Source organism: Oryctolagus cuniculus, chromosome 11 (assembly GCF_964237555.1).
Source record: "Oryctolagus cuniculus chromosome 11, mOryCun1.1, whole genome shotgun sequence".
In the NCBI taxonomy this organism is placed as follows: Eukaryota; Metazoa; Chordata; class Mammalia; order Lagomorpha; family Leporidae; genus Oryctolagus; species Oryctolagus cuniculus.
The window spans coordinates 46,921,122-46,991,997 of NC_091442.1; the positions used below are offsets into that span (position 1 = coordinate 46,921,122).

The 70,876-nt window shown below is 50.7% G+C and overlaps 1 protein-coding gene and 1 long non-coding RNA gene across 3 annotated transcripts; both read right to left on the reverse strand.

The window, feature by feature from the left end:
• Positions 1–10,601: 10,601 nt before the first annotated feature.
• On the reverse strand, positions 10,602–42,268 carry LOC138844205 (uncharacterized). The gene is made up of 2 exons (XR_011379764.1): positions 42,040–42,268; positions 10,602–17,251 (listed from the first exon to the last, which is right to left on the reverse strand). It is a non-coding gene; the product is annotated as an uncharacterized lncRNA (long non-coding RNA).
• A 2,366-nt stretch (positions 42,269–44,634) lies between these two features.
• Positions 44,635–48,958, reverse strand: FOXA2 (forkhead box A2). Of its 2 annotated transcripts, XM_051845314.2 has the most exons (3): positions 48,705–48,958; positions 47,673–47,742; positions 44,635–46,660 (listed from the first exon to the last, which is right to left on the reverse strand). In XM_051845314.2, exons 2-3 carry the CDS (start codon positions 47,739–47,741, stop codon positions 45,332–45,334), a joined length of 1,398 nt encoding a protein of 465 aa, XP_051701274.1. In that variant the 5' UTR covers position 47,742; positions 48,705–48,958; the 3' UTR covers positions 44,635–45,331. The 2 variants fall into 2 exon arrangements, with proteins under 2 accessions (XP_051701274.1, XP_008254551.1); XM_008256329.4 differs by lacking the exon at positions 48,705–48,958 and having other exon boundaries at positions 47,673–47,774.
• Positions 48,959–70,876: the final 21,918 nt, after the last annotated feature.

Sequence of the window (70,876 nt, forward strand, 5' to 3'; positions counted from 1 at the left end):
TCTTCCACCAGCTGATCCACTCCCTAAATGCCCGCAACAGCAGAGCTGGGAACTCCATCAGGATCTCCCATGTGGATGGCAGGGACGCAAGCACTAGAGCCATCATCTGCCGCCTCTCGGCAAGCACCTTAACAGGAAGCTGGGTTGGAAGCGGAGGCGCAGGGACTTGAAGCAGGCACTTTGATGTAGGATGCAGGCTTCCTAAGCAGGGACTTAAGCACTGGAACACATGCCAGCCTCTATGATCCTATGCCAAGAAGATTCTTCATTATAAATAACACTGTGGTGGGCACCTCAATCTAACACACGTTTCACACATTCGGTTATGCTCCAAGCCTGAGTTCCCAGAGGTGGATGCACAGAAGCAACCCGTAAGCCTATTTTATTTTTAGGATTCATTTAATTATTTGAAAGGCAGAATTACAGAGAGAGGGAGGGACAGAGAGCAAGATGTTCCATCCGCTGGTTCACTCCCCAGATGACCACAATGGCCAGGGCTGGGGCCACCTGAAGTTAGGATCTGGGACTCCATCAGGGTCTCCCACATGGGTGCAGGAGGCCAAGGACTTGGGCCATCTTCACTGCTTTCCCAGGCACATTAACAAAGAACTGGGTTGGAAATGGAGCAGCTGAGACTCCAACTGGCACCCATACAGGATGCCAGCACTGCAGGCAGTGGCTTAACCTACTACACCCCAATGCTGCCCCCCTTATTTTTAATTTTTGATATACACTGTAGATTTCTCCCAAATTTATTTTGTCAGCATTTATTATTTATAAAACAATCTTGGGACCGGTGCTGTGGCCTAGCGGGTAAAGCCGCTGCCGCTGCCTGCAATGCCAGCATCCCATATGAGCACCGGTTCGAGTTCCGGCTGCTCCACTCTGATCCAGCTCTCTGCTATGGCCTGGGAAAGCAGTGGAAGATGGCCCAAGTCCTTGGGCCCCTGCACCATTGTGGGAGACCCGGAAGAAACTCCTGGCTCCTGGCTTCGGATCAGCGCAGCTCTGGTCGTTGCAGCCAACTGGGAAGTGAACCAGCAGATGGAAGACCTCTCTCTCTCTCTGGCTCTCTCTCTCTCTGCTTCTCCTTCTCTCTCTGTGTAACTCTGACTTTCAAATAAATAAATAAATCTTAAAAAATTACAAAACTGATTAGTCAGTCACAGCGGCTAATTGTTACCTTAAAATGCCAAAACATTTAGGGAAAAATCCAGAAGGGGGAAGAAAGGAGAAAATGGGACAGAAGACTCACCAGTGGCCAACAGTGATGTACAACAGCTTGAAATAATCCCAAAGCATGATCGGAGGGAGGGTCCCCAGAGGCCCTTGCTCCACCATTTTTACCCTCAAGGATCAATTTTCTTGGCATCACTGGTGCCTTTTTTTTGAAAGGCTAAAATAGTGACAGTTCGTAGGTCTAGGCATTGTATGCATGTCAGAGTGTCCTTGTGATTATGCCCCATCATTCCCATTTACAGATTGTCAAACCAAGGCACAGAAAGGCCACTGGAGTGAGCCAATGATCTTGCAGCTGGTGAGTGGTGAAATACTGACCTCCACCTAGCTCCCTCTTAACTGGCACACCTTATGACCTTTGAAGAGTGAGGGTGCATGGGCTCTGGCCAGCCCTTTCTCCAAACACTGGAGATGTGGGTGGGAGAAGAATAGGAAACAAAAGGGCAGCAGCCAGATTCGTTCCCTATGGGTTTGCTCCTTGCAGCCACCAAGTGTGGCTGTGGTTGATATCTGGCCAAGGTTAGCTGGGCTCCTGCTAAAAAGGAGAGGGCCCTAGGGTCCCAGTTACCCTCTGTGAGCTCAGACACACCAGTTGACTCCTTTGAACCTCAAGATAAAAAAGGAGGTACTGAAACAAACAAAAAAATCTAAGAGGATTTCCTGTGATCAAGAATCTACAGTAAATTAGCCTGGAGACCTTCAGAGTCCGGCTTGTGGACAAAAGCCGAGCCCTCATCTGTATAGATCACAATGGGCCTCTTTACAGGTTGCTGATTTGTAGAACTGCAGCCCACAGCTTGGAAACCTGACAACATCTCTGAACGTGGCCCCAACAGAAGAACTTTTGATGAGAACATCATGACAAAAAGAAATGCTATCATGGGGCCTCAAGTAGGCTCTGATCACCTTGCTTTCTCCACCCTTATGGAGGGAGAAAGTCCACCTCCCAGGAAAGAGAAAAGCCGGCAACATTCTCACCAATGTGTCCCGTGAGTCACAGAGCTAAGGATGTCACAGACAGAGCTCTCCAGCCCAGTTCTGAAGCCGCTGCTGTTGGCTTTAGCCAGCAGGTGGGTTCAACAGGAGACAGGATTCTGTGCATCGTGTGATTGAAGACATCTTGAAGGAGTTGCTGAGACTCCAAGTTCCCAGCTCCCAGAAGAGGAGAGGCAGGGAGAGGAAGTCACCTGGGCTGCTGCTATTGTTTTCCTTAACTTTGGGACCTGCTAATTAACCACTGAACCTAATTAGCTCTGCCAGGAACAAAGGCTGGTGGGGGCAGGGACAAAAGAACAAAGCATTCTCCAGGGACTTGCGGTCACTATGCAGGCCTAAAGCTTGGAAATCCAACCAGAGAGGCACCTGCACCCTGGGGAACTGGATCTGTCTCCTGTGAGGAATGTGCCAAATTCATCATAGGACCAGTCTCCAGGGGACCCTTTGAGGAGAATGACACAGCAGTCACACACACATGTACCCCATACATGTGCACCCCACACACCTCCCCTTCACCACCATTCCATGTCTTCAGATCATTCCCTATATGATATTCCGTCTTGCTATGACTTCGGGGAGAGCGATTCCAGCCATAAGAATAGGTGTGCTGGGGTTATCCCACTGGAATCAAAGAATGGAATCTCACAGACACAATGTATCTTCTCCTCCAAATGACCTCCTCTGCCTTACAAAAGACTTCCATGCTTCTAAATCAATGATGACACCACTGAAGAGCCAAGAACAATTGCAAGAAGTTCTGTAACCTCAGAAGCTCCTCTCTCTTTTTTTCCTGGCCCCAGAAGTGTGAGCTTAATTCCAAGTTCCCCATGTCCTAGCTGATGATTCTCTGTAGATGCTCCACTCTCTGAGCATCAGCATATACTCTATCAAGTTGGGATGCTCGTTCAAATGTTGCTGGGTTGTCTTGAGCACTGAATCGTATGGTATGCCTTGACTTTAACCATTGATTTCCAAAGGATTTCTGCAATGATTTTGAAGGGCACTAAACAAGGCCTTGTTTAGTCAGCTGAGTAAAGCTTCAGGCCCCCAAGTGTCTTTTGTCACTTCCTCCCCCAGTAATCACAGGCACCCAACCCTTGTACTCACTCAAGATCGTGGCTGGAGATTGCTAATATGGCCCAGCTCCTTAGAGTCCATGCTGTTGGCTGGTTTTCTCCCACAGAGCAAAGCCAGAGAACTCCACTGACCCAGGGCCAACTCTGCTGCGCTTCACCTCTGTTCCGCTTGGAGACTTCTTTTGAAATTTAGATGCTTTGGGTCAACCCCTTTGTGTGCTGGGTCTCCACTTCTCCGCTCTGCGCCTACTCTGCCAGTTCTTGTCCCTGAACTGGACTCCTGGCCTTGATCCCTGACCCTGCTCCTTCCCTCCCTCTTGTCCCACTGGTGTCAGCTTGACCTGTTTTTCCAACCTCCAATGATCAGAGATGATTCCTGTTGGAGAATTCCAGGAGGCATGAAGGCTTAGATCAGAGACGGGTCTTGGAGCCCAGATGTCTGGTCCAACTTCTCAGTGTAGGGATCTGCTCTATGGGCAGTCTGCCAGTTCACATTTTCCAGCTCCCACTACACCCCAGGCTCAATAGGAAAATCAGACAATTCCGAAATTGATAAAGCTTCCTCCATGCTCCAATTCGCCCAGGCTATGATCTCACATTTCCCCTTACTTTGAGACACAGTTGAGTCCAGTAGCAGGTTCTCCAACTGCTAACGTCTCTTCCTAATTTCAAGCACGTGTCTGCTCCCTTTTCTTCTTCTACCTACTGGATTTATAGAGTTTAAGGCCAAGTCCATCTAAGATCAGATTTCCTTCTTAGCAGCCATGTGACCCCAGCCAGCCTTCCAACCTCTACAAGTTTCAGCTCTTCAGTGAGAACACAGGCACCCATTGGTGGTCTTGGATGGCATGAGAGAACGTATTTTGCTCTAAACCACAGCTTCATTTATTTCTCAATATGCCTATCGTCTCTTTCTTTTCTAAGCTAAACATTCATTTGATTCCTTTCCTTCAACCTTCATTTCCTCCTCCAGCCTCCTGTCCACATCAGACTCCAAGGGTCTCCATGTCTGACCCAGTAGATATTGTTCTGTGCCTTTGATACCTTCAAGGGGTCTCCTCTCTTGGCTTCTCATTACCATGTCCTTGAGATTTTCTCCCTTCCCTCTCTCTTGGGAGACTCCGCTCAGTGTGATTCCTTCTCACTCTTCCCTAACCATGGTCCCACCATCCCCTGCAATTCCTGCCTGGACTCTTCCCTCAACTCTTACAAAGATGTTGATGGCAATGATTATCGAGTTCTTCCTGTATGTCAGGGAACACTCTAATCACCACTTCTACGTAAATCAGGCCACAAATACTTTAACATTCATTTTACAGGAAACCGAGGCTGAGAGTGGTCAAGTAACACATCCAAGGAGCCAATGTTAAACCACTGCTTGTGATGATGCCAGCATCCCATAGCAGAGCGCCTGTTCAACTCCCAGCTGCTCTGCTTCCAATCCAGGCACCTGTTTACACACCTGGGAAGACAGTGGAAGATGGCCCAGGTACTTGGGACCCCATCACCCAGGTAGTAGATACAGATGGAGCTCCTGGTTCCTAGCTTTGTCCTGGCCCAGACTTGGCTGTTGCTGTTGTTTGAAGAGTAAACCAACTGATGAAGATCTATCTATCTATCTATCTATCTATCTATCTCTATCTCTTCTTTTTAAAGATTTATTTATTTGAGAGGCAGAGTTACAGACAGAGAGGGGGTAAGACAGAGAGAGAGAGAGGTCTTTCATCTGCCTGTTCACTCCCCAAATGGCTCCAATGGCTGGAGTTGGGCTGATCCAAAGCCAGGAGCTAGGAGCTTCCTCTGGGCCTCCCACATGGATGCAAAGGCCCAAGCACTTGGGCCATCTTCCACTGCTTTCCCAGGAGATCAACAGGGAGATGGATCAGAAGTGGAGCAGCTGGGATATGAACTGGAACCCATCTGGGATGCCAGTGCCACAGGTGGAGGTTTAACCTACTATGCCACAGCACTGGCCCCTATCTCTATATCTGTTGCTCTGCCTTTCAAATAAATAAATAAATCTTCATTGAAAAACAGTAATGCACCCAAGGCCAGCCACTCAAAGAAAGCATATGAACACCCGGCACTGCCTTAAGGCATGGTCCCTGGGTGATCTCACTCCCCTGCAGGTGTTGTGTAACAGTTTGTGCATCATCTATCATCTTCCCTGATGCTATGGGGCATCTGCAGCCCAAACCCATCCTCCAGGCTCCAGACGTGACTACTGAGCGCTGAGAAGGCATCTCAGTGCAGATGGCCTACAGTTGCCTAACAGTGAATATAGACTCGCTTTCTTTCCCCAAGAATCCATTCTGCCACCTGGAAGTCAGCCATCCCTCCACTAACCGTTCGCCTCTCACCACGAACCAAGCCCACCAGGCTGCCTCTTGCCTGTTCTTCTTCACTTTGTCCTCTGCTCTAGATCTCTCTGCCGTTGTCTCAATCTCCTAACCAACCTCCTTGCCTTCCCTCAGCTCTCCTGCAATTGATTGTCCCGTGCAGGGCCCAGGTGCTCTTTGTAAAATGCTGTGCTCTGGGCTTAGGACCTTTCTCTGGTTAATCATTGCCTTAGAGATAACACCCACATTCCTGATCAACTAATCCCAGCCCATTTATCATCTCTCCCTGTTAACTTCCCCCATCCCATCCTGCCCCACCCCAGCATCATCCTATGCTTCAGACTCATTGCAGTGCTAGAGTTCTATGGATAGAAAAACAGCCAGCATGGGGTGCTCACGAGGAGGTATGCAGACATCTTGTTTTTATCATAGCAACTACCTGTGATGGCAGAATTCTTAAGACCTTGTAAGTGAAGCAACTGGGATTCAAAGGCATCAAATCACTTGACCAGAATGGTTCAAAACCAGTCTATTTCCAACCCATGCTCTTCATCCACGGGCTCTGTGAAGCAGGCTGATTGCTTCCTGGGGAACCCCTTCTCCGACCATCCCGGACACTGCTCCAGGTTGGCTGACTCCTTCAGTATCAGTCTTAGCTCAGGGCTCAGCCCTCCCTGGAAACATCTGCTTGGACTCCAGCCCCCAGGCTGACCCAGGAAATTCATTGGTGTCGCATGTATCATGTTTCTTTCAGTTAAAAATGCCATTATTGGAGCTGGCGCTGTGGCGCAGCTGGTAAAGCCACTGCCTGCAGTGTTGGCTTCCCATATGGGCACCGGTTCAAGATCCAGCTGCTCCACTTCCAATGCAGCTCTCTGCTGTGGCCTGGGAAAGCAGTGAAAGATGGCCCAAGTCCTTGGGCCCTGCACCCACATGGGAGACCCGGAAGAATCTCCTGGTTCCTGGCTTCAGATCGGAGCAGCTCCAGCTGCTGCAGCCAATTTGGGAGTGAACCATTGGATGGAAGACGTCTCTCTCTCTCTCTCTCCTTCTTCTTCTCTCTCTGTGTAACTTTGACTTTCAAATAAATAAATAAATCTTTAAAAAATAAATCAAGAAGCCTAGCTAGCATTTTTAGAGCATATATAAAATGCTAGATATTGAGCTAAGCTTTTGGCATGGATTATCTTATGTTAATCACTCACAATAAAAACTTAAAAGAGAGGGAGTTTTCTTTATCTACATTTTGCAGGTATGGAAACAAAAAATCAGAAAAGTAAGTCACTGATTGTCCCAGAGATAGAGTGACACGGGATTGGAATTTTAAGTCAATTTGGCCGTCAGGGTAGGGTTTTTAGCACTATGCAAAGGATGAAGCCTTTCTATTGCTCATAAGAAATGTGACTCAGGTGTCACCTCCCTCACCTTCCTGCCCTCCACCACCAGGCCACACCCACCACAGGCATCCTCTGGCTTCTTCATTTTGTCCATAGTGCTCTTTCAAAAAAAAAAAAATCACAGTGAAATGTAACAGAAATTCAAGCACAGATCAGCCAGTATGGAAAGCAATAAGGTTAGTAACCCCTGTGGCCTGGTTGCCACAGTATCTTCTGGTTTGAACAGCACAGATACGCTGTAGGGACTTCGTGAGCATGGAGTCCACTGCAACTTCCAGGTTTGTCTCGCAGAAACTAAGGCAGACTTCATTGGTCTTCTCTGCCTTGTACTTGCCATTGAAGGCTCTGCATTTTATTTAAAGATTTATTTATTTGAGAGAGAGAGAGAGAGAGAGAGAGAGAGGAGAGGTTTTCCATCTGCTGATTCACTCTCCAGTTGGCTGCAACAAGCAAAGCTGGGCTGATCTGAAGCCAGGAGCTTCCTCTGGGTCTTCCCACACGGGTGCAGGGGCCCAAGCACTTGGGCCATCTTCTACTGCTTTCCCAGGCCATAGCAGAGAGCTGGTTTGGAAGTGGAGCAGCTGGGACTTGAACCAGTGCCCATATGGGATGCCCAAACTGCAGGCAGCAGCTTTACCAGCTACACCACAGTGCCGGCCCTGGATCTGTTACTTTTTAAAAAAGATCTATTTATCTGAAAAGCAGTGTTACCAAACCTCACACCACATTCAAAAATTAAACTCAAAATAGATTACATACCTAAATGTAAAATTACAAAACTTCTAGAAGAAAATAGAGAAAACCTTTGTAACCTAATGCTAGACACATTTCTCTTCAGTTGGACTACAAAAACACAAGGCATAAAAAAATCAATAAATTGGGCTTAATCAAAATTACACTTGTGAAAGAATTATGAAAGCTGTCAGAATTAAATGGAGTCTCCTGAGGCCAGGGCTAAGGTGTAGTGGGTAAACCCACTGCCTGCAGTGCTGGCATCCCGTATGGTTCTGGCTTCTCCACTTCTGATCCAGCTCTCTGCTAAAGCCTGGGAAAACAGTAGAAGATGGCCCAAGTCCTTGAGCCCCTGCACCCATATGGGAGACCCGGAAGAAACTCCTGGCTCCTGGTTTTGGGTCAGCTCAGCTCTGGACATTGTGGCCAATTGGGGAGTGAACCAGTGGATGGAAGACCTCTCTCTCTCTCTCTCTCTCCCCCCCCCTTTTCTTGTGTGTAACTCTTTCAAATAAATAAATAGATCTTTAAAAAAAGACATTATGAAAAATAAAAAGATGAGGCCGGTGCTGTCGACTACCAGGTTAAGCATACCCTATGGGAGCAGGTTCTAGCCCCAGCTGCTCCACTTCTGATCCAGCTCCCTGCAAATAGCCCGGGAAAAGCTGTGGAAGATGGCCCAAGTGCTTGGAACCCTGCCGTCCACATGGGAGATCTGGAAGAAGCTCCTGGCTCCAGGCTTTGGTCTGATCCCGCCCTGGCCACTGTGGCCATTTGAGGAGTGAACCCACAGATGGGACACCTTCTTCTCTGTCTGCCTCTGCCTCTTCATCTCTATAACTCTGCCTTTCAAATAAATTAAAAAATATTTTAAAAGAAAAAGATAAGACAGAGATGAGGAGGACTCAACATTTGCAAAACATGTATCAGATAAATAAAGGCCTTAGAACACAGATTAAAAATAAGGGAGAAAACTCTCAATAACAAGAGAACACACCAATAAAAATTCTGAATAGACTTCACAACGTTTATAAAAAAAAATGAGCACAGGGACAGACACTCAGCATCATTTGTCACCAGGGAAATGTAAATCCAGACCATGCGACCAGGTGTGTTTGCTACTCACAACTGTTCTACCAAGTAACTAGTCAGTTGCTTCTGACAGATTTTTTTTTTAATTTTTATTTATTTATTTATTTATTTGAGAGGTAGGGTTACAGAGAGAGAGAGAGGGAGAGACAGAGACAAAGACAAAGATCTTCCATCTGCTGATTCACTCCCCAGAGGGCCGCAATAGCCGGAGCTGTGCCGATCCGAAGCAGGAGCCAGGAGCTTCTTCCAGGTCTCCCACGTAGGTGCAGGGGTCCAAGCACTTGGCCATCTTCTGCTGCTTTCCCAGGCCATAGCAGAGAGCTGTATTGGAAGAGGAGCAGCTGGGACTCGAACCAGCGCCCATATGGGATGCTGGCACTGCAGGAGGAGGATTAACCTACTGTGCCATGGTGCCGGCCTCTCATATTTCACTTTGTAGAGGTCCAGCTGACCGGGATATTTCTGATCCTGATCCTGGGTTAGCCAACCCTTTCCAGAGTCCCTAGAAGTCAGATGAGTCTTCTTGCAGGCTCATTAGAATGTGAAAACCTTGATGGAGCAGTGCCAGTGGTGTGTGAGCAGTCGCTTCTACTCCAGTGGATGTCTCCTAGGTACCAGTCTTCTTTAAGAATTCCCCAGGGGATTGAGGGCTGCCAGTGCTCAAAGCCTAGCATTGGAGGCAGGGCCTCCTGCAGGTGGCTCCCCAGCTGTAGGCCACCTGTGTGTCCTGCCCTGGTCTTCTCACCTGGCGCGAAGGGGGACCAGCAACATCCAGACAGTGCAAATCAAAAGCAGAGTTGCAGGGCTCAGAATATCTTCACGTTGCTTCACTCCATCAAGAAAAAAAAAGATCACACCCGACATCACACTCTTACCAATCAGAATCACACTCTTACTAATCAGAGGAGGCCTCTTCCTTTAAAGGTCATCGTCAAAGTTACTGCCCTTTGTCGTTAAAATCAACATCACCGAGGAGGAGAGATGGGCGTCTCCTAAGTGATGCCTTTGAGGAGAACAGAACAAGATGTTGCTGGTGGGTTTCCAGCCAGGGAGACACAACAAGAGTCTAGCTGGGAGGAAGCAGAAAACACAGCCACAAGGAACATATTGTTTTGAATAGAATTATGTCAGGGCCAGTGCTGTGGCATAGCAGGTAAAACCATTGCCTGCAGTGCCGGCATCCCGTATGGATGCTGGTTTGAGTCTTGGTTGCTCCACTTCCAATCCAGCTCTCTGCTATGGCCTGGGAAAGCAGTGGAAGATGGCCCAAGTCCTTGGGCCCCTGCACCTGTGGGAGACTTGCAAGAAGCTCCCGGCTCCTGGGTTCAGAATGGCACAGCTCCGGCCGTCGCAGCCAATTGGGCAGTGAACCAGCAGATGGAGGACCTCTCTCTCTCTCTCTCTCTCTCTCTCTCTCTGTGTGTGTGTGTGTGTGTGAAACTCTGTCTTTCAAATAAATAAATAAATCTTTAAAAAAAGAAATATTGTCTTTCGACATTACAATTAAACTATTATTGAAATCATTTTGTTGAGATTATTTCTCCATTAGAAGCATTTAAAAAATGTTGCCCTTGAAGCTTGTCACTTTCACCGTTTACCACTCTGAGCGTGGTTTAATCATGGAAAGTGGGAAGGAGGAAGAATGAAAAATGTGGGACCCCCAGCCCCAGGAAAACTCTCTACGGAACGGATCCTTATGAAAATGTCAATTCTAAATATCACCCTACAGATACTTTGCCCAGGCTTTTTATTGGAACGGACATCCGGCCGACTACTACCTTCAGCTGATGTCTTCTGTGGTGTGGTAAGGCCCCCTGCAGACACGAATCTGCCAATCATTCCCAAGAAAGCATGCTCCATTGTCCCCAAGATCCTTCGAGTAAGGACCCAACATTGGCCACACCCCCTCTTCTGCTGTAGGGCTGGTCTAGGTTGCTGACCCAGTGCCATGATTATCTTCCTCCTCTTCCCCATGGTCAGCTGACCTGCTAAGCTTTGGGGTGAAGAGTAGTTCATAGATTATAAAGAGGAAGAAGGAATTAGCCCTAGTCCTCTGCTTTCTTCATAGATTTGGATTCTTAATAAGTGCTATGAATCCAGAAAGAGAGACACATGGGCTCCTTCACAATTTGGGGATATGAATAAAATTCTTTTCTTGGAGCAATCACTGAGTCTCAGCAGACTGACACACTAGGAATTGGGTTATTATACCCACAAAGGTCGATGTGGATCAGGTGGCTCTCCTCCAGGTGTTGACTCAGGGATTCAGATGCCTTGGCTTTGGTCTTTGTCAACTTCCACAATTCTGTCTACTTTGTGTTCTGTGCAGTTGCCACTGCCGAGGAAGAAAGACTGGACCATGCATGGAGCTCCTGCATAGGTCTGGAAGTGGTTTACATCACTGTAATCTCTCCACGTCACATCAACTGTGCTCCTTTGAGAGGCAGGGCACCATCCCCTCCCCTTACACCTGACCAAACCTTTACAACTATTCCAACCAAAAAAACCTGGTAGAAGAGATGGGACATGACCTCCAAGTCTAGGTTATAAAAGGCAATTTGGCATCAGCCTGGCTCCCTCTTCCTTTGTCTCTGAGTGTTCACCCTTGGGACTTGACCAACAGCCAGAATCGACTGGGAAAGCTGTAGCTGAATGAGCCTCCAGTCTTCAAGCCTTCCACAGGAGGCCCTAGATGTGATGAAGCAGAAACAGGCCATCCTGCTGTGCCTCCTTAAATCCTGACCTGCAAAAGGATAAGACATAATAAATTATTGTTTAAAACATTGAATTGTGAGAAAAGTTGCTATATGTCAATAGACAGCCGATATCATGGGCACCTGGCTGATTGCTTCCTAAATTCTGTAGCCATTCTGCATGTAGTTGCTTATTACAATTCTTAGGCTCCCAGCTGGGTTAAAAATCACATGAGCGCTCTCACCACCACATAAGTCATTACATAAGTCAAGATCTTACCAAGAAATGCAAATTGATAACACTGAAAAGGGGAAATTGTAGAGAGTTTTTAAAAATATAGTCAGAAAAGAGTTAAGGGAAATTGTTAGTGACACGCCGTGAGACTGGTGCAAAAGGGAGCCATATCTACCCTAAGCAGAATGGGTAAGATGGGAAGTACCTACCAGAATCTGGCAAGAACTCTTACTAAGGAAGAGGGACTATCAGGACTGCACTGTGAGTTTCAAGGGCAGCTACTCTGAAGCAGGGGTCCAGTAGAGAGAAAGCCAGGTGACTGAATATCCAAACTCTCTTCTCTCACTCTGAATTTTCATTTTCTGTTGGGTGAACTAAACAGGCAACCAAAGAGCATGGAAGCTTAGCTGATGTAGTCCACAGGGTTTGGCCTCTCAGAGCACAGAGCATGATGGGAGAGGCAGAGAGTAAATATGGAGGTAGAAATATGATCATTCTGCACATTCACAATCATTAGCAGCAGCAGTATCACCATCTGCATTATTACAATCATCGTCACCACCACCACCTTCACCACAATTGGCATCAACACCATCACCATTATCACCACTACAATCACCATGTCCACTATCACCACTACCACCATAATCATCATCATCACCATCATCATCTTTATCAGCACCATCTTCATCATCACCATCATCACCACCACCATCTTCATCATCACCATCATCACCACCAGTCACCATAATAATCTCTACCTCCATCACCACCACCATCTTCATCATAATTATCATCTCCATCATCATCATCACCACTATCACCAACATCTTTATATTACCTCAAATGTTCATACTACTTCTTGATTTATAAAACAATTTCTCCTGCTTTCTCTTATATCATCCTCAGAAGATCTCATTTGCAGTATCCCCTCCATTTGCCAAGGAATGCTCCAGGCAAGAAACATGGGGATGGAGAGTTAAATTCCCAGATGAATGCTATCAAATATCCAAAGAAAGATGCATAATGTTAGGAGGGCTTGATCAGACGATTCCTGGAGGTTGTGGAGCTCAAGGTTGGCCTCCACGCAGGGAAGGATCTCAACAGGGAGGTCTCTTTCATGTCCTGGGAACCATGTGAGGAAAAGGCTTAAAGATGAGGACATAGGAAGTGGGCTCTGGGAAGTGGAACTATTTCAGTTGTGCTGGAGCAGAGGACTTACAGAGATGGGATGTGAGTTATGAAACTGAAGGAGGGGGGTCGGCACCGTGGTACAGTAGGTTAATCCTCCACCTGCGGCTCTGGCACCCCATATGGGTGCCAGTTCTAGTCTCAGCTGCTCCTCTTCCGATCCAGCTCTCTGCTATGGCCTGGGAAAGCAGTAGAAGATCGCCCAAGTCCTTGGGCCCTGCACCTGCATGAGATACCAGGAAGAAGCACTTGGCTCCTGGCTTTGGATTGGCGCAGCTCCGGCCATTTTGGCCATCTGGGGAGTGAGCCAGCAGATGGAAGACCTTTCTCTCTGTATCTCCCTCTCACTATCTGTAACTCTACCTCTCAAATAAATAAATAAAATCTTTTTTAAAAAGTATTCTAATCCTTCTTAAGAATATAAGGGGTACTACAGTGGGTAGGATAAATGCAGTGAGCATGGACACCAAGTGGAGAGATTATTTATGAGGCTACTACTCTGGTTTTAGTGGTAAATGTCTTGCTCAGGGAGTAGGAGCAGAAATAGAAAGAGGGGTGTGGCAATAGGATGACAGTGTGGGAACCAAGAGAGTGAAAGATGGCTGCCATTTGTTCCAAATGCACAAGTATTTGTTGAGTGACTGCCCAGTCCATGGCATTGCCCTTGACTCTATGACATAGAAGGAAGCAAATCAGGTAAACACAATCTCATTTTCCACCTGGTACATCAGCAATGTCATTGGCACAGCAAGGGAATTCAGCGCTAACGATTGGCACACTTTTTTTATGCCTGAAATACCCTTCCTCTCCTTTCTTTTACCTGGAAAACTTCTATTCATGCTTCAAAACCTCCTGAAGTGCCCCAACAATTTAAACACCTCCCCTTGATTCTGCCAGTGCTCTGTGTGACCCCCCCACACACACCGGCACCCTCCCTGATACACAACTAGAATTTCAAGGGAGTACAAACTACATCATAACAGCTTGTGGAAGCTCACTTGGAAGTTTGGTTTAACCCTTAGCAATGGTGAGGTTGAAATATCTGTGAAACAGCAACATTTATCATGGTGAAACCCAAGACAGGTCAGAACCATAGAGGATCCACGCATCACCTACCTCCTCATCCTCACCCCAGTCGGAATTCTGGGCAAGGGTTGGGGAGGGAGATGCAACAAGATTCCCCTGTAAATAGTTCCCAGTCTTGCCAGGCCAGCCTTGTCTTTGTCCTTCCGTCCTTACCCACTACTGGGAACTGCAGGTTCAGGGATGTCGGATAACCATAACTGCCTTTGGGATCAGGCTGATGTGAGCTGGAATTGAGGTCTTTCCACTTTAAGCCATCAGGACTCGAGCAAGGACCTCAGTTCTGCAGGGTCCTAGCTTTCTTACTTGATAAGGTGGAATAGTAGATGTTGGTGCTTGGGTTCCCAGGAGGATTAAGAGTTGCAGCGAATAGAAAGATGCGGCCTCTGGCAGGCATTTAAATAGTCATGTGTTTTGATTTGAGTCAAAATGGTTCCCAAGAACAGCAAGAGCCTTTGAGCTGAAAAGGCTCCAAGGATAGCAATAACCTGCAGAGAACTGGCTGCTGTGGCAGGTGAGGTAGCAGCCTTGTTAGCACCAGCTGGCTGGACAGCAGCTCCTAATGACCCAGCTACAGCCTGGTCCAGCTACGCCCCCGTTACCCACCAGTGAGCCACACTGGACAGGTCCAAGCATAAGTTCCATTCATTCAATTATCTAACAAATAGCTCCCGGGAGCCTACTTTCTGCTACATACTGTTTACAGCAACGAATAAAACAGAGAAAAAACCTTGGTCTCTGGAAGCTTCCATCCTAGGGAGAGCTAATAAACAAGGTAGGGGTAGGGGGAACCTTCAAAAATTTCATGGAAAGTTTTAAAAAACTATGTATGGACTTAAAATGGGGAGACCAAAATGAACTTGCTTTTTAATTTTATTTTTCTGTGAATTTTTTAAATATTTATTTATTTATTTGAAAGTTAGAGTTACAGAGAGAAGGAGAGGCAGAGAGAGAGAGAGGTCTTCCATCCACTGGTTCACTCCCCAATTGGCCACAATGGCCGGAGCTGCGCTGATCCTAAGCCAGGAGTCAGGAGCTTCTTCTGGTTCTCCCAGGCGGGTACAGGGGCCCAAGGACTTGGGCCATCTTCTACTGCTTTCCCAGGCCACAGCAGAGAGCTGGATCAGAAGTAGAGCAGCTGGGACTCAAACTGGCACCCATATGGGATGCCAACACTGCAGGCAGTGGCTTTACCTGCTACACCACAGCACCAGCTCAAACTCTGTCTTAAGACCACACTCTCTAAAAGTCTCTAAAGCTCAGAGCCATCTTAACACTAGGGGAAGGATGCTATGGCAACAATGAGGTCCCCATCGATGACTTCCAGTGAACTTGGTCTTGAAACACAGGTAGAACTCTGCTCCTGCCCAGGATAAAGGAGCTGGGAAGAATCAGACTCTTTGGAGTAGGTGTTGTCTATGAAGAGATCAGAGTGGGGCTGGCATGGTCAGAACCAAGCCTGAACTAGATGCTTGAGATCAGAGGGAGAATGGTGGAGAGGCAGGGACAGCAAGAGGGTCTGATGGCTTCAGAGAAGTGAGAGCCAGAACAAAACGAGGGAATCTTCAGTCCACAGAGCACAAGGCCCTGGGAAACCCAGCCAGAAGGCAAGCCTAGGACCTGAACATGAGTGTTGGAAGTAAGGATGGATAAGGAGAGCCAAGTGAGAGATGAGACATTATGAATAAAGAGTGGACAAGAGCAGTGGACACTTGATGTCACGTGGGACACCTGTACCCTGGATCGGAGAGGCTGCTTGGAGTCTACTCCACTTCCCATACCCCTTCCGGCTAATGCACATCCTGGGAGGCGGCACAGGATGACTCAAGAACGTGGGGCCCTGCTGGCTACTTGAAGATCCAGGCTCAAGTTCCTGGCTCCTGGCTTCAGCCTGGCCCAGCTCTGACTGCTCCAGGCATTTGGGGAGTGAACCAGCAGATGGAAAGTCTCTCTCTCTCCCTCTCTCTCCCTCTCTCTCCCTCTCTCTCCCTCTCTCTCCCTCTCTCTCCCTCTCTCCCTCTCCCTCTGTCTCTCTCTCTGTCTCTCTCTCTGTGTCTGTCTCTCTCTCTGCCTTTCAAATAAAATGAAAATAAACAAGCACATTTTAAAAAAACTGACAACAAAAATGGAACCTCGGGAAATACAGAAAGCAAGGATGAGGAAAGGAATTTGTTTTTTAGGAACACTGGGTTTGGAGTAATGAAGGGACCTCCAAGTAGGGCTACCTGTGAAACAGCTGAAGAGGTGAGACTAAAAAGCTAGGGAGGGGGCTGGCACTATGGCGTAGTAGGTAAAGCTGCCACCTGCAGCACTGGCATCACATATGGGTGCCAGTTCGAGTCCCAGCTGCTCCACTTCCAATCCAGCTCTCTGCTATGGCCTGGGAAAGCAGTACAAGATAGCCTAAGTCCTGGGACCCTGCACTCGCGTGGGAGACCCAGAAGTTATTCCTGGGTCCTGGTTCCTGGCTTCAGATTAGCACAGCTCCAGCCATTGCGGCCATTTGGTGAGTGAACCAGCAGATAGAAGACCTCTCTCTGTCTTTCCAATAAATAAATAAATCTTAAAAAAAAAAAAAAAAGCTAGGGAGGAGAGCAAGGCTAGAAATGTAGTATGGAGAAGTCTTCCACAGAGCAGGTGGTTGCAGGGAAAGCAGGTGGCAGTTCTCAGGTGGCACAGTCAAGAGTGGAAGGTGGACAGCTGAAACCTGAAGCCAAGGAGCTGCTCCCCAGGGTGCACGGACAGAGCTGAGCGGCTGGTTAAGGTTGGATCGCAAGGTCAGAGGACAGTCAGGAGCATCCTGATCATGGAAGCCGAGGAAGAGAAGAGATTCGAGAAGGAAAGGCTGGTCAGGGGTGTCTGCTACTGCCACGGTCACAGAACACACAGCTAGAGTTTGCAATTCGGGGTTCAATCTCCAAGAGTGCCCTTTCGACAAGTAAAACAGCCAGGAGGCAAGAAGGCCAGGAGGACGAGGCAGCCAGCAACGGCATGAAGAGAGGATTTCTTCAACCAGGTCAACCAGGACCACAAGTAGGGGTCCGGAGGAAGTCCAGGTGGACACCAAGTGGTTCCAGTGGAGCCATAGCGTTCCAGGCGATCCAACATTAAGCTCCTGAAATTTCGTGAATGTGAGCTCCAACTTTTTCACTCTTTGGTTTGATGATTTTCAAAAGAGCTGTAGAGAAAAGACATCACAGCACTCAGCTCCGGTCATCAGCAACCCTGATGCACTTCTACTCCACCAACTTGGCCCCCCAACTCTTTCTTTGCTAATCAATTCCAGATATTGAATCACTTCTTCCTTAAATAATTCCTTGGCTGCTTCTCTAAAAGACCCGGACTATTAATACCTCTACAAAGTTAGTAGTAATTCCTGAATACTTCAAAGTGTTTAAATTCTCTCAATTAGCTCATATTATTTTGAGAGGGACTTGCTGTATTGGCTAGCATGTATTTTAGTCATTTTATGTCTGTACTTTTTTTTAAAGAATTATTTTATTTATTTGAAAGGCAGAGTTACAGAGAGGCGAAGGCAGAGAGAGAGAGAGAGAGAGAGAGAAATAGAGAGAAAGAGAGAGAGGTCTTCTATCTGCTGGTTCACTCCCCAAATGACCACAACAGTCAAAGCTGAACCGATCCGAAGCCAGAAACCAGGAGCTTCTTCTGGGTCTCCCATGCAGGTGCAGGGGTCCAAGCACTTGGGCCATCTTCCACTGCTTTCCCAGGCCATTAGCAGGGAGCTGGATTGGAAGTGGAGCAGCTGGGACTTGAACAAGCTGCCCACACAGGATGCAGATGTTGGAGGCAGCAACTTTACCTGCTATATCACCAGCCCTCCCTTTTTCTTCTTGATATTTCTTTGTTGAATAAGAGCTTCCCCCTAGTTGGGTTTTTTGGCATCCACATGGGGCCATTCAACAGGCATCTCTGTCTCCTGTATCCCCTGTAGGGTGAGAGTTAGGTTCTGATGCTTGATGCAGTTCATGTTCAATGTTTCTATTAAAATGCTATGTGGGGGGGCCGGTGCTGTGGCATAGCGAGTAAAGCCGCAGCCTGCTGCGCCAGCATCCCATGTAGGTGCCAGTTCGAGTCCTGGCAGACTCAAAAGAAGCTCCTGGCCCCTGGCTTCAGATTGGCCCAGCTCCAGCCATTGCAGTCATTTGGGGAGTGAACCAGCAGATGGAAGACCTCTCTCTCTCTCTTTAGGAATATAGTGGTTCTTCCCCCCATATCTGCCCTCCCACCCCCACTCTTGTCCCCACTCCTACTCCCTCTCCCATCTCATTCTTCATTAAGATTCATTTTTAGTTATCTTTATATACAGAAAATCAACTCTATACTAAGTAAAGATTTCAACAGTTTGCACCCACACAGACACACAAAGTATAAGTACTGTTTGAAGATTAGTTTTACCGTTAATTCACATAGTACAATACATTAAGGACAGAGATCCTACATGGGGAGTAAGTGCACAGTGACTCCTATTGTTGATTTAATAATTGACACTTTTATGATGTCAGTGATCACCCAAGGCTCTTGTCATGAGCTGCCAAAGCTATCGAAGCCTCTTGGGTCCACAAACTCCAACATTAGTTTGACAGGGCCATAGCAAAGTGGAAGTTCTCTCCTCCCTTCAGGGAAAGGTACCTCCTTCTTTGATGGCCCCTTCTTTCCACTGAGATCTCATACACAGAGATCTTTCATTTAGGTCATTTTTTACCACAATGTCTTGGCTTTCCATGCCTGAGAAACTCTGATGGGCTTTTTAGCCAGATCCGAATGCCTTAAGGTCTGATTCTGAGGCCAGAGTGCTGTTTAGGGCACCAAACAGAATTTTAAAGGAATGAGGTAAGCAGCCTATTTATCAGAATAAAATACCCAAAAGGATAAGTCTTTGCATCATAATCATTTATACAAATACCATAGTGGTGAGGAAGCCATTACCACCCCCACCATCACCATGTATGCGAGCACACACATGTGTGCACACATGTAAAAGTACAAACTGTTGGCCTGCGCCGCAGCTCAATAGGCTAATCCTCCACCTAGTGGTGCCGGCACACTGGGTTCTAGTCCCGGTCGGGGCACCGGATTCTGTCGCGGTTGCCCCTCTTCCAGGCCAGCTCTCTGCTGTGGCCAGGGAGTGCAGTGGAGGATGGCCCAAGTCCTTGGGCCCTGCACCCCATGGCACCTGGTTCCTGCCATCGGATCAGCGCCACGGTGGCCATTGGAGGGTGAACCAATGGCAAAAGGAAGACCTTTCTCCCTGTCTCTCTCTCTCACTGTCCACTCTGCCTGTCAAAAAAAAAAAAAGTACAAACTGTGATTCAGCGCATGCAGAGCCTGGGAGGTTAGGAGCATAAGAATTAACAAAAGAGACAGGAGGTTCCCCCAGGACCCCCATCTGGGTTCTGGAGAGGAGGGAGGGGCTTGGAGGAGAAGATGACATAACTGAGAAATAAGGAAAATGACCCAATCCTGCAACTAGCCCCCAAAATTCTTGTTAGAGGCACCCTGTACAAAGGCTACAAGTCAGCCAACGCCGCAGCTCACTAGGCTAATCCTCCACCTTGCAACGCTGGCACACCAGGTTCTAGTCCCGGTCGGGGCGCCGGATTCTGTCCTGGTTGCCCCTCTTCCAGGCCAGCTCTCTGCTGTGGCCAGGGAGTGCAGTGGAGGATGGCCCAAGTGCTTGGGCCCTGCACCCCATGGGAGGCCAGGATAAGCACCTGGCTCCTGCCATCAGATCAGCGTGGTGCGCTGGCCGCATCGCGCCGGCCGCAGCGGCCATTAGAGGGTCAACCAATGGCAAAAGGAAGACCTTTCTCTCTGTCTCTCTCTCACACTTTCCACTCTGCCTGTCAAAAAATAAAAAATAAATAAATAAATAAAAATTTTTTAAAAAGCCAAAGGCTACAAGTCAATGCATTACAGTTTGGAGTTTCCCAGAGAATCCCCTAACCCAGCCCCGTCACGAACATTCTCAGTCTAAAAAAAAAAAAAAAAAAAAAAAAAAAGTCCATCTGTGCCTACTCATTTTTGAGCATAGCAAGTGTCTCACCACTCCCTGAGAAGAGCCCCAGCCACAAACGCTGGCATTTGATGTCGAGCAGCCCACGTGGGCTCACAGAACTAGGTGTCTACTGAGCTGAGCTAGGGAACTGGGGCCTGAACAAAGCCTTCCGAGAGAGAAAGAGAGGGAGAGAGAAAGAGAGAGAGAGAATCTTTCATCCACTGGTTCACTCCCCAAATGGCTACAATGGCTAGAGCTGAGCCAGGCTGAAACCAGAAGCCAGGAACTCCATCAGGGTCTCCCACGTGGGTGCAGGGGCCCCAGCACTGGGGCCATCCTCCACTGCTTTCCCAACCTCATCAGCAGGGAGCTGAATCAGAAGTGGAGCATCCAGGACTTGAACCAACACTCTGATACGGGGGGGGGGGGGGGGGGCGTGTTGCAAGCGTGGCTTAACCTGCTGGCCACAGGGGTCTTCTGGTCAGGCATGGAAGAGGTGACTATTTCCGGTGAATGAGGAATATTTTCAAGGTGTTGAGACGAACTTGGTTGTCTCTGATCTGTTTAAAAGGAAATCAGGGGAGGTCTCTGGACCCAGAGTTACAGGACAGTGGGTCTGGGTGCTTATAAGGAAGCAGGTTTCTGCAAGAGAGGGCGGTGCTTGTCACCACATGGGAGCAGCAAGAGTGGCAGGTGCACGGGTCAAGATCCCAGCAGCTTCTCTGGTTGGTACTTGAGCTTCCCTTGAGATGCACTCTTTTAAAAAAATTATCTATTTATTTGAAAGGTAGAATTACAGAGAGGTAGAGCATGTAGCCTGGTGGTTGAGGCACCAGTGTTCCACATCAGAATACCACGGTTCAATATCCGGCTCCAGCTCCTGACTCCGGCTTCCTGCCCTTGCAGACCCTGGGAAGCAGCCATTATGGCTCAAGTCACTGAGTTCCTGCCTACCCTGTGGGAGACCTGGATTGAGTGCACAGCTCCTGGCTTCCCCTGGCCCTGTCCCACCCATGGTACAAACCATTCTTAGCATTTTGGTGGTAGTGGTGGCGGACCAGCAGATGGGAGCTCTCCACTAAACATATACAATTTTTTTGAAGATTTATTTTACTTATTTGAATGACAGAGTTACAGACAGAGGTAGAGACAGAGAGAGAGAGGTCTTCCATTGCTGAGTTCACTCCCCAATTGGCCACAACGGCCAGAGCTGGGCCGATCCAAAGCCAGGAGCCAGGAGCTTCTTCCAAGTCTCCCACGCAGATGCAGGGGCCCAAGCACTTGAGCCATCTTTCACTGCTTTCCCAGGTGAATTAGCAGGGACCTGGGTCAGAAGTGGAGCATCTGGGACTCAAACCGGCACCCATATGAGATGCTGGTGCTTCAGGTCAGGGCTTTAAACCACTGTACCACAGCACCAGCCCCAAAATTTTTAAAAACCATCAAATTTAGAAATAAGAATTTGCTTCTGAGAGTTTGTGGCAAGCAAACACGGAAGTGCATGTGAGCACCCGGGTTTGAACAATAAAATGATGGGAGTCACCAAACGATTCTTTAGCTGTGCCTCAGTGGCCTGCCTGGACAGCGGTGCTGGGACCATATGGAGTCATATCAGGATGATGCAGCTGGGACCAGGAAGGGGTGTGGCTTTTTGAGGAAGTGACCTCAGGAGGCAGGAGTGAGGACCTGAGGAATGAGAATTGAAGGGAGGAGAAGGCAATGGGCAAGGCCATCAGGGGCTTCCGCCCACCAGAACCCCGGGTGGAGCCCTGTGGTCCGCCCATCAGAAGATCTCTGGAACAATAGACCAGCGCGGAGCAGCCCAGGGAAGGGGCAGCAGGTGCCCCATCTCTAGGGATTGGGACTTGTCTCAGGCAGACCCTTTGCCTATGCACACTCAGGTGGTGCCTCCTGAGGGGACATGGTCGGACAGTCTGTGTCTTTGCCACGTGCTTCTTAGCCAGGCATGGCAGGGAAGGGCTGGGGGGCTATTTTCTACCAACAGGCAGGCAGGAGAAAAGAAAATGATTCAGTCAGAGACCCCAAGAGCAGGCCAATCACCACTCCAAATCTTGGAGGCCCCCAAAGTCAGCACATAACATAGCGAATTGTCTTCCCCATCTTCAGAGGTACAGGGTTTACCAGATGGCCCCTTACCTCTTCCCACAGATTTGCAGAATGAGGTGTGTGTGTGTCTGTGTGTGTGAGTATGTGTGGAGGGGGTGGGAATGGCTTTCCTTCAGTTAACCTGAAGACACCACACCTGCAGTGGAGTCTCCCCAAAACGGTGCTGACAGGTCCAGGGATGAACCACCCATCCAAGGACACAGCTCTCATCACCGCTAGCCAAGATCATTTTGCAAAACACCTTGCATTTAAAACAGCTTTGTTTTTCCTAGTGCTTGGCCGTTTCTCCAGGGTACGTGCACAAAAATGCATCTCGTGGGACAAATGCCTCATCGTGCACGTGGTTTACAGAAGCTAAGGCCACGATTCCCAGATTTTAGGATTTCCTAACCTTCCTGCTCCTTTGCCAACAGTGAAGTCCCAAGGCCCCGGGAGATCCAGCCAGGCCATCCCTTGTTTTGCCTTCCAAGAGCGTTGACAGAATACTACTATTTTCTTTAGTTTTGTTTCCAGTGTAGGGCTGGTGGGGAGGGGGGAGCTTCCCAGGCCGGGGAACCTGGGCTGCGGGCATTTTAATTAATGTTAATGCCTGGGTTGACCCCCGCCCCTCCCCCAATGGCTCTGAATAAGAGAAACCAACGGGCAGAGCCAGACAAAGCTTTGTGCAAGCCTGGGGGTACCCCTGGAAAAGCCTCCCCAGCCAGGCCCACACACCCCTTCCCATTCAACCCCCACCCCACCCCGCCAATGTAGAGTTGTTCAGCTCAAATAAAAATTGGGTGGGGAGGAAGGGAGAGGATTTCTCCTTTTAATAAATAAGATAAATGCTGCCAGGGACTCTGAATTAGCTTAGAGTCTCCACTTTCTCACTGTCGGGAGGATTTTTGTCCTGGGATCAATACTACCGGTACTTAGCCAATAACTTGCCCAAAACAAAACAGATCCCTGGCATATGCATTCAACTACCCAGAATCCCGGCTTCAAAATCCACCTGATGTTTAAATGTACACGAACACCCCTGAGTTGGGTCAAAGCGTAGCCGCCATTCTTTCCGCAGAGATACTGTGTTTCTCCTTCTCTTTTGGAGTAAATTTTCTATTTTTTGCCCCAACCTTCTCGGCTTAAGCATTTTATCCAGTTTAAACGATGGGGATTTGAATTGCTATTTTAGAGGAAGAGGCTTGATTAAAACCTGTGTCCTCATCAAATTATTGGACACTGGTTCTTGGGCTCTGTTTACATTAGTGTCAACCTTAATTTAAATTCTGCATAACTATATTTGCTTCGCTAAATGCATTCGCCAGGAACACACCACAAATTACTTTGCATTATGAGCCAGAGTCTCTTTGTCTATTGCAAAGTGTTTTGAAATTAGCACCATAAGTAACTAGCTGTAAGTGTCACTCGATCTCCTTAATGCCTCATTAATCAAACCCGGTGGCAGCTGGGACGATGGCCAGGCCCCTCAGATATAAGATCAGTATCACTTGCTCCTTGCATTTGACCACAGTCTTTTAAACTTGATTCATTATCTGTGCCTTTGCCCTCCCCTGTAGGGCTGCTCCTCCCTCAGAGGCCTCCCAACACGTGCAGCTTTGTAGGCAGACCAGTTGCATGTGTGTGTGTGTGTGTGTGTGGTTTTATTTATTTATTTATTTATTTTTTGCAGAAATGGGAAATTAACCTCCCCCCCACCTTTGTGGAAATTCATGATCGTTAAGAAAGAAAGAAAAACCCCACCTGATTCCCGGAATTATCCACAATGATTCTACGTGATTTCTGGACCACACTCTAAAATTCGCACTGGAAAGATTTTCCTGAGCAAGTTTACCTTTTATGTCCAGAGTTAGAAAATACAAACACATCCCCACCCCCAGACTACAATTCCCGCCTCGGGTTCAGTTCTCAAAAAGATTGGGATACGTTTTTGAGTCTAAGCACCCAATCAGGACCCCCCCCAAATGTGTTTGTTGCTTTATTATGTGATGCAAATAATTCTGTTTTTTTTTTTAATTTATGCTTGCAAAAGAAATACAGAATAACTCATATTTGGTGGTTTTATTAAAGACCTTGTAGGAAAAAAATAAGTTAGTGTCCCTTCACTGTAAAAGATGGTATTGTTTACAAGACTTTTTAAAATGCATTCTTTGTATGGTACCACCACACATTTGCAAATGTCTAAATGGAAGATCTCTCTGTGTTCCACTCTCCTTCCTACAGCACACAACACACACACACACACACACTTACACACACACATCCTTGTAAGCAAATGCAGTGCTCATTGGCATTAAAACTACCTGGCAGCAATATGGGACAATGGCTTCTTGGATATCTCAGAGGTGGTGTGCACAGCCTGGTGGGGGCAGCCAGGGCAATCTCCCTGCCAGGAGCCTCCTCCATGGCCCTGGGGACTCTGCCTGCCTGCGAGAGCCCCCACAGCAGGTGCCCTGGACAGGTGCTGTCTCTTCTTCTCTCAAAGGGCAGCGACTCAGTGGGAGGCCGTGGCTTGCTGACCTTGGCTTCCGACCACCCAGCAGGAAAACAACCGCAAGTAGGGTTCTGCAGGTTGTGTCAGGGAGGACACAGTGACACACACACACACACTCACCACACATGCACACACACGCCACACTCACCACACCACACACACATATACACACTATATACACACACCACACACATACACAACACATACACACACCACCCATACACACACCACACACACACTCACCATACATACACACAAATGCCACACTCACCACACTACTCCACACCACACTCACCACACCACATATATCACACCACACACACATATACACACATACACCACCACACCACACCACACACATACACACCACACACACACCACACATATACACCACATATACCACACACACATACACACACCCACACACAACACACACATACACACTATACACACACACCATGCCATACTCACCACACCATACCACACACACCTATACATATATACACCACACCACACACACATCAGACCACACACACACACATACACACACCACACCACACACACACATATACACACCACACCACATATACACACACCACACACTCACCATACCATACCACACACACACCACACACACAAACATGCACCACACCACACCGCACACACACACCCAAACACCCCCAATACACACACACCACGCCCCTACACACATACACACCACACACACACACCTCTCATATACAAATACACCCCATAGATCACACCACACACACACCGCACATCACACACATACATACATCACACCATGCATCCCACACCACATCACACTCACATACACACACACCACACATACACACATACACACATTGAAACTTTGTATTTCCAGAGGTTTAATGCAATCATACTAAACCTTCCTTTTTTTCTACAGTGTTGAAGTTTTTGCCTTTTCTCCTTACAAAGCCATCGAGGCTAAATAAACCTTTTCACATTGGAATGAGGCACTGTCACCAGGCTCCCCAGACCGGCAGCAATGGCAAAACCCCCAGCCGGCAGTGTGGCCTGTGTGTTGGATTCTGACTTCAGAATCCACTTACCCGCATTCTGTGCTTGCTTTTATTTTAGTATCACCCCCTGTTTCCTCTTAGGGGATTCAAAAGAGGCTCTGATTTTCAAAGAGCAAACGGGAAAGAACACTTTGATTATTTTTCCATGCCATTTCCTCTGCTTAGGCACAACTTTCAGCAGTTAGAAAAGCCACCCCCCTTCGACCCCCAATGGTGTGTCTCATCTCTCCTCCATCCTGCTTTCTTTCCTTGGGATTCTGGACAAAATCAGTGTGGAAAGGAGGGGGCCATAGCGACTTCCCAAAGTGTACCATAATAATTGGACACAAATTTTTTTAAAAAATTGACAATTCCAAATGTCTTCCTTTGCGGGCAACCCAATAAGTCTGATTATTTAAACAACAACAACAAAAAAAAATGACACCTTTTTATGAACTCAAAACCACCTCTTCCCTCCATTCCTCCCTCACCTCCTTTGCCCTAAAAGGCAACACTTGGGCTTGGCAACTAGCACAAGCCACTAAGCCCCTGCCCTAAGACGCCCCTACCAAGATCCTATCTGACAACAGCTTGGGTTTAAGAAGGAAAAAGGGAGAGAGAGAGTCAGAGAGAGAGAGAGAGAGAGAGAGAAAGCAGGAATCAGAGTCCTAGGCACTGCTCCCCCTCAACTTTTCCTTTCTTTCCCTCACCAGCCCCCTTGCAAAAATAAAAGAGAGCCGAGCGCAGCTGGGTACAGTAAGGGCACCCCACGATTTAAAGCGATAAGCACGGTCTTACTTAGCCCCAGTGCTGCAGCTGTGCACTTATCTGGCCAAAGGAGACCCCAGGGACAACAAAAGATCCCAAAGAAGGGGACGGGAGCTGCATGGGAAAAACGCTATCCCAGCATTGTGGCTCCCTTCTGCTGAGCAAATAGTTCACACTGTTCATTCCTATCTTCTATTCTCTCCCTGGCACATTGTTTGTGCCCTTGCATTTCATTCTGCAAGGAAGGTTGCTCTTTGGGCCTATAAGCAAACAAGTCCAGAAAAGAGCCAGCCATCGGCTCCTCTTCCCCGGAGAACTAGCATTTTTATTTCGACTCCAAGCTGTCAAAGACCTGGAGAGTTGATGTCAGTGTCCTGAATTAATTGCTTTAAGCTGGAGCAAGCTCCACAAGCTACCAAATGTCCAGAAGATGTTTATTAATAACATTTCCTCCAGGATTCTGGCTTCCAAGCTGTCCCTGGGTAGTGGCCTTTATCTGCTGCCGTCTCTCTCTCTCTCTCTCTCTCTCTCTCTCTCTCTCTCAGCTTGGCCTCTCAGAGCTCGATCATCGGGACAAAATTTAGGATTTTGGGGCATGAAAAAAATAGCCACTTTGATCACAGGATATGAGTGGCGGACGGGGAAAGGTCTGAAGGGGACAGAATCTGGCCATGTCACTCTGAAACTAGGGGGAGGGGACACCCCTCTGCAAAAGCTCATTTAGCCAAAACAATTAGCAAAAGGCACAGAGGAAATCACTGCCTCTGATTCCCCTCCCCCAAGAGACAATTTGAGGAGGGTGACAACACGATGCATTTTGAAGTTTGCCTGGTACCAAAAAAAAAAAAAAAAAGCCTCTTTAATAGAATGAAATAATAAACCAATTTATATACCGATATAAGACGAGGATCGTGAGTGCCATTGTGTAATTTTCCACTTGACTTTTCATTATCTACCTGAACAAAATCAATCTATATGTATGGGATCAACATACAATTCCAGAGATAAAAGCTGAAAATAAATGTGCTTTGCATATCCCCAAGATAAAAGACACAGTCTTCCACACTGCCTTTGCCTTTTCTTCTCCAGCAGATGCATTTATAAAATAAATTGTTGTGTCAAGGAAAGAGCCAGACGGAGCGGCGTATCTCGAGTGCTGACGCCGGTGCTGGAAATATTGATCCCTTGGATGAACGGTGGTTAATAAGTACCCAGCAGACGGTATCAGGTCTTTTGCCCTAGTTTACCCAGAGTGCAGTCTGGGTCAATGTTTCTCCCAACCCAACCTCCCCACCTACCAAAAAAAAAAAAAAAAACCACACACAACTTCCCCCTATTACTGTGGATTTTAAGCCTGGAGGTTTTCCAAAGAGACAAAGCACACTGAAAAAAAAATCACATCACAATGGAAGAACTCTGGGCCATTGGAAAGGTTGCTATTTTTTGTTTTACTCTAAACAGGTTGGCTGCTATTCTTTTGACGGTCTTCTATCTGCCCACTGAGAGCAGTGACACTCTGTCTGCCTTCATCCTGGCCAAGCCATGGGGCCACCTGAAGCCCCTTCCCAGCCAGCACTGCACCTGCTTGTGTGTGCCGTTGGATTCACCGCTCCATGGGGAAAGCACTGTGCCCATTCTGCCTCCCAGCACCTGACTGCATCCAGTCTTATCACCACGCTCTTCGTGAAGTGAGGATTGCTTGCCAACACCGTATATCACCCAGCAAAGGAAAACCCCACCTGGCATGGGTAGAGGGCCACCTCTCACCCCCAATCAATCTCTCTGAGTTTGTGAACGGTTTCTAATCACTCAAGAGTACTAATGTCTGAGGCCAGAGATTTGTAAAAGCGAGCCACACGGCATTATTTATTCATCGTGATACTTAGTAACTCCAAGTGCAGTAAGGCGTCTATCCGGACAACTTGATGGCCACGACTTTAGCTCTGACAGCAGGACTAGTGAACACTCATATTTTAAGATCTTTACAAGCACAAATGTTAATGCTGTTGGTTGTGTCCCATTCTGCAACCCCTCAATTTTCACATATCTTCTTCCCTAAATCCGGAGCTCCAGGTTCACACATGGTACCCATCTGGAAAATATACAAGCCTACTTCCTCCCCCTCCTTGAAATTCAGTGAGAAAGGCAGCCCTGAGCCATCTGACTACAGCATCCTGGCCTTTTGGAGACATTTGTAATGGTCAGAAAAATCACATGGGGCTCCTAGGAAGCCAACTGTCTGTCTTCCATCCATCTCATCTTTTTGCTCCGGGAGCTGTGAGCAGGCAAATCTAGAGAAAGCATAAGAATGCAGTCAAAAAGGGTTATGTATTGCTAGGAATTACGTTTGTAAAGGGGACTACCCCCTGAAGGCGTGTTTCCAGAAGGTTCTATATTCACATTACAGAAATGCTGCCTTCTATGTCTAGAGTGTCCGGCCTCTGTGGAGATATCTCATCCATAGTTTAATTACATTTTTTGATTCAAATTGGAAATCCAACAAACCAGTATGATAGTACATGAGCTATCATCAGCATCAAGAAAATTTTCTAGAAGTCCCCACAGAAAATTTGCTCCTGCCGGAAAATGCCATTGCCAAGTGACATCATAACCACCTTCTTTGCTTGGGGGGGCTGCTCCTTGCATAGGCAGAATTCAAACACCAAATTGGCACGCAATCAATGCTTAGGAAAAATCAATATGTACTGGAGAAACCGAGTGTTTTTAAATAGCATTTTTAAATGGCCATGTCATAACTGAACTATCTTGATGTCATTTCCCAGGGAAGATAAACAGATAGAAGTCCAGGAAAAAAAGAGAGAGAGAGAGAGAGAGAGAGAGAGAGAGAGAGAGAGAGAAGCAAGCATTCAGATAAATACAATACGACAAAAAGTTGTTGTCAACTTTTGCTAGCTCTACGCTTTTAAAAATCGTGTGTTAGCAGTTCAGATGTTTAAATGAGGAGCTAAAATATGTGAAACAACTCAGAAATGAAAAAAATGAGAGTAGGACAGAGGAACCAAGACCAGTCTGCAGTCTGTTGCCTACTACAGCTTGGGGAACACCTTAGCAGAATTTGGAAAATTGACATTATCAGTACACACACTGGCCTGATAATATGCCTGCCTGCACATCACAAGCTAAATGATTTTTTCCCTCCATAATGGTCTTATTATTCCCTTCCCTTGTGTGTATGACATTTGGGAAAAAAATTAAAATAACCAAATATAGACCATTCTTGACTTCCATGGCTACCAAGATACCAACAAGTGTGGGGAGCTGTGCTTCCCTCAAGAGTCAGGGTGTCCTTTCTCCGCAAGCCGGCTGGAGACAATTCCATTGTCCAGGTGAAAACAAAACACCATCCTTTGACAAATGCCAAACGGAAAAGCTCTCTCAAGTCTCGGCTCTGTGCAAGGTTGGGGGTGGGGAGAGATCTAATGAAACCGTGGCCCTAAAGCAGAATCTGGCACACCTTTCTAGAACCATCCACGCCTCCGCCTGCCCCTATAGTCCCTCTGCCTGGCTCTCTGCACTCGCTCCACACAGATGCCCACTGTGATGAGGCCGAGTGCTCCAGAAATGGGGCCAAGGAGAACCCTGGAGAATCCGCCAACTTTCCACACCGCTTATTTTTTTTTTTCCAAATGCACTTTTCTTTTTTAAGATGAAAAGAAAAATACCCGAGCCTCCCCCAGGATGACAGCTTGAAAAGTGAATGAAATCTCCTATTTGCAAGCCTATGTGAAGAAGGGAGAATGGCCAATGGGCACTGAGGGCAGCACACCAGGGAGCTGAGAGGCCCAGAGAGGGACTTTTCATACTCTCTCCTAGCTATGCCTTGGAGTTTACATCAGGTTGCTGCAAAATGTTCTATACGTGGAGCACGAAATGAAACCTCCCTGAAACCGAGTTAACATTTGGCCCACAAAGTATCTCTTGGGTGACTCAAGATATCCAAGGTGACTCACCCTCCACCCATACCTGTCTGATGGTTCCTGGCTTTAAAAAAAAAAATTTCAAATTCATTGCTTCAGCATGTCCTTATTATTTGCCAGTAAGAATGCCATCTCCTTATTCAGGGCCTTCTGCAGTGTTACCTACAGTGGTAACCCTCAGTAACACGAGGGAGGGAAATCAGGTGTCTTTGACAGAAAGGGGGAATGAGTTGTTCGGCTGCCTAAGCTGGGCAAGGTGGCACACTCCCACTGATGGGGTGTTCTCTCCTGCACGGGGGTCCTGGTGCCGCAGAACCATAGTAGCAGATCCACTGCGCTCGCTTGGGACTCACAGATGTCAAGTTAGGGGTTCACTTCGGGGACCTGGAATTCACAGCCTGGGGGTGTTTAATTCTCAGTGAAGCCAAGACGTTGTTTTTCCGAGAAGGTCCTTTTAAAAGGCACCATCTCTTCTCTGCAGAAACGGCCAAGTTCGCCTTAAGTGTCACTTCAAAGTTCCAGCCCAGCATAGCAAAGACGAATCACTCCCCCAACAACTTCCCGGCTCCACTTGCACTTAAAAATAGAGTTAACAGTGAGGGCAGAGTGAGTAAGAGGCACAGAGAATCTCTGATCTGTGGATTTAGGAAGCCTAGGATCATGGTGGAAGCCTTCCCTCCCTGACTGTTCTCTGGGCGCTACAGAGAGAGCAAAAGGACAACAGGAAACACGAGGAGACTTCACGAAGTCCGAGAAAAATGGAATTTTAAAAGTTCCTTTGGGTGCAAACAAAAAAAAATTTTTGGAACGATACAGCGTGGCGTGGGGGATCGGGTTGAATACCTCGGTGGACTTCAGTTCCTGCTTTGCACTCCTCAAGTGTTCACCTTGTCGTCCTATTTTTACCTGAAACCGACCCGGGCCTGTGTGTGCACAATACAGATGGCTACATTCTCACACTGTGCACCCGCTGAAGGTCGCATGCTTGGCATCAATAGCAATTAGTTCCCTTTTTAAAATGGAAAATGTCATTAAGTTCTTGAATAATTCAAGAGTACAGGTCACAATACAGTGTCCCTTTTGGGGGTCTTTATGGTGCAAATGGAAACACCAGGCGAGCCTATCAGGACGAGTAGATCTAAGGTTCACAATGTAGGTCTATTTAGTGTGACAGGAAAATTAAATTACACGAGACACTCATTCATTGTCACCCGTTAACAGGCTTGGGAAAATTGTGGATCCCCGAGGGCACATCACTGGCCACGGGCGAGGGAAATAAAAATATTTCACTGTCGCCGGTGGCGGCTTCCCTTGCTTGGTTTTTGAACGCGACAAACAGAAACACGGCCCCTCACGGTTGTCCTTGGAGGTAGGGGCCGGGAGTCTCGTCTCGGAGGCCGCACGATTTACAGGGGCCGCCCGAGAGAGAGCCGGGGAGCCTGCCTGCCGCTGGGGCGCTGCGCTCCGCTCCCTCAGCCACGCTTGAGTTGCTCTGGGTCCAGGAGATCCTGGAAAGGAAACATAGGGGCGGGCTGCAAACAAAAATCGGCTTCCAGGAGTTCCCCGAGTGCCTGTGTGCCTGGCTCCGGAGCCGGCTCTCGGATCTAGGAAAGAACCGTGGAGGCTCCTGGCGGTCTCCGGCTTGATTGAGCCCACGCCACCGGGGCTGGGCCAGGGTGGACCCGGGGTTAGGCTGGGCGGAACGGGGTGGGGGATTCGCAACGAGGACCCTCCGAGGTCACCAAAAGACAGCCGAGCTGGCCCCCGGGCCGCGCGCCAGCACCGACACATCCCGGGCCACCGGGCCGGTGGGCGTGGCCGCTTCGGTCCAGCTCCTACCCTTGACCGGAGACTGCTCCACGTGCACTGCCCGCCCGCTGCCGCGCGCCCTGGGCACCGGCCGAACAAACCCTGGGCCTCGCAGCTGTTCCCTAGCGCCGAGGTGGAACGGGGTAGGGCGAGGGGGGCAACCGGCTTTCTGCGCCCACGGCGCCCCGCGTGGGACAGGCCGGGTCTGGCGGGGTCGGTTCCGTGCGTTCCGGGACTGGGGGCGGGGGGAATCTCCAGGGACCGCCCCTCGGCCTCGCGCTTTCTTAGATTTTTTTTTCTCCGTTGTGAATGACTCCTAAGTCGGGTTTGGCTGGCTTTTCTCTTTCTCGGCCTCCTCCATCAGACCCTTGGAGAAGTCCTCTGCGCGCGAGGGAGCGGCGAGAAGGGCTACGCGGACGGCCCCCGGGCGGTGCCACCCAGGTCTCCACGTCCGCTCGCCACTGCGGGGGCGCGAGGAGGCTGCAGGTTCTGCCCGCTCCTCCGCGGACCCCGCGACAGTCCTGCCGCGCACAGGAGCGCCCGAGCGGCCCCAGGGCCCGGGTCCCCGCCGCGCCGTCCGGGATCCAGAGCCCAGGGCTGCAGCGGGGCCGCTGCCTATAGTCCCCGGGGCCACTGGCGCGGGTGCCAGGCCGCCACCCGCGGCTCGGGACTCATTTGGGAAGGAGAGAGAGGGGCGCCGCTCCGCTGGCGACGCTGGCCAGGCTTAGGGAAAGCGGACCACGTAATAAAAACACTTTTTTTTTTTTTTAAGAAAAACTGTATTCCAGAGTGCCCAAGGCAAGCGACTCGCGCCCAAGCTTGGAAACATTTTCCCGGGAGAATAAAAACGCTTTCGGTGCCTGGGGCGGTGCGTGCGGGGCGGGATAACCGGGAGCGGGTGCACGTTCCACGCCTCTCATTTTCCAAAACGCTTCCGCAAACACTTGGGGGCTCCGGGCCGCAGTAATTCCAAAGACAATTCTCTCTGGCTTTAATTTGATTTGCATTTTTCGACTTCGATAATATTCAATTTCATGGCCGACTACACATGTAAACACGGCAAGGGCGCGTTTTTTCGCCCCTTGCACCCGACACAATGTGGCCGTGAAGTTACACTCTGCAGTCCGAAAAGCACCCGCCCTCGTGTCCGGAGTTATATTTCTTAAAACAGCCCGAGCTGCTTTGCCTAGACTATTAAAAAAAAAAAAAAAATCCAAACTTCTGAACTGGCTAAGGTGTTGGGCGAGAGTTTCGGCAAAAAATAAATCCTATTCCACAAGGAATCAGTCCGGGTTCGACTTCCATAGTACTGTCTATGGTAACTGCATCACAGTGTTGGGCCTCCCAAAAATGATTTAAAAATTTTTTTTAATGTGCATTGAATGGCCAGAAAGCCAAATCCTGACAAATACAAGGAGCTCGCCTACTAGGGAAAGGTTGAATAGGCTCCTCTGCGCTATCCAACATAGAACTGAGAGAAGTGAAATGGAGGTAATTAGCTTTGGGCGTTTTCCCAAAGCTGGTTTCCTACTGTATCACTGAGGAGAAAAATAGGTCCCGATGCCTTGCACGTAGTGGATACACCAACACTCCCAACGCGTCCTATGCCCGAGGCACAAAATTGCACTGAAAACGCAAAGAAATGAAGCTTCTCTTGCTTGATCCAGGGGTCCCTTATGTAATTAAGCAACTCTGGTTGCCGAAGCTATTCCTCACCGTAGCTGCCTGCCGTCCACGATGGTGGGACGGACCCTCAAAAGATATTTCTATCTTAAATCCTAAGACTTTACAAATTACAGTGTTTGAGATTTGTTTGTTTTGTTTAGTTTAGTTTTTTTTTTTAATTAGACACTCATGGGCAAAATTAATGATTTTTTTCTTTAAAAAATTAAAAGATATTAGGGCTTTGGCATTTGGGAAGGAAGAGACTGAGAAATTAGTTTTATGAGACTTCTTAAAAAGCTTGTTGGAGGCTCGCTAATAACAGGGAACAGTATTTTAAGCTGGTGATCTAACTGGAAAAATATCTTTTATCATGTGAAAGACACTTAGGCAAACAAGGAAAGAAACAGTGCTGACTTTGAAAGGGAAAGTTCCTTAATTTAAAAAAAAAAAAAAGTAGCAGGCTGCCTATTCAACACCGCCCCACTGTTCTTTTGCATTTGACTTTGTTTTTTTTTTTTTTTTTTAAATACTGAATTTTAAACCATCATTGTTTCGGATTTGTACTCCGCTTTCATACTGCTTCTATGACAGGCAAGTCTCCTTTATTTTGCACGCGTATTTGGCAGACTGGACAGTCAGCACAGTGGCTTCATAGCAAACCTATTCTGAGACACAGAGCTAATTGAGGGGTGCTGGTTACAACGCAACAGTCTACTCGGAGAATTGCAAATTCTGGATGATGGGAAACATCTTTCCCTCTTTCAATTAGTAATTCAGGAGTAAATGGGGGTCCTTTAAGGATCTTGAAAGTTCAATCATCCAACTCCAAGTCTGCCGTTTTCTTATGCTCTGACCCCTAAAGAGATCTGTATGGAGGACCACAGCTGTTCCCTCCAGAATTAACACACCTGGGCTGCGACTGGAATGTTCCTCCCACCCCCGCCCATCCCAACTTTGTTCTGATGGACCTGAGGTGCAACAAACTCATCTACTGTGTGTGTGTGGTGGTGGGCGGGGGAAGGTCTGTTGGGAATGCAGGAAGGAGAGCAAGGGAGGCTTGGTCCAAGGGAGTCAAATACTTTAGCCAGGTGGGGACTTTCAGAGATGGGAGGGATCCAAAGAGACAACCCTCTCCCAGGAGCCTTCCCTGTAGGATTAGGTACTCAGCAGAGTGTGCCCTTGGGGAGAATCACTGTAGCACCCCCCAAAAGACCAGCTGTGGGCTCCCTGGAAGGGGGCAGAACAATCAGCTAAGGGATTGTGATCTGACTGTCCCTTCATGATTAACAGGAACCCAGAGGTGTGTGTGTGTGGAGAGAGAGAGAGAGAGAGAGAGAGAGAGAGAGAGAGAGACTCAGCTGAATGCAGGGGCGAAATCTTTGCAGTTGCTTTGACTTGTTTACCAAGCGAAGGCAAAACCTAAACAGCGCTTTCCACAATCAATGAAGAGATCACAGGAGGTGCAGAGTTGAGCTCCCTAAATGAGTCTGGCATTCTGATAACTGCAGGTGAGCACCTGAGATCAACTGCTTCCCCAGGCTCCACGCTGGGAAGAGATAGGGATGCATCTTGTTCCCTAGCTGGAGGAAGGGAGAGGCGCGAGGGGGATTTAATTGTCTGCCTGGGCGAATCGAAATGTCCTCTTAAAGCAAAGAAATCAAGAGAGATTGGTCTTTAATTGGTAAACTCTGCTGGTGAGAGGGGACAGCAATTAAAATGCAGAGAGGTCAAAATATCTATGGGATACGCCTCCCCCCAAGGGCCCGCCCCCATCCACAGCTCCCCCAACGCCATTCTCCACTGATTTTAGTCTTTTGAAGGCTCAGTACCTACTCTGATCGGAGGCGATTTTGCAACCCTCAATTAGCCGGTTTGGAGTGGAGACTCGCAGGAGTCAGCCAGCCCCCATGCCCAGGACATCACTGTGTGCCGAGCTGGCCTTCAAACCCTGGCTGTCTTAAGTCTCCCCGGAGATGCCACAATGGAAGACACAAAGTTTGCAGCTGCTAAACACAATTCAGAGAAGTTGGCTTCTAAGTCAAGGAGGGCCTCCTCTGTGTCCCCAGGGACTGGGGCTAGGAGATGTTCAGCCATGCTTTGCATACACGGCCACACACAGCCCCGTGTGTGCACTCTGGGATCCTTACAAGGGTGGCCTACTGGGTGGGTGGATGCAGACCAGTCTTCCTGGGCCAGGATCCTACTGGACCGGGCAGGGGGTGGGGTTCGAGGCAGGGATGCAATCCCGGGGGCAGGTGTTTATCTGCATTTCTATATGTGAAGGGGGAGGTGTGCTGTGGGGACTGAGGCCTTGCTGTTCCCCGAGCTAGGGCAAGGGCACGCTGGAAACCAGCTGTGGGTTCCTGCGTTCCACATGTGCTTTGTCACCTGCGCTGTCCTGCTACCAGGACTAAGCTGGGCACCTGCATTGTTTGAAGCCCCCATGCCAGCCCACGGTCTCTGCCTCTGACATTTTTCTCTTTCCTGGTATTTTCTCTTTCCAATTACAACACAAGAGCCACCTAGCTGCCTCAGCTCTTGCTGTCTCGTTCCTTCTAGCGTTACTCTGCATACCCTGGAAGCTTCCATGGGGAAGGGAGCATGCATGGCCCAGCTGAATGAACATCTGGCCAGCTTTGAGGGACCAGGGCCACAGGTGAACTCCCACGGTTACCCAAAAAGGGACAGTGAGAATCCAGCCTAACCCCAGACATAACTTACCAGCCTCTCTCCTAGGAAAGGCAGGGAGTGGGTGGGGCTTTGCCACCCACTGGCAGGGATACCCCAAGCCTCACTCTTCCTCAGACCTCCCTCACTGCCCTGCCTCCTCTTGACACTTCAAACGCTCGCCTCCATGGAGAGCAGCTCACTTCCAAAGTTCCAGTGAAGGTAGCCTGCCTACCGTACTGGGATAGGAGGTGCCTGTACCCCAGAGGCGTCAGAGGCAGGAGAAATGGAGAAGACATGGTGCTGAAAGAGGTCAGCGCCCAGCTCTGAAAGGGAAGCATATTCCCTACTTCCCTAGCCCCAAGTCCATCTCCCAAAAAAGTTTGATTTCTACCCGTGTGGCAGGGGGATGCTTAAACAAAGATCAGGTTCATAGAGACACCTGGAAGGGCACCTGGTACCTGGGGAACCACACTTAGTGGTGATGAGGTTGAATAGAGTTTTGATAAAGCAGAGGAATTCATACATGCGTGTGTGTGTGTGTGTGTGTGTGTGTGCGTGAGTGACAGAGAGAGAGAGAGAGAGACAGAGGGAGGGAGATGGGGGTAGAGGACACTAAGAAGTACTAAGATTATAAAACAAAAGGGAAGATTTCTGCCAAGAAATGGATTCCCCCCCCCCTTTTTTTTTGTACAGGGGGTGGATTTTCTTAGTCATCAATGCATAGACAAAGGGACTGGTTAAAGTTTGTGGGAAAGACATACTATGCTAAAACTACGCATGGATTCCAAAAATCGTTTGCACCAAGATAAACTTATCTCTTAATTGCATTTTCCCCCTATAAACTTTTTAAAGTGCCCTGGTGTCTGCTGAAGTTACTGCTTTCTGTGTGTGAACTGTGGTCATTGGCACTCAGAATGCAGTACGAATGGAAAGCCTACCATAGAGCTGGTCCCTTTTCTTGTACACTGAGGATGGTTTTCAGAAGGTAAAGCAATCAGACACCTTGAGCAGAGCCGTGGGTTTCATATCCAAACGTGCACAAACTGCCATCCCGATTTCTTTGGCAATAGTGCTCCTGCTGTCCAAATGGAGCTCTCCCCACGTCCCAGGTCCTGCCCTGACTGACGCTTCCTGTTTCTTCGCAGAAAATGTCACCTAACCATCATCTGTGTTCCTCGCTTCGCCAGCTGCTCCACTCACTCCCACCCTTGCTCCTTCCAAAGCCCTCTCCACCAAACACTTCTCAAGATTATGTTTTCTGTTTTAAAAGTCATGAATTCCAATTAGGAACTGAATGCCCTCCTTTAAGGCAGAAAAAAACTTTCCCAACAGGATTCATTATATAATTACATCTGCTTTGTCCAAAGAGAAGGAAGAACGCATCGGGATCGTATTTCTGTTGAAATAGTGATCAAAACCCGAATGCATGCGATCCTATTTGACTCGCTCAATGCTGTCAATATCACTGCCTGTTCTGGAGCCTGTATTTTTATTCTTTCCAAGCAAGCGAAACAATAGAAAAGCTGCTATAGCTATGGCAAAAGAAATCTGGTGCTCCACCATTTAAGCAAAAGGCAGGGGAGCCACATCAGCCGGTAAAACTGAAACAGCCGACACTTCTTCCAAAGTTCCAGGCTGTGGGATCCTTCCGCATTTTCCCTACACACATACATGTTTGTGGTGCTGAAGTTAAGGGTGTTTAAGTCAAATAAATGCAGTCGTGCTGGTATGGTTTCCTGGCATTGCTGGGAACATCATCGTCTTTAATTACCAAGAGAGTTAACTCCCTGGCACTTGCCCCAGTGAGAATGTGGGGGGTTTTGAATGAATGAATGCAACTTAATTTGTGTTGCCTCGGTCAGCCCTCCCAGCTGTCAGTTGTGTCAAGCAAACTACCCGTTCTTCTTTTGAGGGAGGCTCAGCAAAATAGATATAAAAAAAAAAGGAAGTCGGTGCTTTTTCATGTGAACCTGGGTGCGTGGAGGGAGTGACAATGACATCTGACCAGTCTGCTCTGATGAGAAGCCACTAATACTCGCTGTGAAGATAGGCTGGCAAACACACACACACACACACACACACACACACATCGTTGTCCTCCCCACCTGGTCCGTGCGAGGGGGCTTTAGGGAAGGGGCAGCTTCCCGTGCAAAGGACAAGCAAAAGTCTGGAACACGCGCAGAGGGTGCAGGGGCTGTGGGGGAGGGGGCAGGCATCACCTCCAGTCTGGCCCTAGGGACCAAGACAGAATTACAGCTTGTAAAATAAGCCTCCATCAGTCTCCCAGGAGACAGCCGGTCTCAACTTGGGTGTTCCCGGCTTGTTAGCCTCAGCCATAATTGGTCTCTCCTCCCATCCCGCGTTGTTGGTTTTCTGTGTGTGGCTTTTGGTGTGAGCGTGTTAGGTCATCAACAAATACAATGCCGGGAGGGGGTGTGGGGGGACACACATGATTGTTTTAGAGAAGAAAGGAGAAAAGGGATAAGAGAGTGGGCAGGAAGGCTGTGAAAAGAACGGGGAAGATGCCTCTAGGATTTAGGCTTCCGAGGCAACCCCTGGAGTGCTGCAGGGTAGGGGACTCCCCGGGAATTTTGTCAAAGGGAGAAGCGGCCAGGCAGCCTGCTGAGCTCTGTGGAGATGCACATCTAGTCCAAGCCGAGTTTTGTTTGCGCCTCTTTGGAGAATCCAGCAACCTCCTGCTTGCATCCAGTGTCTCTCAGCAAAGCGGAATTTTTCAAATCATCGCTAGCTGTGTGCAGAGCAGAGCAGGAAAACCTTCGGAGTGGCCCAGACCCCCGGGGGGACAGAGCAGGGACACAGGCTGCCTCTATCCATTAAAAATAATAAATAGTTTTTCCCTCAGTCATCAATATCTTTTCCACATCTTCCCCAAACGCTTATTTTTTTTCCATGTCTCCATCCTGGAGACAGAGGCGGTAAGAAATGTATGCGCCGAGGTCGAAGGGAAGCAAGAGAGCCCAGCCGCCTTTGCAATGCGGGAAGGGAGAAGACACAGTGCATTGTGTTCATTCAAAAGGGAACAGATAAGGTCCCAAGACGCTCAGATCTTCACAAAAAGAACATGGGGGGGGGGGGCGGCAGCAGCAGAAAGTGTCCCGGAACTAAGTTGCAAACTTTGGGGGTTCCTTCTCCCTCCCCTTTTATTCCCCCTCCCAAGTTTTTAGTGTCTCCCCCACCCCCTTGGCGGCCCTGCGTTGCCATGGTGCTGCCCCCCCCCCAAGGCTGCCGTCCACTCTGCCCTGCGGGGAGAAGGCGTTGCAGGTCTGAAGCCAGCAGCTCACTGGGTCTGGGGGCACCAGGGTGTGTGCGTGTGTGTGTGTGTGTGTGTGTTCGTGTTCTGTGAGGCCAGTCTTGGGGTCTGCAAATGTGTAGATACGGCCAGCAGCAGGTGCTTAGCAGCCCCAGGTCCACTGGGGGGTTTTGGAAGAGCACTTCCTTTCCTTTCTCTCTCTCTCTCTCTCTTTCTCTCTCTTTCTCTATCTCTCTCTGTCCGCCGGCCCCCTCCCCCCATGCAGAGTGAAGATTCAGTGTCCGAAAAGGCTAAGGCTCTCCGGCTTCTCCGTAACACTCCTCCAGTCTACGCATTCCTGAAGCTCTCCTCTCAGCCACCCCTCCCCCAAGCCTGGAGCGCCCCCTGACCCTCGGATACCAGTAGGCACCGCCGCTCAGAAAACCAGTTACTGCGCGGTACCTGCAGGTACCTTCTTGGCGAACACCTCCCCCACGCCCCAGTGGGTCGCTCTCTTTCTCTCCCCCTCACCCCCACCCCAGCACTGAGCACTGGCTGCCTTTTTTTTTTTCTTTTTTTTTTTTTTTATAAAACCAGGCCACGGCAGGTGATAAAGATCAGGCGTTTCAATCGCCATTTGGAAGATTACATCTCTCCAGCAAGGGTCTTTCTTTCAAAACTCGCACCGAATTAACGACCGCGGCGACTCGGCACCCGGCTCTCCTCGGGGCCCCGGGCGCGGGGTGGGCTCCGCCGGGGGCCCGCACACCGTCAGACGGCCAAGGAAAGGCCGTGGGGCGACACTCGGCTAATGACAAGTAATTGATGGATCCGAGGCGGCGTATTACCAGCGGAACGGGCAGGCATTAATTATTTAAAAACGATTAGCCTCGCCGTGCGTCCTGCAGCCGTTCGGTCGCTTTCAGGGGAACCAGTCCTGGACGCCCAGCGCAGCCTGGGTGGGAGGGCGGCGGGCGCGCTTGCCAGCCAGACCCGGGTGCGGTGCTCGGAGCTGGCTCAGCACTGGGGAGCCGGGGAGAGAGGGGACAAGGTACCCCCCAAACACACACACACGGGGGTGTCCCCGTAACACTGACCCCCGGGACCTGGTGACAGCGCTGCACGATGGAAGCGCTCGCCGATGGGGAGTGGCAGGCGATTTTCGTGGGTCCGCTTCCTCGCGCGTCCCGCTGCCTGGCCAAGGACCCAGAATAACCGAGCTGGGCAAGTGGCCCTCCCGACGCCTTGACACCCAGGCGCTTAAAGCCGATTTGATGGCAGGGATAGGACACCTTTTCCACCCCTCGCCCTCGGGGTCCTGCGGCTCTGTTTCCCCAGAGGTCGCCGCCTCCGAGCGCAGGTGGCAGAGCCGCGCGCTCGGTTCTGTTGGATCTTCCGAGCTGGTGCCCACCGGTTGCCCTGCATGCCGAGTCCAGCTTCCCGAGCGCGCTCCTGCCCAGGGCCAGCCGACTAAGGGGACTCCTGGCTGGCTGGGCAGAATGGGGTGGTGGCTTGCTGGGCCTCGCGGCCGGCTCCGACTTCATCTCCGAGGATATAGCTCCTAGCTCCGGCAGGCCCGCTCCGGTGCGCCAAGGCCCGCAGCCGCTCCCCGCGGCGAGAGCTGGCGTGCACTCCCGTCTGGGCGAGGCGCTGCCCCACCCCTGCCTGCTTCCTGAGCGCATCCCGGGCTGAGGCCGACTGTGGACTCCAACCGCTGCGCGCCTTGCGGAGGGCGTCGCCACGGTCGGGCCTCGGCCTCTCCGCACTCCCCCATGCCACGCACACCGTTTCCCCCTCGCGTCGCCCGACCCCTACGCTGGACTCTGAGGCCAAGGACGCCCCCCGCCCCCCTGCACCGTCCTTGGGCAGCACGCGGCCTTCCCTCGGATGCAGTCCCCCTGGCTCTTGTGTAACCGGGCTCAGAGCCTGGATTCAGTCTGAGTTTGCAGCTCTGCCACCCCGCATCCTCCCACGCCACGCACTCTCCAAAAATCCCCGCAAAAAAAGAAAAAAGGTCACCTCCCCAAATGCGGGGTCTTAACGGACCTTAACTCCCCACCCCCACCCCAGGCGCCGGACCTCCTGGAAGGGACACGGACCGGCGGGGGGAGGGGGGTCTGCAGACCGCAGTGGGGGCGCGCGCGGCGGAGGGGAGCCGGGCGCGACCCCCCGAGTGGGCGCGCTCCTACCTGCGGGCGGCGTGCGGGCGGCCGGGCGTGCGGGCGGCGGAGCGTCCAGCGCGCGGAGGGAGGCGGCCGACTGCTCCGAGCCGCGGCATCCCCGCATTTATTTGAGCGCTAACCGAGCGACTGTTGACTTTAGCACACAAAGCAAAGATTTCACTGCCCGCTAGTTTAAAAATGAATATTTTACCAAGATATCGATCAGCGTTATAAAATTCAGTTAAGTACAATGGGATCCCGGCAAAAAAAAAAAAAAAGAATAATAAAGGAGGGGGAGGCAATATAATATCTGTGCAAATTTGCTGAAGTGTGACGTGGCATGGAAAGTTTACCCTCCTGGAATTCGGATCTGGAATGTGTTTTTTCGGTTGTTTACTGACTTTGTTTATTCACAGATCACGGTTGCTTAAACCGGCGCGCGGAAGGCGGGGTGGGGGGAAAGGAAGACAAGGGGGCGGGGGTGGGGGCGCTGCACCCCACGATGGGCAGAGTCGGGGACAGCGGGTGGAGGACCAACGCCGAGCTCCGGGCTGGGGGGAGGGGTGTCGGGAGGGCGAGCAGCTCCGAGAAGCCCCCAAAGCGGCAGCTCCCGGACGCCCAGCTTCTGCGCCGGGACGCAACTATATCTTATCGGCGGGGATCAGTGGGAGGGGGGCGCGCTAAGTAGTTTAAAACGACCCTCGCACAATGGACGTGCGATAGGAAACAGAGCAGGTTAGGGCAGCGCGTTCAGGCTCCTTTGTCCCGCACTCGGCCCCCGGCCCTGCCTCTCGGCTCCTTCGCCCTGGGAGCCTTTTATGTGATAATGAAACACATTTTCAGGCCAGGCTCGCGACGTGTGTGTCCTTGCCATGGGGGACAGAGACGGCCTGATTGCTAGCCGCGCAGCCTCCGGATTCCGCCCCCCGCCCAATTTCTTGGGCCTTGTGTTCTTTGGGACAATGTGGCTAAAAAGGGATTTGGAGCTGGGGGGTGGGAGTGGGGGTGGGGGGAGCGCCGGAGGATGCGGACTCGCAGACCTTTCTCCAACGCGTGGGAAGGCTGGGGGGTGGGGGTAGGTGGGCAGGGACCCCCAGCAAGGTGGCAGGGCTGCGCTTGGAGAGGTGGTGTCCAGGGCCAGGGCGCAGAGGGGCATTGCAGGTTCCGAAAGTGGAGAAGCCCAAAGATCCAGTCCTGGGCTTAGAAACTGGAGGCAAAAACATCTGGCCTCCGAGGCCTGCGTGTTTTGTTCTTGTTTTTGTTTTTATTTTCTTTACTGCAACCTTGCTGCGCACAGGTGCGGCTCCACTCAGCCCTGGCTGGGGCAGTTTGCAGTCGGGCAGAGTCAGCTCCACGCTCTCCTTTGCACTCCCGATCGGGACTTCCATAGCCTTTGGTTTCTAATGGAAGATGATTAGGCTGTTGGGTTGGTGGGAAGAGGCAATAGCACTTGTCAAAGTTTATTCTGGGTCTTTCTGTATACTTCTGGGGTTTCCTTGAAGACCCATAAAAGACCCGCTCACCCCTCGGCCAGCAGTCCTGGTTTCCCATCCTGGCCTCCCTCTTACACGCTCACAGCCTACTTTGCAAGGGCCTTGGGGTTCTGTGGGGGAGGAAGGAGGAGTGGGATTTCACAGCTGCAGGGTTCATTGGCCGGATACCCCTTACCTCTGCTTCACCCCTAAGCGCCTTATTTTCAAAAAGGAGATTCCAACTCCAGGAGAACATGTAGGCTTCCCAGACCAACCTCCCCACCTCCCCTCCCCGGGTGTCTCACCACTCCCAGACTGGCCAGATCTCCTGTGGTTGTGCAGAAGATCACAAGAGAAGAGGGGGCGGGAAAGCGAGGCTGCTGGGACTGAGGCAGAATCCCATTCCACAGGAGGATAAAGGTCAAATGACCAAGTCCTGCACACCCTGAATTCGCAAACCCAGCCTGAGATTGCCGCCTGAAAGGGAGGCCCAAGATCAGCAACACAGCAAAGACATAAAAACCCAGCCCAGGGAAAGCCAAACAGCCCAGGTAGAACTCCAAGGTGTGTGCAGTGGTCCTCTCCAACCCCCGCCCCCCACCCCCAGCTTGAAAAATAAACCTGCTGAGCAGCCCACCTACAATCTGCAAGTTTCACTGTGTGTGTGTGTGTGTGTGTGTGAGTGTGACCTTAACCTCAAAATGCAAAAGCAGCAGCCATAAGCAAGCGACATTGAATTGTAGCGAAGGAGCTGCTTGCTGAAAAAAAAATTTTTTTTGATGTCTGCCATTCACTTTGAAACACATTCAGAGAAATAAAAGGGATCAATCTGCCCACAGAGGTTTGGCAAAGGTGGACAAATGAAAGATATAGCAAGCATCAGGAAATGTTAACTTGTATGTAGGGGCTTAGCAGTGGGTCCCAGTGTGCTTACTGTAACATTTTAGCATGTCTGAACATTTGGATAATAAAGTGTTGTCTACAGAGCAACACATAAGGGTCCCCCTGCCCCAAGTAAAACCTGCAACCAGCCAGGGTCTCCCACCTTCCTGGAAATAATTTCAGACCTGTTTATGGGTGTCAAGTCAGGCAAAGGGAAGAACGAAACAAAACAACCAAACAAAAACTCTTAAAGAAAAGATTCCAGGGATAAAACCGGCAATAACATTTTAATATAGATTTGTGGAACTCTGGCCCTTGTGGCCAGAATACACATTTATAAGCCATAAATAAAGCACGCAGAAACCATAAATTAATCAGACCCGAGACCTGGATTTTCGCCATGTCAAGAATGGGCATGATTTTCTTTTTTTTTTTTTTTCTTGGTCATTTACAACAGACCTTGACATTTTTCCCCCTTTTAAAACGATAGTACAACCCGCTGGTTCTCTGTTAAAACTACATGGTTTTTACACCGAGTCACTCACAAAAGTTTTTTTTTCCCCCTTTAAAGCAAGACTCGCCTGCAACAACATCAATGGATAATGACAACAAAAGGTCAGAACTGGCAGGTGCTTCCAAAACCAGGAGTCTACACAGCAGTGAAACCGGAGGCTTTCTTTTATCTTCTTCCTTTGTTTCTTTTCTCTTTCTTTCTTTCTTTTTCTGAATTTATATTTCTTCCTCTTTCCCTCGCTATATAGAACGACAGGTTTCAATGTGATCTTTCCAGGAGAGAAGGGCTTGCCTTGGGGGGGGGGATGTCACGGATCTCTCCACCCTTGCATCTCTCCAAGCCCCCCTGCTAAAGTCTGCACAGCCACTTCCTCCTCTTTCTCTCTCTCTCTCTCTCTCTCTGGTCTGTGTCCCAGGCTTGTCTGAGCCAGTCGGGCCTGAAGCCACCTTCTTTAAGAAGAGTTCATGATGGGCCGAGAATACACCCCCTGGTAGTAGGAGGTCTCTGCGGCGAGGGGCGAGGCGTCCAGGCCCGCTTTGTTCGTAACGGGCCCCATGGCCAAGCTGCCGGGCATGGGCGACCCGTAGCCGGGATAGTGCATCACCTGTTCATAGGCCTTGAGGTCCATTTTGTGGGACTGGTGGTGGCTGTGGTGGCTGTGGTGGTGCTGTTGCTCCGAAGACATGAGATTGTTGATGGAGAAGGGGTGGTTGAAGGCGTAGTGGTGCTCCGGCTTGAGGTGAGCCTCGGGGGGCAGGCCCGGGTGGTGGGGCGGGCCCAACAGGTGGGCCGCGGCCGCCTGCTGCTGCTGCTGCTGCCCGGGCGAGGGTGCCGGCTCCGGGGGACTCAGCGCCGCCCCGGCCGCCGACCCCTTCAGCTCCCCCAGCGCCACGCGCTTGTGCTCCTGGCACGGCGAGGCGCTCGAGTGAGGCGACTCGGTGCCCGCTGGGGTGTCCGGGGCTGGCCCGGCCACCTCCCCGAGCTGAGCCTGTGAGGCTTGCGCGCCCACCGCCGCCGCCTTCTTGCCGCCGGCCCCAGCGCCAGGGGCTCCGGCCTCCTTGAGCGCCAGCTGCTTCTCGCACTTGAAGCGCTTCTGGCGGCGCAGGTAGCAGCCGTTCTCGAACATGTTGCCCGAGTCCGGGTGCAGGGTCCAGAAAGAGCCCTTGCCGGGCTTATCCGGCGAGCGGGGCACCTTGAGGAAGCAGTCGTTGAAGGAGAGCGAGTGGCGGATGGAGTTTTGCCAGCGCTGCTGGTTCTGCCGGTAGAAGGGGAAGAGGTCCATGATCCATTGATAGATCTCGCTCAGCGTCAGCATCTTGTTGGGGCTCTGCTGGATGGCCATGGTGATGAGCGAGATGTACGAGTAGGGTGGCTTGGCGTGCGTGTAGCTGCGCCGGTAGGTCTTGGGGTCGCGCGCGCGGCTCAGGCCCGCCTGCCCATACATGGGGCTCATGGAGTTCATGTTGGCGTACGGGCCCAGGCCGCCCATGGCGCCCGCCGCCTGGCCCCCGAGCGGGCTCAGGCTGGGGCTCAGGTGCGGCCCCATGCCCGCCACGCCCGCGGCCCCGGCCGAGCCGCCCATGCCCGCCATGGCGCCCGCGCCGGGGGACATGCCCGCCAGGGACGGGCTCATGCCCGCGCCCACGTACGACGACATGTTCATAGAGCCCGCACCCATGTTGCCGGAGCCGCTGCCCATGGCGGCCGCCGACATGCTCATGTACGTGTTCATGCCGTTCATGCCCAAGCCGGCGTTCATGTTGCTCACCGAGGAGTAACCCTGCAAACAGAGCCCGCGGAGGGAGAAGGGGGCGACAGAGTTAGCACCGCGGCTGTGGGGTGCCCGCACCTCCCCGAGCCCCGCCGCCCTAGCCGGCCCGGGTCCCGCGCCTCCTCCGGGGGAGGCCTTCCCTGCTGGGGGGGTACGCCTGTATTTGGACATCGAGGCCTTTTTACCCCGAGCGAGCTCTGATCGCTTTTTGGGGAGATGCCCGGTGAGCTGTTGCTCTGGGCACGAAACTGAAGCTTCCTAGCCTGTCTGCGCCTAGCGTACGGGGATCCCCGGAGCACCCCAAAGCCGAGCACTCTGGATGCACCTCCCCTGCCCGCAGTCCCCTTCTAAACTCTCCTGCCAGCATGCTGAGCCGGCGCCCCGGCTGAGGGTCTCCGGACGACACATCCTGCCCCGGCAAGCCACCTTTGGGACACCAGGCGGAGACTGACCCAGGGTCTCCTCCATCGGGCGCTCCTCCCCGACCCCCTCCCCAGCCCCTGGGGAGCTGAAACACGAGCCAGCGCCTAGCCCGGACGCAGAGCGGGACATCGCCCCGAGGAACAGCGCAGGAGCCGCGCGCGCTGGGGACACCACAAACTCCCCGCGGCCGGGCTCGGCAGTCGCAAACTTTTCTTTCGCCTCCTTCGCCCGCTGCTCTGCCGCTGCCTCCACCTCACCCCCCAGCTCCTGCCCACCACCTTCCCCTCTTCAGCTCCCCACCCCTCCCCAGCCGCGCGCTGCCAAACAGAACTGTGTTAGGAGAGTGCGTGGCTCGGCCACGAAGAGGATTTGGAGGCGCCGCAAGTCAATATTTGATCACAAAGTTAATATTATCTCAAGGCTAACAGTGTGTCGTATAAAAAAGAGACCCATTTGAGTCGAAGGAGGGAGGTAAAGGCGGCCGCCCGGAAAGGCTGGGGTGGGGGGGCGGGAGCCCGCGAGGGGAGCGGTCCCGAGGCGGGCGCGGGGCGAGCGCCGCCCGCCGCCCCACTCTCCCCCGGGCGAGGCGAGCGCTTACCTCGGGTTCGGCGTAGTAGCTACTCCAGTCGGACGGCTCGTGCCCTTCCATCTTCACAGCTCCCAGCATACTGGAAGCCGAGTGCATGGCAGTTTAAAATTTAACAGCCACAACAAACGACCGGCGATCACCCCCCACCCCCACCCTCTTTAAAAAAAAAAAAAAAAAAGTCAGCCGAGGCACCGTCCCCTCCCTCCCTCCGCCCTCCTCGCGCTCGCTCGCTCGCTCTCGGCTCCACTCCCTCTCGCGCCGGCCGGCCGGAGGCGGTGGCTGGAAGTGGGCGGGAGGAGGGGGCGGAGGAGCGCAGGAGGCCCAGGCCGGGGCCCGGCTGTCGGGAGCGCCCGCCGCCCGCGCCCCGCTCTCGGGCTGCCGGGTGGCGGCTGATGCTGGCAGTGCCGAGCTGCCCCGAGGCGGCGGGAAGCGCGCAGCGCAGGGGTGGGTGGGGGAGGGGGGAAGAGGAGGAAGAGGAGGAGGAGGAGGAGGAGGTGCGGACCGCGGAGCGGACAAGTGCCGCAGTGACGTGGGCGGCTGGTGATATAGCGCGGCGCGCTGGCGCGGGCCTCCAATCCCCAGACCCGGGGCAGCCCATTTGAATAATCAGCTCACACCTAGGTGAGAGGGAGCCTCGGCCCGCGCGCCCCGCACCTGCCCCTCCGCGCCCCGCACTCGGAGAGAGCGAGCGTGGGGCGAGGGGGGTGTCAGGCAAGCCGGCCGGCTGGCCGGCACCCGGATCCAGCCAGCCTCCTGCCCTCCCGGCTCCGGACGGTGTCCCCCCCCCCAACCCACACACACCCCCACCTCGCGGTGGGAAGAGGGACCCGCAAAGAGGCCAACCTCGGGAGCGGCTCCGGCCCAGGACCCCCGCCCCGTCCCAGAGCGCCAGGCTCACGGCGCCTGTGTCCAGGACACGCGTCCGGCCGCCGCGCCCCGCAGAGCCGGATTCAAGCCGGATTTATTTTTCCCGGGGTTCTTCAGTGCTGAAAGCAAGCAGCGGGCAAAGCGCCGTCGTATTCAGAAAACCTGTGTACACACCTCGAACTCTGCCGCCGCTGCTCCGGGAGGCCCCTCCCGGGACCGTCACAGCCGAGCCCCGCGGTGGCTGCGGAAGGCGCACGGGGCGCGCATGGTCCGGCGGCCGCAGCCCCGGCCCGCGCCTCCTCCGGGCTCAGCCGCCAGCCGCCCACAGTGGGGACAGCCGGGCGCAGCCCCGCTGGCTGCAGCCGACGGTTGGGAGGCTATGATTTGTCTCTGACATTCAGGCCCGCGCCTTTCAAGGTTACTTTTCAGCCACTACCGAGGTGCTCGCAACGTTTCGTAACTAAAACAAACAGGGCGGCGGGGGAGGACAGACTGGAGTCCAGGAATCAAAAGTGACTTCCGGAGGGTCTCTGTCCGTCCTCCCAGCATTCCGGGGGGCTGCTCTGTAAGAAACTCCAGCAACCCAAACGCCTGGATTGTCTTCCCTGGGCACTTGGGCTCAGCCTGGTCGCCTGTCCTGCGCCAGCTCCCCGCGAAGACCTCAGAGCCCAGCTTTGGAGGTGGAAGGGACTCACGGGTGACGCCCTTCCTTGGTTCTGAAAACCTGGGTGGGCCATGGCAATCTAGTCCTGGACTCTCTCCCCTGCGAGATGGAGAAGAAAAAAGGAGGAGGAGTCTGGGGGGCGTTGGGCCCACCTGTGCAGGGGTGATGGTAGCAGAAGGTAGAGGAAGAGGCAGGCTTTCAGTTGAGCCATGGGAATTGAAGGTCTGGGGAAAGGTCAGGAGGGAGCCACATTTGCGGTGGAGCACCTGCTAGACCCACGCCGCATCAACACCTGCGTCGTGTTGGACCCCAGTCGCAGCCGCCCTTCGCTGCTGAAATGCGGGTGGTTTGGACAATTCCTGGCGTGGGCATTCGTAGTGCTAGGAGGGGTCCCCCAAGAGCAAGGTTCCCGACCCCGGGATGGGGAGCGTTTCCAGGAGCGGCTGGCGGGCCTGGCCCGGTGCGTCTGGCAGCGCGCGCAGGTGTTCCGACCACGCACACGCAGGCACCAAGGCGGGCCATGTCCTCACCACTGGGTGCCACCCGAGAAGCAACCTCACCGCTCTGCCGAAGGCTTGGGGTGGTGATGGGGTCGCATTGGAGCTGTTTTCCTCCAAGCTTTATGTATGCTCGGGCCAGAGTTGAAATGCAGCATCTCGCCCCTACCCGCAGCTTCCTCCTGCCCACGGGGCATGCCTCCCGTTCGGTAGAAAAGGCATCCAGAGAGACAAAACCACGCCAACAACACACTGGCAGCTTCTTGCCTCGAGCGGGGTCGACAGTTCAGAACGTGCTGGCCACCCTTGTCTGTTGCCCGAGTTTCTGAGTATGCCTTGGGTTTTTGCTCCTGGTAGAAAATTGGATATTAGAAATTATTCTTCTAGCTCAAGGGCCGAGCAGGAGCCGGGAGAACAGCCCCCCCCCCCCCCGTGGAGGAGAGGGCGCTACCCTCCTTCAGGGCAGTTCTGTAGACCCTCCGACCCCCCAGCCCCAGTACCCTGGGCGGTGGGGCTCTGGGGACGCCGGGCAGAGCTGCGCCCCAGCTTCCGCAGTGACAGGGCGCCCCCTGTCGGCCGCGGTTCTCGGGGACCCGATCCAGTTCTCCCCGACCCACGCAGCGCCCGCACCTGGTCGCCCCGCAAATGCCCTGGAGGGCTAGGGCATTTCTTTGGCTTTCCGCACCGCACCCTCCACCCCAGCCACCCCCCAACCTGAAGTTCTGCGCAAACTCAAACAGGCCTCCCGCCTAGCTCGGGGATAGTAAGGCCGTAGGGGCGAAGATGGCACTGCGGCCACGCAGGCTGCGGGGTTCGCGCGGGGAGCGTGGGGCCCGTGTTCCTTGCCCCTGTGCGGCGCGCCTGGGGGCTTCTGATCCTTCCCGGAGCTCGGATCTTCCGGACGCGGAGGCTGAGCCCTGCTCCCGGATTTCCTCTCCGGGAAAGGGCGAGCACAGAGCCCGGGTAGCGGCAAAGGGCGCCTGTGGCAGGTTCACTCTGCGTCCCCCGCGGAGATCCGTGTCCGTGACCCTGGCCTCTGCGAAGGGGACATCGGCAAACAGCGCTCCACCTTCCTAAAGTGCTGACCCGTTCAGTAAGGGGGGGGGGCAGCCCTGCAGTTCCTAAATCCCTCCCCGGGATAATCACCCAGGAAAGGCCTCACACCGAGGTACCTGGGAGTTCCGCCGGCGGCCTTAAGAAGGGAAGAGATGGGCAGGTTTCTTAGCCAAGTCTGCTCCAAACATGTGCTTCCACCTTCAAGTCTGGATGTCAGGGCAGAGATGAGACATCCACGGGGCACCCTAAGACCCCATGAAAAAGAGGCACAGACAACCTTAAAGGTTATAACCAACCTCTCTCTTTCTCTCTCTGGGGCTGGATTGTTCTGGAATGTACTTGAAATGTCAGACCATTGAAATCTGTCTACCTGCCATCAAGCACACCTGCAGACACTGTCGTGCTGGTGGTCAGGGTCACGGTTCTTAGAGGGAAGAAGCACTGGCTGTTCATGAAAAATACAGCGGGGGTAATCTTCAGCTGAGAACACCCCATTGATGGATATTTATGTGGCAGAGGGAAAAAAGAGACCCAATGGGGTGTAGTATTGTGCAAAAGCATAGGAAAATGCTTTCAAGGGGGTAGCCATAGGCAAGACACCACATTCTTTTTACAAAAGATTTATTTGAAAGAAGAGGGAGAGAGGGAGAGAGAGGGAGGGAGAGAGAGGGAGAGAGGGAGAGAGAGAGAGAGAGAGAGAGAGAGAGAGAGAGAGAGAGAGAATCTTCCATCTGGATGCAAGGAACCCAGGAGCCAGGAGCTTCTTCCAGGTCTCCAATGTGGGTGCAGGGACTCAAGCACTTGGCCGTCTTTTGCTGCTTTCCTAGGTGTATTAGCAGGGAGCTGGATCAGAAGTGGAGCAGCCAGGACTCAAACTGGTGCCCATAAGGGATGCTGGCAAGGCAGGCAGTGGCTTAACCCACTGTGTCACATCAGCCCCAAAACACCACATTTTAAGTTTACCTCACAGTGTACCTGCAGACTATCTCTCCCATGCAAAATTCACAGGATGAGGTGGGACATAAACTTAAAAAACGATAAAATTAAATAAGTAAATATCACGTTGCTAGCCCTGATTGTGTTCGGGTGGTAGGATTCTGTTTTCAACTTATGTCTTTCTGCGGTATGCTTGTATCATTTGCATACCCTTAGAGTTTTATTACTACATTGACTTTAATATTTTATGGTGAAACATGTAATGGGGATAAGCAATCCGATGATGAAGAGACTTTGACCACATAACTAGCACAACCGTTTGCTCAGTCCTCATCTTTGTAAGGTGGTCAGAGAAGGCACCATTCAGAACTCTCAATGGGTTTGAGTTCTGAGAAACAAACCAATGTTATTTTGTTTCATTGGTGTCAGTGGATAGACCGTGCTTTTCTGGAGCGGAGGGAGGAGGAGAAGGAATATTCCAGGCAGCCACAGATGGTGACTTCCCACTGTGGTCCCCAATGCATGGGAGAAGAGGAAAAATTGTCCTCTGGTTAATATTAAGAAACTGACACTTGACCCTCGTTCTTTTTTTTAATGATGTATGCATTTATTTGAAAGGCAACGTTACAGAAAGGCAGGGGGAGAGAGAGAGAGAGAGAGAGAGGTCTTCTATCCACTGGCTCACTCCCCAAATGGCTCCCCAATCAGCTGAGCTGATTCACAGCCAGGAGCCAGGAACTTCTCCCGGGTCTCCCACATGGGTGCAGAGGCCCAAGGACTTGGGCCATCTTCCACTGCTTTCTCAGGCCATAGCAGAGAGCTGGCTTGGAAGTGGAGCAGCTGGGACTCAAACCAGTGCCCATATGGGATGCTGGCACTGCAGGTGGCAGCTTTACCTGCTACACCACAGCGCCGCCACAGAGCCGACTCCTGCCCTCTTTCTTTATGCACATAGAATTTGATTGTTGTTTGGAAAGTTGGGTTCTAACTGTGGGTTGTTTATTCTTCATGGTCTTTCTCAGTGGCTGGATTGAGCTGTTGTCAACCTAAGTCCCACCTGTGCTCTCTCTCTGCTCTTTGGGGTCCAGGAGTTGACAAATATTTCTGGTATATGCTTGACATCCTGTCTACCTCTCTTGCATTTTTAGCACATTTCTGGCATGTGGGACTATTCTAGCAGGTAATTAAAATAATTGGAAGAGACAAAAATAAAGAAATGACAACTTTTAGCAGCAATAATAACATGTCAACGTGAGTGAGAATAAACTCCCCTTTGAGAGATCCTTAAATTAGAGGCATCTGCCATGGAGGCCCCTGGGAAGCTGTTTCATGCATTCAGATGTTATTCTTGGGAGAAATCTCAGGTATTCCTGCCGAAAAGGCAAGCAGTGAACTTCATGGGGAACAAGAGTCACGAAGAGTGGGTCACAGACCACCCGACCCAAATCATCAGTCCAAACACATTATTCCTTGTGCTACCCAGGGAAGACCATTTCAATCTGTGAGCTGCTGACTTCTGATTTGGATAAACAAATGCGCTTGGAATCGGCCTGAGAGGGGGCTGCCTCGCAGAGAGCGAGCGGAGATCAGACAGCACTCAGCAGGCCCTGGGTGTTGGTGTCTGCTCTGTCCTGTTTCCATCTCAAGGTGATACAGGGGCTCTGGGTAAATGCAAAGAGTGACAGCCAGGTGGCTTGCACCGCAAGCAGTGAGGGACTTGATATTTTGTTGGTCCCCCAGGGAAATATTTAATGAGCATGTATTATGTTCCAAATATTGGAGTACAACAGAGGCGTGTGCTCCTAGTGGGTGAAAGCTGCTTCCTTCTCTCACCTCCTATTCCTTCTCCCCTCCTCTGCCATTGTTTCCAGCCCCTCCCTGGGTTCAAGGTTCCTTTCAGTCATGACCCAGGAATTTCTGAGTGCCCAAATCCCACTGCAAATATTCTAAATGCTGGAGAAGGTAGCTGAAAAAAATCTATGGTGTCCTGTTCTGCCTGCTGTGACTCATAATAAATAGGAACACCAAGAGCCCAGCATCCATTTCTGTCCTTACTGCTTTGGTAGCGTTGCCACAGTGGGCAGCTTCCCATCAAATGGATACGAGGGGTTTCTGGCTTTGAGAAGGAGAGGGATGAAGATGGGAGAAAGGGGATGTTGCTGTTAGTATACCAGCGTCCATATTTCGGAGGAAGGATGGTGCAGCTCTCTGAAAACAACATTGAGAATTTCAGGGAGGATGCGGGCCGGCCACTGTGACCCACTAGGGTTGGGCTAATTAACCAGGCTTTGGACCACCCCTCCAAGGTGAATGTGTGGAGAAATCCCTTGGGGGATCTCTTTAAAATGCAGACCCTGAATGGCATTCCTAGCCAGCCGCCAAGTGATGCTGCTGGCCACTGCCCTTTATCCACGCCTGCCTGTTCCAGCCATCCAGATGCCTCTACGGTCCGGCTCGCTGTGGCTCACCTGCAGGACACAGAGCCCTCTCCCCTACTCTGCACCTTGTCAGCTCACCCCACAATGCCCGCCCTGGGCTGTGTTTTCCATACAGGAACCTCCCTGGTTGACTGGGGAGGAGAGGGGACTTGTGGGCACGATCAGTATTCTTTGCCCAGTGTGGAAAAAGCAGCCTTTGCAAAGTGTTGACTGCAATCACATTGCAGCAGCAAAGGTCCCCATAAACCCCTTTAGAATCTCTCCCTAAGAGAGCGGCCCTGGTGCACCTGTCCTAGGCTGCCATCCTTGGTGTTGGGCTGGCCCTGAATGCTACTCACAGACAGGCACAGGACGGACCTCCCTCTCAAATAACCCTCTAAACTCTTTGCAGATTGCAATGAGCATCTCAAAAACAAAAGTGATGGAAAAGAAAAGGGAGTGACGGGGCAAGTCCTGCTAAGCTTCCAATGGGTTTTGAGCGCTCTTGCATGAGAAGACCTGGACATTTTTGGAATTGCAGCTGGGAATGAGACTTGTCTTTCTAGACATCTGCGCCCAAAGCACCTGCCAACGAAAAAGAGAGGGAAACAAAACAAAATGTAATGAAAATGGGACCCACGCACATTGCCATTAAGCCCCCTGTGACATAGTATTTTTTTCTGTAGCGGGCCATCTAAGTATCTTCTAACTTACAGGAGAAAATGTTTCGGAACTAAATTTGGCGTCTGAAAGATGAGAATTGAAAACTTGGGGCAGTTCCCTGAATGCCTGTCCTGTTTGCTACCTGCATTCGTAATTGGTGATAAGGCTTTGTTTCTCCTTTTGTGGAAATTAATGAGGGGTTCATTCAGGGGAAGCTTCCTTCCATCCACGTACAAAGTGCTAACAGGGTGGGATAAGGCTTTTTCTGTGGGTAAATTCTTATTTCTTCCATCTGATTATAACACATGGAAAATGAAAGCAGAAGCACTAAGAATTTGAGACCAGGACCAGTGCTATGGCGTAGTGGGCTAAGCCTCCCCCTGCGGCGCCAGCATGCTATATGAGCACCAGTTCAAGTCCTGGCTGCTCCTCTTCTGATCCAGCTCTCCGCTATGGCTTGAGAAAACAATGGAAGATGGTCCAAGTGCTTGGGCCCCTGCACTCATGTGGGAGACCCAGAAGAATCTCCTGGCTTTGGATCAGCCTAGCTCCAGCCATTGCAGCCATTTGGGGAGTGAACCAGAGAATGGAAGACCTCTTTGTCTCTCTCTCCCTGTCTGTCTGTCACTCTGCCTCTCAAATAAATTTTTTTAAAGACTTTGATATCCAGTTCTTTATTGACCTCTGATTTTAAAGCAGTGTGGAGTAGGAATAAAAAAAGCTGAGGGCAATGGTAGCAAAGCTGCCTTGAGACCTCTGGATATCCAATACCAGCTTGTTTTGCAGTGATCTCCTGTGTTACTGACCCAGCCCACAGGTTGCCTTTGTTGGTCTAAATGGTCGGGATGCCCACATGCACTGCTGCCTCTGGACTCACTGGGCTGTGTTGCAGGGAACATTCTGGTACAGGCACTGTACCATTTCTCCAGGGTGGTCCCCAGGGACAGATCCTGGCTGCTCAAACTCTGCCCTGGAAGTGTGAAACCTGCAAATTTCCCTAAGTCTTCAAAATAAAGTGCTAAGTAGATGCTAATGGCGCGGAGCACCCACTGTCAGTCCTAGTGGGAGCTGACCAAGGCTAAGGCCTGACAGAGATCCAGAGAATACAGCTTTCACTCTGCATCTGAGTTCTGGCTTTCTTTTCTCCCTGTTCCCATCTTAACTTCAGAAAGACAGCATTCTTTCGTCATATCGACTTCCCAGGAGTTTTCTCTTACTCTATCGCCCTGTCCCTCATGAGTAAGCATTTACTTATGTATTTAGATTTGTCTATTTGAAAGAGACAGAGATAGAGAGAGATGAAAGAGAGAGAGAGAGAGCGAGAGAGAGATCTTCCATCTGCTGGTTCACTCTCCAAATGGCAGCAATGGCTGGGATTAGGCCAGGCTGAAGCCAGTAGCTTGGAAATTCATCCAAGTCTCCCACATGGGTGACAGGGGTCCAAGCACTTGGGCCATCCCCCTCTGCTTTCCCAGGTCCATTAGCAGAGAGCTGGCTTGCAAGCAGAGCAGCTGGGACTGGAATGGGCACCCTGATACAAGATGCTGGAGTAGCAGGTGTTGGCTGAGCCTGCTGGGGTACAGGCCAGCCTCACTATGAGTAGGCTTTTAGAGAGGAAAGAGATGATGCTTAGGGACTAATATTTTCATCACACCATTTGCATGAAGAAGCTCATCATCATTGGTGAGAGACGTTGAGGTCTGCCTCAGCTTACCCAGCCGTCATGATCACAACCCGGGCCTTGTGATCCAAATCTTTCCATTTTAAAGATGGATTTATTTATTTGAAAGGCAGAGTTACACAAACACACACATACACACACACACACACACGAGAGAGAGAGAGAAGGAGACAAAGACAGAGACAGAGACGGAGACAGAGAAAAATCTGGCTACACTGGCTAGAGCTGGACCCATCCAAAACCAACAGCCCTGAGCTTCTTCCAGGTCTCCCAAATGGGTACAAGGATCCAAGGACTTGGACCATCTTCTGCTTTCCCAGGCCATAAGCCAGGAGCTGGATAGGAAAAGGAGCAGCCAGAACTTGAACCAGTGTTCACATGGGATGCTGGTGCCACGAGCAGCTTTACCCACTACACCACAGTGCCAGTCCTGTGACCCAAATGTTGACCTGTTTCCACTTTATAACATTTTGCATTTTCCTGATGCACTTTCTTTTAGTGAGAAGCAGAAGTTACCAGAATCCTGGGAGAAAAAAAATATGCTCAAGGGTCAAGTTTCCAGGTATGGGAATCATGTATATTTGTGCATGTGTGTGTTTTGTATGTGTGTACATCTCTCTGTGTATTTCATATGTTTGTGTATTTCTGTGTGTTGTGTATTTCTGTGTGTTGTGTATTTCTGTGTGTATTTCTCTGTGTGATTTCTCTATGTGCATATTTCTGTGTGTATTGGTATGCATTTGGATGTGTGTTTTATATGTGTATGTATTTCTCTATGTGTCTTATATATGTGTATTTCTGTGTGTATATATGTGTGTATTTCTCTATGTGTTTTCTACATGTGTGTATTTATCTGCATGTTTTCTATGTGTATGGATTTCTGTGTGTTGTGTTTTTATGTGTGTATATTTCTCTGTGTGTTTTATATGTATTTGTATTTCTGTGGATTTATATATGTGTGTATTTATGTGTGTTTTCTGTGTGTAGTTCTGTGTGTATTGGTATTTTTATGTGTTTTATATGTGCATAGATTTCTCTGGGTTGTGTATTTCTGTGTGTGACTCTTATGTGTTGCATTTCTGTGTGTATTGGTGTGCATTTTTATTGTGTTTTATATATTTATGTTTTACTCTGTGTGTTTTCTATGTGTGTGGATTTCTGTGTGTGTTGTGTGTTTGTATTTCTCTGTGTGTTTTATATGTATGAATACTTCTGTGTATATTTATATATGTGTGTATTTATGTGTTTTCTATGTGTATGGATTTCTGCATATATTTGGGTGTGTATTTTATGTGTGTGTGTTTTCGCATGTGTTGCACATTTCTGTGTATATTTGTATATGTGTCTATTTTTCTGTGTGTATTGTGCATATGTGTGGTTTACCTGCCCAAGATCTTAATTCTAGAAGAATAGGATTAAATAAACAATAACCCAATAGTATTATAGAGCACTACACAACTGTGATACAGCATTCATACATTTCTATGAACTTGTATTTTGGAATTAGGGACTAGGTAATTAAAGAACATGAGTAACTAAATTTCAGCTTTTGAGATTTTTTTTAAACTCATTGCTTCTTTTTTAAGATTTATTTATTTATTTGAAAGTCAGAGTTACACAGAGAGAAAAGGAGAAGCAGAAAGAGAGACAGAAATCTTCTATCTGCTGGTTCACTCCCCAATTGGCTGCAATGGCTGGAGCTGCACAGATCTGAAGCCAGGAGCCAGAAGTTTCTTCTAGGTCTCCCACACAGGTGCAGAGGCCCAAGGATTTGGACCATCTTCCACTGCTTTCCCAGGCCACAGCAGAGAGCTGAATCGGAAGAGGAGTAGTTGGGTCTCGAACCGGTGCCCATATGGGATGCGGGTGCTTCAAGCCAGGGCTTTAACCCACTGCACCATAGCGCCCATCCTGATCTCTTCTATTTTTGTTTTTAAATAATATTAAGGGGCCGGCGCTGTATCAGGGGTAATGGTGCTGCCTGCAGTGCCAGCATCCCATATGGGCACACGTTCGAATCTCAGCTGCTCCACTTCCGTTTCAGTGCTTGAGCCCCTGCACACCTGTGGGAGACCCAAAGGAAGCTCTTGGCTTCTGGCTTTGGATCAGCCCAGATCCTGCTGTTGGGGTCATCTGGGGAATGAACCAGCAATGGAAGACCTCGTTCTCTCTCTGCCTCTGCCTCTCTGTAACTCTGACTTCAAATAAATAAATAAATCTTTGAAAAAAAATAATATTAAACACTGAGAAATGTGGTCTTTGCCACTGGATAGCTGAAAGGCTGTGCACCAGTAGTTCTGGTCCTTGTTAATTGAAACATAGATTTTTCTGCATTTTGTTTTTTAGAGGAAACGAGCAAATCCCCTGCCCCAGAGTCCCATGGTTCTTATATGTAAGAAGATAAATCAAATTAGGAACATCCACAGGCCAGGGGAAGTTAGGCGGGAAGAAGAAACCACCAGAATTGAATAAATCTGACTAATTTTAACAAGAAAAAAAAAAGTGAATGTCCCAGGACAGACTTAAAGACCCAGCTCATACTTAAATTGCTGGGGCTCTTAATTGCCTATGGTCTTCAGGAAGTAAAAGGATTGAAACACAGGCTCCATGTGGTTTCACTTAATTAATATTTATGACTGCAGGAGAAAATTAAATAAGGCACACGGTGTAATTTTAAACAGCCTGTGGTCAGTCAGCCAGGCTCACACCAAATTCAGAGGGAAGAGCTGGGTGTGCTCTGGGAATGTGAATCTTTTTTTTTTTTCATTTCTTCATCTTTTTTTTTTTTTTTCATGCTGGAGGAGATCTCCAAAGCTGGCGTCTCAGGATGCTACAGTGGCTGTCGGCTTTCACTCATTGTATTTTGCATGTTTGCTTTGTTTTCCTGATCCAATGTCAGAAGGAAGATTTTCTTTTTCCCATGGGGAGGGGGATGGAGGAGCAAGGGGCTGCCCAGGGCTGCCAGCTTTGCAACCATTTCCAGTCGCCCCATTGGGTGTCCTTAGGGTGTGTGCCTGTCACTTACTGACTCTCTGCGTGGTTGGATGAGTTGAATTTTCCTGTCTCTGGAGCAAAGAGTTGATGAGGTAGCCTTGGTTCCTGTAATGAGGAATCCAGCCCTTATGTGGGGTTCAAATTCTGTGTGCTGATTCAAGTTTATTTAGGTGGATGAGTGGACAGATAAGTGGATGGATGATGGCCGAGTAGTCAGAAGAATAAAGGCATGAAAAACAGAAGCAATGTTAGGTTTGAAAATTTATAGTTTGGGGCCGGCGCTGTGATGTAGCAGGTAAAGCCCCAGCCTGCAGTGCTGGCATCCCATATGGGCGCCGGTTCAAGTCCCAGCTGCTCCACTTCCGATCCAGCTCTGTGCTATGGCCTGGGAAAGCAGAAGATGGCCCAAGCCCTTGGGTCCCTGCACCTGTGTGGGAGACCCAGAGGAGTCTTCTGGCTCCTGGCTCCTGGCTTCGGATCAGCACAGTATCGGCTGTTGCAGCCAACTGGGGAGTGAACCAGTGAATGGGAGACCTCTCTCTCTCTCTCTGCCTCTCCTTCTCTCTGTAACTGTCAAGTAAAATAAATAAATCTTTTAAAAAATGTAAAAAAAAAAAAAAAAGAAAATTCATAGTTTACCGGTGAGCACTGGTTTTCAAGGGATAACATCAGATTGTAACAAATTCCTGGCCTGGAACTTTGCAAATTTCAATTGACTCACTGCGTGCCATTTACATCATGAAAACTAGGATTAAGAATGGGAAAGGAAGAGAATAGAATAGAAGCTCTCAATGCAACTCACACAGTAAAGACGTGTAGCCTGGAGGCAGCTCTGTGTCCTGTGTATATTATATCATCTGCAGTAGGATGGAAAACACTCCTCTTCTGTGAGTTTTCTGCACACTGGGGGCCAAGGGCTCTCCCTGCAAGGAAGAAGTCAATTTCTTTTTATTTTTAAGATGTATTTATTTGAAAGGCAGAATTATACACACACACACACACACACATACAGAGAGAGAGAGAGAGAATGTGAATTTGCATCTGCTGGTTCACTTCCCAGATGGCTTCAATAGCCAGCGTTGGGCCAGGTGAAAGCCAGGAGCCAGGAACACAATCCTGGTCTCTCATGTGGACAGCAGGAGTCTTGAGGACTTGGGCCATCATCCACTGCTTTCTCAGGTGGATCAGCAGGAAGCTGGGTTGGAAGTGGAGCAGTCAGAATTTGAACTGACAGGTGGTAGCTTAACCTACTGCATCACAACAGCGGCCCCAGCATTCAATTTCTTGTCTTGTCTTGTCTTAAATGGGGATAATAACAGAAATCACCTTTTGGGGGCCAGGAGGATGAAATGAGTTGAGGCTTTAGAGGGCGGAAGGCTGAGCCCCGAATCTGGCGTGCTGAGAACATCTGAGTAGTAATGACCCCTTCCTGGCCGGTGGACTCTACAGGATCTCAGCATTACAGCCAGGAGAGACTAGGCATCGCACACCCAGGCCTCCCAACCTCAGCCCCAAACAGCCTCTTAAAGAAAAAGCTGCTCTTGTTCAAAATAGCACTGCATATTTGAAAAGATCATTCTCTTCTCTAGGAATACCTTAACAGCTCTGCCGCTCAGGTCCAGCCTGTTGAGTTGCCACTTGGGATGCCTGCCTCCCCAAGTTGGAGTACCATCTACCCAGAACTTCCAGGCCAGCTTCCTGCTAATGTACTGGAGAGGCAGCAACAGATGGCCTGAGGGTGTGGACCCCTGCCACCCACAGGTGAGGCCCATGTGGAGTTCCAGACTCCTGGCTTCAGCCTGACCCAGCCTCAGCTGTTGTTGGCATTTGGGGGAGTGAACCAGCAAGTGGAAGATTTTCTCTATCTCTCTCTCCTCTTTCTCCCTCTCTACCTCTCTCTCCCTTCCCCTCCCTCCCTCCCTATTTCTCTCTCACTCTGCCTTTCAAATATATAAATTAACACATAAATAAATGTATGTGTGGGTTTTTTATTTTAAACTGTGCTAAGCTCTGGAGCAAAGACTGCTCCAGGATGAGCGAATGTGTTGTACCCAGTGAGAGTCTTCATAGCCAACAGCTAGCCCTTGCCTTCAAGCCCATGGCTCCCTCTCCTTTTGAAGGCCAAATTCAGCCTTTCCTATTTTTCTCCACTGGCAGTGACCTCTGACTTCTCCCTACTCTCAGTTCTTCCTCAACCCAAAACTGTCCTTGGTTTACTTTCTCCCCTGTCTCTCCCAAAGGTCCCCGAGTCCCAGAAGCTCTAGCTTGCAACTGTGTGGGCCTCTCCCCTCCAGGCCATCTCTGGTCCTGTGCTGCTTGCCCCTCCTCTCCCACCTGGAGGCTATCTTTCACCTAAGTGATGCTCTCCAGGTGGCCTGAATCTGCACAAGCCTCCTTCGTCCCTCCTTCTAGAAGGGCCTTCCAGGGCCGGAGCCAGTCTGACCCGCCCTTTTCCACACTGGCTGCTGCAGGCTGGCCTGGGGCACCTGCTCTGGGCGGAAACTTGGTCTTGTCTCATGTATTTGACTGAGAAAAGTCTTGTACTGCAGCTAACCAGGAAGTTCTCCTCTTGTAAGCTGGGCAACACCTGTTAGATAAAACATGGAAACCTTTGTTGTAGCCGTGGCTCACTAGGCTAATCCTCCACCTTGCGGCGCCGGCACACCGGGTTCTAGTTCCAGCTGGGGCGCCGGATTCTGTCCTGGTTGCCCCTCTTCCAGGCTAGCTCTTTGCTCTGGCCTGGGAGTGCAGTGGAGGATGGCCTGGGTACTTGGGCCCTGCACCCGCATGGGAGACCAGGAGAAGCACCTGGCTCCTGGCTTCAGATCGGCGTGGTGCACCAGCCACAGCGGCCATTGGAGGGTGAACCAACGGAAAAGGAAGACCTTTCTCTCTCTCTCTCTCACTGTCCACTCTGCCTGTCAAAAAAAAAAATGGAAACCTTGCTCTTTTCTTAAAATGACTTATTTATTTATTTTGAAATTCAGAGTTGCAGAGAGAGAGGGAGAGAGAGAGAGGTCTTCCATCTCTGGTTCACTCCCCAAATGGCTGCAACGGCCAGAGCTGGACCAAAGCAAAGCCTTGGAGGTTGGAACCTCCATCTAGGTCTCCCACGTGGATGCAGGGGCCCAAGTGCTTGGGTCATCTTCCTCTGCTTTCCCAGGTGCATTAGCAGGGAGCGGCTAGGATTCAAACCCGGGCTCTGATGTGGCATGCCGTCACCAGAGGCTTAACCCACTGGGTCACAACGCTGGCCAAGGAAACTTCGCTCTTCGTGATGGAAAAAAAAATCGCCCTTTTCAAGGGACTTGGTTCCTGCGTGTGCAGGAGCTGAAGCTCCTGCTTGGAAACACAGAACTCAAGCTGGAAAGGGAACAGCTGGAGCCAGGAGCAGGGCAGAGTGCCGAGGGGCGGGAGCTGGGGGAAGAGAATGCACTTCTTCCTTCTCCCACAGCATTGCTTGCGCATTCTTGTCCTCAGGTGTTACCTGAGCACGTGTGTCGCATTTCCGCTTGCATCTCGCAGAAAAAATACGTCTTAGGATTGTCCATGTAAACATATAGGACGACCTCTTATTTGCTTCCTGCACCGCAGTACGCATCGCCCAGCGCTCCGTCCTCGGTCAGCTGCTAAGGTTTCAGGTGCCTTATCCAGAAGCTGACGCCGAGGAGGGAATGCGCATGCGTGTTGTGATTGACTGAGGCCGATGCTACTAGAGAAGTGAGCAAGGAAGCGGAGGAAGGTGCGACTGCTGTGCAAGGAGCGATCTCGGGGAGAAGGCACCGTGAGTGCCTCCAAGGAGACACAGGGCTGGGAGTGCAGCAGAAAGTAGCGCGATGAGTCACTGCAGCAGCCGGGGCCCGCAAGACCCCACAGGACGGCAGCCCACCCTTCTCCTGGGCTGTGGGGCTGGGGGCCTCCTGCCTTAAGGCACTGTTGGAAGCAAGCCCTGGGAGCACAGGACATCCTTGAGTGATTTCAGCAAGGGAATCAAGCCCAGGTCGGATTGGAATGGCTCCTGTCTCCCCAGGGTGGAGGGAAGTGAGGCAGGTCCCAGGGACACCCCTCACAGGGACACCGAGCTTCCGTTGGGTTTGTGGGCCAGCTGCTGGGTGTGCAGACGCAGGCCTCCCTCTGCTGTCAGCCCGGGAGGGGTCACTGGGCCGCAGAGATTTTGACCCACATCCCAACACCGACGCATGAGAGTGTGCAAGGCCAGGCGGCTGTCTCTGCCCCATTCAGACAACTGCACCAGCTATGGGGTTCACCGTGAGACTCGTGAATCAAGGTGACTTTGGAGCTGACTTCCTCCTCTCCCCAGGCCTGCCCACCCCCCGCCTCTCACCTCCAGCTCAGAGGCTGCCTTCCACAGCTCCAGCTGAGATGACCACATAGGCAGATGCAGTCTATAGCCAGGGGAGAGACCGTGCTTGGATGGCAGAATCTCACTTGCTTGGATCCACATGGTACTGGAATCAGCCGAGTTCTGGAAGAGACAGCTACCTCTCCACTAGACTGCATCCGACACACACACAGCAGGTGAAATAAAAACATGGAACAAGAGCTCCAGCCGCCTATGCTCCTCCAGAAATAGACCCCGATGTTCCGGTTAGAGTTTGGGGCCAGGAAACACGTGGGGGGAGGGGAGAAGGGAGCCAGGGAAGGGAGGATAGCTGGTAACAGTGTGACACTGGGCACTGCAGGGGTGAGGTAGGCAGCCCGGAGTTGTCCCTACTGAGGGAGAGGGAGCTGAGCTGTTTAAGCATCAGTTTCTATGAGGCATGGACTGATGGCTACTGCAGGGCGGTTATAGAAAACCCTAGGTACCTCCAGTCCTATGTGGGTAGGATAAGATTCTGCTGCCACAGAACAGCTGTAAGCACAAAGATGTTGATGCTAGCAGGTGGAATTCGGGCTTAGGGTTGTGCTCGGGGTCCAACACTATTGGTTTAAGTTCTATGGCAAGAGCCGGCAGGAGGCCTCATGCCCTTGAGCCTCAGCTTCTTAGTCATACAACGAGGATCTTCCTTAATGGTTGTGAGGCTGAAATGTGTCTGTGTTTTAATTTGCAAATCGTATCTTTGACACAGAGGAGAGAGCTAAGTCAGAGAGAGAGCAGTTTTTCAGAGCTTATGAAAAGTGGAATTGAAAGATGTTTATTTCGGTGCAAAACATTTTGAAATTCATAGGTTTTTAAAAAATTATTTATTTATTTGAAAGGCGGGGTTTTGGGGAGAGAGAGAGAGAGATCTTCCATTTGCTAGTTCACTCCCCAGATGGTCGCAATGGCCAGGGCTGGGCCAGACTGAAGTCAAAAGCCAGGAGCTTCTTCCAGGTCTCCCATGGAGGTGCAGGGGCCCAAGCACTTGGACCATCTCTGCTGCTTTCCCAAGGACATTAGCAGGGAGCTGGATAGGAAGTGGAACAGCCAGGACTAGAATCGGCACTCATCTGGGATACCAGCATGGCAGGCAGTGGCTTAACACCGACCCCTTTCTTTTCATAATACACATTTTCCAGTCTTTTGAAGATGCCTCATACAGATGCATTCACATTTTATCATGTGCCCTGGGGGCCCAGAACTGCATGTCCATGTTTGGAGAGGCCATGAGTCCTCCTCAATCTCCTTCAAGATGGAATTGATTTCCCAAATTTGAATGTTCAGATTCAGGGTGGTGATGGATCCACAGTCATCAGAAGCTGTCAGCTGCCCAATCCCCTCTGCATCTGTGAACTTGGCCACTGTGAAAGACAACTCAGGATTCAGTCCTGTCGCTTTCCCACTCTCAACGGGAACAGCATGGTCAGTGCCGGCAGCAGGAAAGCACACAGATCCACCCAGATGCAAGCCCAGCCCAAGGTCTTTTTTGTCACTTGGGAGGAAGGTGGATGAAAATGCCCAGTGTGAGTGAAAGCTTCCAGAGAACTCTGCGTTCGCAATGCTCAGTGGTGCTGGTGTCAGCTGCAGTGCGGAGTAACGGTGGACTTTGCTCCCTGTTAGCTAGTAAATGATTGCCTGGCTACCCGCTTCCTGGTGAGGGGACTCACTTGCCTGGCCTGGGGACTCCCAGTAACATGGTAGCATCATGGAAAATCCTCCGAGTCAGAGCAGGGCTCTATCTGGACCGTGAACACTGGAGACTGCAAAGGAAAATAGACCTGGGGGCTCAATGGGCATGCAGACTACCGTGGCAGGCAGCCGTCATCCAGGACACGCAACCCCCCACCCCCAGCAAATCCCCAGGACAGAACAATTCTCACTCTGGGTGTGAAGGGACATCCCACTTCCAGGGCCATTGCTACAAAGTGCTGACGGACGGAATTTCTCCCACCCTTGCAAGAATTCCCACTCCTGAGTCTCAATTACTTTTCAGCAAAAGCCTTTGATTAGAACCCCAGGAGGTTAACAGCACCTTGAATCAATGAGAAGACCCTTCAGGATGTATCTGGAAATCCCACCCTTTATTTATTTTTTACTATCATCCCAATAGCCTTTCCTTATAATTGACTTTTACGTTCTAGGTACAAGTCATAATTTTTAAAAAGTTTATTTTTAAACTTATTTGAAAGCCAGAGTTATGGAGAGAAAGATGAAGCATCAGAGAACGAGAGAGAGAGAGAGAATCTTAAATTCGCTGGTTCACTCTCCTAATGGCCACAATGGCCAGAGCTAGACCAGACTGGAGCCAGGAGCCTGGAACTCCATCCAGATCTCCCACATCTTCCACTGCCTTCACAGGTGCATTAGCAGGGAGTTGGATGGGAAGTGGAGTGCCTGGGACTCAAACAGGTGCTCATATGGGATGCTAGCATCACGGGCAGTGCCTTTACCTGGTAAGCCACAATGCCAGCCCCCATTGTGCTCATTTGTAAAACTAGATAACATCCAAAGGACCACTCATCCCATCTCCTAAGCTCCGTTCTGACAGTGTTAGCTAAAGCCTGAACTTTGTCCTTAGCTTGGAAAACACACACACACACACACACACACACACACACACACGAGATGCTTCAGATGGGAGGTCATCTGACACAGGAAGGAAGGCCTGAGCTTTCTGCTCAGATTCTGTTCCAACACAAGTACAGCAGCACTGAAGGGATTTACATGTCTAAAGAAGATCTGAGATCTTCACAGAGGAATAGTTACTCAGCCCAACCACTGATGTGCACCCCACCCTCTGTGTTCCCAGGGGCACGCTGATTGGCCGTCTTCAGCACAGCCAATCCTAAAACATCAGAATCCAGGTCTCCATCCTGGTTGGGCTCAGGAGGATTGAGTTGAGTGGCCCGAGGTCCCAATGGGCAGGTGCTCTGTGCAGCAGGTGGCACGGGGTGGCTTTTGGAGTTGGTGCCTTTCCTGCAACAACTTCACCAGGCTCTGGGTGGAAAACCGGAAGGACCCAAGTTCTCTTGTTATGTAGGCAATTGGGTGAACCATCACTCATCCTGCTGAGAAGGTGAGCAGTGCTCCATAAGCAACACTACATTAAAATGTTCCATGGTCTGTCCTGGGACAGCCACGGCTGCCCAGTACCTGGAATAGCCATGGTGGAGATTATATTTAAACTTCTACAGGAAGGGACACCAGTACTGCGTATTGGAAGCAGTGTTTCTCAGAGCACGGTGTGATAAGGAGCTGAGACCCAGCTGGGATAGACCTCCTTTTTTCTTTTGCTTACTCTTAACTCATCACCACCACGTTTCCTCTGCAACTGTGTCAATACGGTGGGCAGGACCTGCTCCGTTAGCCGCCACCTTTGATGTCTGGAGAGCTTGCTTCCCCATCCCAAGGGTCCTTCATCAGCCCCCTGCTAGGCATTCTTTTCCCTCAGGGCTCTGTCCTCAATTGCTGCTGATCGGGCAGCCTAACAGGTGGTCTGCACCAAAGCTATTCACGTAGCAGCAGATTGAGAGCGGCAGTGATTTGGAATCAGATCCTTGAGATGGGCCTCTGACTCTGTCAGTCACAAGCTGGGTGGTGATGGCCATGCTGCTGAGATGCCCTGAGCCCCCTCTTCAGTCAGTTCAAAGAAGATAATCCTCGCCCCTTCCTACAAGCGTCAGGGAGACCACACCAGCATTGCGCACGGTGATGCTGTTGATAGCAATCATTCTCTGTAAAAATGCAATGCCATTTCTCTACGGTGGCCTATCATAAGGGGTGGAAGCAGCCGGCTGGGTTTGCACGCAAGCAGTCTTACTTAACAGCACAGGCTGGTATGGTGTCCGGGAAACTCATTTGCAGGGCTCTGAGAGGGGATGCTTGGCCAGGTCAGCTGCAGGTCCTATCTTGTCTCCTCCATGCCGCCCACCTGTGCAGCCAGGTATCTGTTCCGGGATGAGGACAGGGTTCCAAGGATATATATATATACACATACATATATATATATAAGATTTATTTTATTTATTTTTCAAAGAGTTACAGAGAGAGAAGCAGAGGCAGAGAGAGGTCTTGTGGGGAGCAACTGAGACTAGACTAAGTTACTGGAACTAAGACTAATTCTATGCATCTGATCTCCCACAATACGGCGCTGGGGAGGAGTAAACAACTTCTACGCAGCTGCCTCGCCAATTTGTCTAACAAGCAACAGGAGCTGATCCTGCTCCTGATTGGAGGAGAGCAGTGTGCTCGGCGTGTGGGCAGCAGAATTGGGATTGGTGGAAGAGGACTATAAAGGAGGAGAGAAACAACATGCACCAGGAACATCTGAGGGAAACATCTGAGGAACCCCTGAGAGCCGGCCGGCGGTGTGCCGCTCCTCCGCTGAAGCGGGGAAAGCAGCAGGGGTGCCGCCCCTCCGCAGAGGCGGGCCGGCAGCTAACCCGGGACGGCGTCGTTCCTCCGTGAGTGAGGGACCGGCAGCTAACCCGGGAAGGGCCGGGCAAAAAGAACAGTGCAGGGTCCGGTGTCGTTCCTCCGCGAATGGGGGAGCGACAAGGTCTTCCATCCACTGGTTCACTCCCCAAATGGCCACAACGGCTGGAACTGAGCCAATCCGATGCCAGGAGCCAGGAGCTTCTTCTGGGTCTCCCACGTGGTTACAGGGGCCCAAGGACTTGGGCCATCTTCTACTGCTTTCCCAGGCCATAGCAGAGAGCTGGATCAGAAGTAGAGCAGCCAGGACTCGAACTGGAGCCCACATGGGATGCCGGCACTGCAGGCAGGGGCTTTAACCTGCTGCACCACAGCGCCAACCTCCATATATATTTCTTGATGATGCTTAATGCTTCCTCCAGTAAAACTGGATGCCTAACTAGGTATCGTCTTCACCATCATCATTTTAAGGAGGCAAACCCTGGCATTCCAAGTTGATATCTGGGAGGGCAATCAGATTCTCGTAGAGAAGTTCCCGGGTTCCACAGCAGAGAAGCATTTCCCATTTTTTTTGAGTGATTTTATTTCTAGAACAGCAAAACAAGCTTTATATAGGGGCGCCCTCCCTCTTGACAGCTTGGGAAAGACTTGGGGCGTGCATTCACGACCTGGCTTTGCTCCCAGCTGTGTCTCCCGGGCTAGGGGAGCGGAGGACCCAGTGTATTGATCGATTTCACAAAGCCTCAGGAGCTTAACCTTTAAAACAGGGCAAGGACACCCAGCCTGACTGTAGACTGTGACAGGGACGTGAGGTCAGGACGCCAGGTGGTGCAAGGGGTGCCCATGAGAACTCTTCTCATAAACCAGTTCGCATTTCCCAGAGAATGGGAAGCTTTTGTTCTTCCCGAGAGTTTGGTGTTGACAGAGGTATGTGGCTGTTGATGACCAGAGCGAAATCTTTATGATTGAAAATATGGAGCCAACGCCTTCTTTGTACCCTTGTAAAGCAGGGCCTCCTTCAACCCCTCGACGATGGAAGTTGAGTCCGTGAGAGAAGGTTGAGGAGCGGTTCCATGATCGATGCTCCTGCGTGTACATCAGCCCCCTGGAGGTCCCGGTAACGTGGTGACCCTGATTCACACGGTCTGGGGTATGGAGGGAGACTGGGATCCTGCGTTTCTTGTTTTTATTTATGTATTTATTTATTTGGAAGGGAAGAGAGAGAGAGAGAGACACAGAGAGAGAGAGAGAGAGATTATCCACTGGTTTACTTTCCAAATGCTTATAAAAGGCAGGCTGGGAGCTGGCGCTGTGGCGCAGTGGGTTAAAGCCCCATTCTGCAGTGCTGGCATTCCATATGGGTGCCGGTTCCAGTCCCAGCTGCTCCTCTTCTGATCCAGCTCTCAGCTATGGCCTGGGAAAGCAGTAGAAGATGGCCCAAGTCCTTGGCCCCTGTAGCCACGTGGGAGACGTGGAAGAAGCTCCTGGCTCCTGGCTTCAGATCAGCTCAGCTCTGGCCATTGCGGTCATTTGAGAAGTGAACCAGCAGAATGGAAGACCTCTCTCTTTCTCTGTGTGTGTGTAACTTTCAAATAAATAAAATGATTCTTAAAAAAAAAAGGCAAAAAGGCAGGCTGAAGAACTCAATTCAGGTCTCTCATGAGGGTGGCAGGAACTCAAAGTGCTTGGACCATCTCCTGCTGCCTTCTTTTTTTTTTTTTTTAAGATTTAGTTATTTATTTGAAAGTCAGAGTTACACACACGGGGTGGGGGGAGAGAAAGAGAGAAAGAGAGAGAGAGAGAGGTCTTCCATTGGCTAGTTCACTCCCCAATTGGCCGCAACAGCTGGAGCTGCGCTGGTCCAAAGCCGGGAGACAGGAGCCAGGAGCCAGGAACCAGGAGCCAGAAGCCTCTTCCTGGTCTCTCATGTGAGTGCAGGGGCCCAAGGACTTGGGCCATCTTCTACTGCTTTCCCAAGCCATAGCAGAGAGCTGGATTGGAAGTAGAACAGCTGGGTCTCGAACCGGCACCCATATGGGATGCCAGCCCTTCAGGCCAGGGCGTTAACCCGCTGCGCCACAGCCGGCCCCTCCTGCTGCCTCCTAACATGTGCATTAGCAGGAAGCTGGAAGCAGCAGTGGAGCTGGGAGTCCAGCCCAGACAGACTGATAGGGCAAGTGGGCATCTTCAGCAGTGTCTTAAATGCTGAGCCAAGTGCTTGTCCTGAGAGTCTGCATTTCTGACAGGCTCAAGGCAAAGCCAATCCACCTTCTGGAGACCACACTTTGGCCATCATAGGCCAAGAACAGAACTGCCTTTGGCTGGCTTTGAGGCTTGAATCTTTGTTTCTTGATTCTACAGCAGAGAAATGATTTTTAAAAAAAAAAGATTCACTCATTCATTTCATAGGTCAAGTGACAGAGAAAGAGAGGCAAAGAGACAGAGCGATGGAGAGACATCTTCTATCTACTGGTTTACTCCCCAGATGACTGCAATGGCCAAGGCTGGGCCAGGCCAAAGCCAGGAGCCAGGAGCTTCTTCCAGGTCTTCCATGTGGGTGCAGGGGCCCAAGCACTTGGGCCATCTTCCTCTGCTTTCCCAAGTGCATTAGCAGGGAGCTGGA

Bases quoted from the DNA above. Each gene is read 5' to 3' on its own strand.
- FOXA2 (XM_008256329.4), bottom strand. From the start codon at position 47,759: ATGCACTCGGCTTCCAGTATGCTGGGAGCTGTGAAGATGGAAGGGCAC. The intron at 46,661-47,672 runs GTAAGCGCTCGC...CTCTGTTTGCAG, and splicing joins GCTACTACGCCGAACCCGAG to GGTTACTCCTCGGTGAGCAA.